At 38.4% G+C, this 72,089-nt stretch overlaps 2 protein-coding genes across 2 annotated transcripts; one reads left to right on the top strand and one right to left on the bottom strand.

Moving 5' to 3' along the window:
* Positions 1-39,436: 39,436 nt before the first annotated feature.
* Positions 39,437-45,747, top strand: LOC127087106 (kinesin-like protein KIN-5D). Its single transcript, XM_051027957.1, has 23 exons — positions 39,437-39,671; positions 39,883-40,117; positions 40,228-40,357; positions 40,656-40,811; positions 40,927-41,403; positions 41,712-41,809; positions 41,915-42,071; positions 42,161-42,230; positions 42,385-42,461; positions 42,560-42,613; positions 42,698-42,778; positions 42,871-42,982; positions 43,133-43,219; positions 43,313-43,488; positions 43,591-43,752; positions 43,832-43,939; positions 44,038-44,196; positions 44,296-44,379; positions 44,455-44,660; positions 44,744-44,845; positions 44,942-45,051; positions 45,142-45,293; positions 45,387-45,747. Exons 2-23 carry the CDS (start codon positions 39,945-39,947, stop codon positions 45,615-45,617), a joined length of 3,162 nt encoding a protein of 1,053 aa, XP_050883914.1. The 5' UTR covers positions 39,437-39,671; positions 39,883-39,944; the 3' UTR covers positions 45,618-45,747.
* A 2,015-nt stretch (positions 45,748-47,762) lies between these two features.
* On the bottom strand, positions 47,763-53,217 carry LOC127087105 (uncharacterized). The gene is made up of 3 exons (XM_051027956.1): positions 52,755-53,217; positions 48,304-52,588; positions 47,763-48,128 (listed from the first exon to the last, which is right to left on the bottom strand). Exon 2 carries the CDS (start codon positions 52,492-52,494, stop codon positions 48,316-48,318), a length of 4,179 nt encoding a protein of 1,392 aa, XP_050883913.1. The 5' UTR covers positions 52,495-52,588; positions 52,755-53,217; the 3' UTR covers positions 47,763-48,128; positions 48,304-48,315.
* Positions 53,218-72,089: the final 18,872 nt, after the last annotated feature.

Below are 72,089 nucleotides of genomic sequence, written 5' to 3'. Positions count from 1 at the left end.
CTGAAAACGTGTTTGGTATCCCCGCCTGAAAGTGCCACACAGTCCTGTGGACCCGGCCAATCAATTTCTTCCCCGGCTGAATTCCTTAGCTATTGCACCTAGCGCTTGCTTGGATATCAGAAATTCCAACTTTCCGGTACCGTGAAGTCATCACATTGCTCCAAACTTTCAAGCCCAATTATACTTGATACAACTTGCAAACCTTGCATTTGCATAATTCCCATGCAGCAGCCTGAACATGCATCATCATCTTGCATACATGACATGGCATCATAAGTGTCTTTTGAAAACTTATACTCAATTGATTCACTGAAATCCAAAATTTCCCAACCGTTGTTAGGGATTTCCCCCAATAGAGTCAACATTCGATCTCAAAATATTTCCCCAAGCAGAGTCAGGTATTTCTAGCTGTTGCTAGGAATCATCATTGAACTGTCATTGTCTCTCTCAACTGGTTTCTCCAGAAGAGTCAGGTATTCTTAGTCGTTGCTAAAAGAAGCGTCGATGTACTCCTTATATCCCTAGAGAGTCATCACCACATTCGCATTCACCCCCGCCGAGTCAGGTATTCTTAGCCATTGATAAGAATAGTCATTGAACTCTCCCTTTTTTATTAAACACGAGGTATTTTGGGCTCATTCCCCAAGCCGAGTCAGATATCATAGTCGTGGCTAGAAATCATCTTTGAATTTTCTCCCCCTAGCATGAGTCACGTATTTCAATCTTTATAAGGAATCGTCACTGATATGCTCTTTCCTCCAGCAGATGTTAGGTATTCCCTTCTGTTGCTAGGAATCATCACTGAATTTCTGTCTTTCCTCAGCAGAGTCAGGTATTCTAGTCGTTGCTAAGAATCATTACTGTACCTTTTTGAGAAGTTTATCCCCAGTCAAGTCAGGTATTTCATCCATCGCTGAGAATCATCACTGAATGACTTTTTCCCCCCACAAAGTCGGGTATTCTAGTTGTCGCTAAGAATCATCATCGTACCTTGTTTATCTCCAACTAAGTCAGGTATTTCAGTCGTTGCTAGGAATCGTCGATGAACCTAGTTGTTATCCCCCCACTGAATCAGGTATTCTAGTTGTTGCTAAGAATCATCACTGAATTCACTTGGTTGATCCCCAGTAGATGTCAGGTATTTTGGCCGTTGCTAGGAATCATCACTGAATTTGTATTTCCCCATCAGAGTTAGGTGTTCTAGTCGTTGCTAGGAATTACCTTCCTTTTCTCCCCATCAGTTGCTAGGGGCAGTTGTCCTTTCTCTTTTTCCGAGATGCTCATTCCCCGACAGAGTTTCTTACCTCCGTCTTCTTGAGATTTTCAACATCAAAGGATACTTATGTTGCATACATCACATTGCATGCATAATCATCATAACCTTGCAGAATCCCCAAAACAAATCAACTCATATCACCATTATCCCTAGCAAATTAAATTTTCGGTTACTCCTAAAAGTATTTAATCCCCTCCTACCATAAATGTATTGGAAGTCGTTGCTATCCATACCTCCATGTCCGAGAAGATTAAATAGGGGCAGTTGTCATACCCTTAAATTTGCCCTATCCGTATCATCTTCTTAAGCCCTAAACATCTTTCATACATGTCATCTCATATGCATTTGTATTTAATGATCACAAAGATCCACAAGCCCAAGGCATGAGACTCATCTGCAAAGCCCCAAGATCCTCTGGTTATGTTGAGGTGTGCCTCAGCCACACTAGCCCTAATCTCATCCTCAAGCATCCCACGAAGCTTGGAGGACCACTCAAGACATCTCACTCACTCCCCAAGTGCAATTTGGGTGGTGAGTCCCCTTTGAATAAGCTTTAAAGATTCATCTGGTCACCCAAGGACCAAGCTCTAGCTCTTGACCCTCCTTTCGCTTGCACAAGTCTTAATTCTCCATGAATCTTGACCATGCCATTGGGGATCCCTCAAGTCCAAAGTTTGTTCATGATGAAACTTGTGCCTCAAGAAACCCTAGTCTGAGGATCCCTTGATCATTGACCTTGCTCATTCTTGGCCATCCAATAACCCAAACATTCATTCAACATCATTTCATGCCCATTAAAATCAAAATCAACCATTTAACCATCCATTCAATCCATTTTACAAGTAGTTGGTTTGTACATGATTTTTCAACTTTCCATAGCTTGATCCATCCTACAATTTGACCTAAAATCATTACACAAATGTACAAACCTCATTTCCTATCATGATATGATCATATGAACACAAAACATCCATCATTGCGCCTTGGAAGTCAAGAAATCACAAAATCCCCAAATTAGGTCATGTTGGTTGGTCACATTTTGGCAAGAATGGCCTATAGGAAGTTCCAAAGACCATAACTTTCTCATTTCTAAAGCTTTTTAAACTCCATTTCGAGCCAAATGTCCTAAATAACTTTCTCTCAAACTTTTTTTCAAGGTCCAAGACCTAATTCATTGAGGAATGGGTTCAATTTTACTATTGGCCAAGCTAGTCCACCATGCCCACCATGCCCTAAAATCATGTCATGACCACTACTTTGACCCATTGCCATTTCCAAACCATAAATCCTTTTGAGATGGTTCTTTTTTCATTCAATCAAGATCATATAAAGGAATAAATGGCCCAAAATTGAGACAAAATGCACGAGCCAAATTTATTTGGCCTTGGTTCAAACACGAGTGTTCATCCCAATGTGCAAGACAGACCAAGTCAAGACAAATTTTGCAAATCAATGAACCAAGCTTCCAAATCATTCCAATCTAGTTCCTTTTAACCTCTAACACATTGCATATCATAGTGTGACATGTTTGGAAGTCAACTTGCAAGCCAAAGCCTCAAAAATGAAGGAAACTGATCCCATGTGCAAAAGTCAGCTTTTGCCCAAAATGGCAAAAAGCAAATTCTGCAGCAGACCTTGCAAATTCCCTTGGTTGTTCCAAATAAATGCAAGGGAGCGAAACCAACTTGTATCTGGTGCAAATAAACTAGGAACTCAACCTCATTTGTTCCCCATGATCCCACATTGAGCTTCTAGCCACTCCCCATTTCTGACCAAACCACTCCATTCTCCCTCCAAAACCATCCACACACCTTCCCTATAAATAGAGAAAGGTGTTTCACTTCAGAAACAATCTCTCAAGCCCCTCAAACCTCTACTTCACTTTTCACCTAGAGCTTCAAGAACAGAACATCTAATTTTGAGTTTTAGTGAGTTTCAACTCCGAACAACCACCCAGAAACCTTCACCAACCATCATTCAAGCTTTCCAAACACTTAACTCCCTTCCCCCAAGTCTCACCTGACCTGAGTTATACCATCGGAAAACTTCCCTGAGCTACTTTTGATCAGGTAGATTTCTCCACCCTCATCATCCAAACAAGTTACCATTTCCCTCGAAATGTTATTATGATAATTTCCCCTAAGGTTGCAACATTGATTACTTGATATTTAGAATTTAAATTTTGTTTTAGGTTAAGTTCATATTTCTGGATCATGAGTGTGGAGGATGATTTTTTTTGTTTATGCAATGAAGTTCCATGAAAAAATCTGGGTGATTTTGCTTATTTCCAACTTTGAATTTTCAGAAATCTCGAGGTTGAAGACGACCCCGAGTTGTTACCTCGCGCGTTTTTCAAATTCAAGCAAAAACCATGTCGCATTGTGATTGGTTGTTGAGCGCGCGAATCCTTTTTAAAATTTGTTTTATTATTTTATTACGTTGTTGCGTTTGGTTATCACAACCTGGCTTGTGGCCCAGTGGCAGTGGGGGTTGACCCCCCATGACCCCAAGGTCAGGGGTTTAACCCCCAGTGTGTCCAAATCTTCATATTCTTTACTTATGTTATTTTTTATCCATTTATTTTTTCATTTACTTTCCACTTTGATTTTATTTTTTAACCCTTTCATTTTTATTATTTTGCAAATATATTGAACATAGACTCGTGTCATTTGATTTATTTTTAGTGGACTTATAAAGTCTTAAACTCATGGACTAATGTATTCATCCATGGTACTTTGAAGCATGGATAAGTTGCCCCTACTTCCAATATCCTGGTCATTTGACTTGTGGATGAAGTCTTATTTTGTTAACTTGGATTCATCTGATACATTGTTGTTTCATTTGGTTTATACTAACCCACTAACACCTGATACTCTTTTATTTATACACTAACCCCTTACTAACTTGTTAATATTATGCTTTGTCCATATAACTTGTTAACTTAATCAATCATTAATATTTCAACTTTGGGTTGTATAGTCTTCCTTTTGTCAATCTATTGATAGATGGACTTGAGGTTGAATAACTTTCTTTGTTACAAATCTATGGTAAGTTTATCCATTGATCATATTTCATACTTTGTATCAATGATAAGTTATCCCTTGATGCGCCATATTTTGGATCTATTGACCTAAGGATAGATAATCCCCAAATGTTGGTCCATTTGTTCATAATCCCAACCTAACTTAACTTTACTAACTTTTGATTACTACTAACCTTTTGTTATTGTTATTATTACTATCCATTATTATTTACTTTTATGTCATTTACACTCAAGTATTCATCATCATTATTATCATTGTATAAACTCCATCATGCATATTTATCATATTGTCTTTACTTTATTGTTATCATACTCATAAAAACAACAAAAACATGATAAAATTATAAGACCAAAAATAATCCATGGCACTTAATCAATTTGGACTTAGAGGATCCCATTTAGGACCTTAGCTTTGAGGCTTTTCCATTATCTTTGTGATATTTTACTTTAAACTTTGGGTTTCATATGTACTTACATTCCGGTTGTAAGAATGACATAGTGGCACCACCTTAGGGGAACATGTTTGTAAGACCATTATCCTTTGTTTAACATAGGTCACCTTTGCACACACAATACTTTCTCTTGGACTACCTTACAATGAGACCCTTTATTTTCTTGTTGGTTACTTTTCATTCATGTTGCATAAGCCAAATTTTTCAATCAAATAAACAAACCCTTGATTCAACGTCAAGTGGCTTTTTCCTAATCAAACTTAAAACACTTAACAACTACGATTAGTGCCGTAGGCCACAAGTCTTAAATGGGGGAGAATGAGTGAGAATAGAGCATTCTTATCCTCACTCTAATTATTTTGGATGCAAGACACTTGGCTTATTGTTTAAAATATTCACCTCCGTTTCTAGACTTTAGTGCAATCTAATCACAAACATTCTTGTCATAAACCCTTGTTTAAGGTAAAATCAACACAACCCATCAAACCTAATTTTTATGCCTTAGGGCATCCACTCCTAAAACCCTTTTCTCAAAGGTAAAATCAACCAACACACAAACATTTTCTACTCTGAACTATGGAGCTCTGATTCCTCATCCCCGATGAGTGATACGTAGGCATAAGGGCCATAATCCTTGGCGAGCACCATAGTAAAATACCCCAAACCCCTCTCTTTCACACACATTCTTTTATAAAATAATATAATAACGAGATAAATCCTCATGTACGTAAACAACCCAAATGGTTCCCATGGAATACCATGTATGTGAGGGGTGTTAATACCTTCCCATTTCGTAACCGACTCCAAAACCCTAATCTCGGTTGTGAGACCGATTCCTTATCCTTTTCTAGCGCTTCCCATGCACTTATCTTTTTTGAGGTTTTATAGACTATTTCCCCTCGCCTCTTCGATAGAGGCACCGAAATAAAATTTGGTGGTGACTCTTCTGATTCAGTTTATTTAGTCTCGATTTTCATTATCGCGTTTAACCCTGATAGCGACAATACCTTAGTATCCTCTTTGTTGCTGCTAGGTGTGATACCTTTGGCTTCTGCTTGAATCTACTCGCCATACCTACATTGTATGCTAGATTATGCCTTGTGTGACAAAGGTATCAAAGTGATTCAATGATTCTTTTGTACTGCGTTGGATCGATATCATCTTCATATGTGTCTTTCGACAGTTGCAATCTGGGCTCAACTGGTGTCGAAGTTGGGTTGCAATCTTGCATCTCAAATCTCTTGAGTATTTCGCCCGAATATCTTCTTTGTTGCATCATTAATCCTCTACTACTCTTATAGAATTCAATATCGAGTAAGTATGAGAGATTTCCCATGTCTGTCATTTCAAACTCCTCACTTAGGTCATGTTTGATGTGTTCGATCTCCATCTTGCAACTTCTTGTTATCAACAGGTCATCGACATAGAGACATAGTATAAACAATTCACTATTGCTTCTTCTTACATATACTCCATGCTCAGTTGTGCACTTCACAATTCCATTTCTCTTAGGAAACTGTCTATCTTTTTATTCCAATCTCTTGGAGCTTACTTAAGTCCATATAGGGCTTTATGCAGCCTGTATACCTTGCTTTCTTTGCCATGTTTCACAAATCTAGCTGGTTGTGCAACATAAAATTCTTCATCTAAGGGACCATTCAGGAATGCATATTTCATATCCATCTAACACATGTGTCAGTTGTTCATGTTTTCTAGACCAACAACAAACCTGATTGTTTCGATTCTAGAAACATGTGCAAAAACTTCGTCAAAGTAGATTCCTTCTTTCTGAAGAAATCCTTTTGCCACAAGTCTTGCCTTATGTCGATTTACTTCTCCTTTGGGATTCAACTTCACCTTATATACCCATTTCACATTGATTTCCTTCTTCCCTTAAGGCAATTCGACAAATGACCAAGTGTTGTTGACTTCGATTGACTTCAATTCCTCATTCATCGCTTTCACCCACGTCGAATCCTTTAATGATTCAGTTGCATTGACTAGTTCGACATCTGCATAGAAAGTATAATGTACCAGCTCACCTTCGTCAACGACCACATCATCTGATGTAATCACACATTCTTTCAACCTTGCAGGCATGTGTCTGGTTCTTTTAGGTCTACTTGTGCTTGCTTTACCTCCGACTTCTTCTTTTCAAACTTCTCTTTGTTGGTTCTTCACATAAGATTCTTACTGAATCCTTCTTTACATTTTCATTCCAATCTCATTTATTAAGCTCATCTATGATCACTACTTGCTTGTTCATTGGGTCGAACAACTTGTAACCCACAGTCGAATGATATTCTATTAGAATCATTTGAATCGACTTGTCATCAAGTTTTCTTCTGAACTGATCTAGCATATGTTTATGTGTTATAGATCCAAATGCTTTTAGATGACTCAAGCTAGGCTTGACACCAGGCCAACATTATTCTGACGTGATTTCATCTAGCTTCTTCGTCGGACATCTGTTAAAAATATATGTTGTTGTTGACATAGCTTCTCCCTATAATTCTTTGGGTAAATGCTTACCTTTCAACATACTTCTCACCATATTCACGATGGTTCTATTCTTGCTTTATGTAGTTCCGTTATGCTGTGAAGTGTAGGGTGACACCACCTCATGCATAATCCCTTCTTTCTCACATAACATGTCGAAGTATTTCGACACATATTCTCCATCACCACCAGTCCTCAGAATCTTAAGCTTTCGACCATAGATTTAAACTTGGAAAATACCTCGATCACTTCACTTTTCTTCTTGATCAAGTAAGCCCACAGTTTTCGACTGAAATCATCTATGAATATGACAAAGTATTTGTTACCTCTAATCAAATCGACCTGCATAGAACCACATACATCAGAGTATATGATTTCAAGAATTGCCTTCAACTTGCTTCTTGCATCCTTGCTGAAGTTGTTCTTGTGCTGCTTAGTTTGCATACATACTTCACATACTTCATTTGGAATGTCGATTTCTAGTAACTCTGAAACCATATTTATTCTCTTCAAATCTCTAATGTCTTTGAAATTGAGATGGTCAAGTCTATAGTATCATATTTATTCATCCCTGCTAGCTGCAGGCACTTGTGCTCCATCACATTAAGTTTAATCTTGAAGGTTCTATTATGTGACATATGAGCCTTCAAGATTAACCTTCCAGTTGAGTTGAGAACTCTTATCATCTTGTCTTTGATCGATACTGTCATACCCCAAAATTTGCCCGTTAATATTACAAGGCATTTTTCAGGACACTCCGACTTATTCTGTAAGGCACTGACCCTAAAAGAACAGAGGCCCAACTCACGTGTGGCCCAATCCAGAAAATGGCCCAAACTGGCCTGCTCGCTAGGCGAGCAAACCCTTCGCCTAGCGAACCCCTCGTTATGACACCCTCCCCAGCGAAGCACTAGATCCAGAAAAAGCCCACACTAGCTGGCTCGCTAGGCGAGCAACTCCTTCGCCTAGCGAAGCTTGCGAACATCAGAATTTTTGGGCTTCATTCTGAGCCCATTAGGTCATAACAAGAACATTATAAATAGCTAAGCTTCAGTCACGAAAAAGGAGAACGAAAACAGACGAAGACGGACGGAAACCCTGGCACAGAAACCCTGGAGGCTACCTTAGAGAGTTCCGAGTAAAGAAACCCTGAAGGCCGCTCCTCCGCTCCTCCGCTCCGAAGCTACCGCCGCCCAACTCCATCCGATACCAAAAGTGGTCAGTCCCTTCAACATAGCAGCTTAGTTGCAAACAGGTTTGCGCTTCACTACTGTTTTATGCTTTTAATTGGTAATCTCTATATACATAAAGCATCATGATTAAATTTTCGGATATGTAATTTGATTTCATATGCGAATTTAAATATGCTTGAATATCCTGAATGTTTGTCCATGCTATTCCTGTAATTCAATGCCACAAAGTTCAGGGTTTCGGGGATCATGCTGCTATCAAATTCAAAACCAGCAGCCGCTCGCTAGCACATCGCTAAGCGAGCTCGTAGCGAGCACTCGCTAAGCTTTCGCTAAGCGAAGCAGAAGCGAACGGGACAGTGGCTGTTTTGTTTCTTTTCTGTTCTGCCTTATGTTTGTCTAATCAAGCTCCATTATAATTCTGCATTATTTGGCCTGACTTTATGACTGTTGTGTTTTGTGGTGCAATTTTCAATTGTACTTTACCTCGATGCTCTAACCCGTGTGTTGAATTGTGTAAAGGTTTACATATTCCCGAGGAAATAGCCGACTAGGTATTCCACCTTATGTGTGGGATACCCTTATGGAGATGGATTCTGAATTACTTAATTTTAACATGGAGATTCATCCTAAATTATCAAGTTGATCTTAATGTATTAATTTTAATGTGGACCTAATTACCTACTTGATTACGGCTACCTAATTGAATGTAAAACTTTGCCTTTAAATAAGTGATCTCAGACCTCTCTTTGTTACCCTAGGATATTACGGTATTACGGTCATGTCCCGCGAATGTGGGGATGCACTTAGCAAAGACCCTTCGGTTAAATCATCATAGTCCCTCGAATGTTGTCTTTGTCCCTCGATGACCCTTCGGTGTAGCCTACGGTTAAATGATGATAGTCCCTTCGAATGCTAAGGTATCCTCACAACTGTTGCCTTCGATGACCAATCGATGACCCTACGATGACCCTTTTACATCCAAAGGATAAAACTCCTTACTTCTCAATAGTAAGGACAATTTTACCCTCATAAGGATAGGAAATGCCCGTAAAGACCTGGGATAGGTATAACTCTTAATTGCTTATTCATAACTCAAAATACTTTTTCACACCTCGCACCTTTCAAAACATCTTTTAGAAAATCACCACTTGGCATACATTCGTACTAGGATCATTGCCGAGTTATATTTTTCTAAACGACTTTCAAAACTAAACGAGATAACCACTTTGTATACATTCATACGAGAATCATTACAAAGTTAAATTCTCCTTTTCAAAACATTTCCTACACATTTCTCAAACACTTCTTCAAACTAGAAAAACATAAATGGTTAAGCAATTAAGAGCCCATGGATAACCATGGATACAAAGGGTGCTAACACCTTCCCTTTGTATAATGTACCTCCCGAACCCAAAATCTAAATTAAGGTCTTTCCTGTTCTTTTCCACCTTTCCTTATTGGATAAAAGAAAAGTCGGTGGCGACTCTTGCTAACCGCGACATTGCGATTAAAAACACATAAAGTCAGTTCACCGTATGACAGAACTGGCGACTCTGCTGGGGACTACAAAGAGAGGTCACCTTAAAAAAAAATCATTTATGTTTTTAAATTGTTCCTTCTTTTAAGGGAGTTCTTGAGTGAAAGATCCTACACCCGGATCTAGTGTACCTTAGGTAAGTAGCAATAGATCATCGCGACTATCCGGCGTATACTGGAATGGTTAAAATGATGGCTACGGTTAATGTGACACTTTGGATGTCCTGATGTTCCTCATGTTCACTTGAGGAGAAATTTGGCATTCGCGTGGTGTCATCAAAGCATTAACCAAACCTTTAGAACCCTAATTGACTCATCCTAGCCATTAGAAAGTAGTGAGATAACTGGCTTCGGTTCCGACTGAGGTTGGTTGAGACTCGATACTACACTCCTTGAGATTGGACTTTAGGGAAGCTTTGGTCAACCACTTGGTGTTGCACTGAAGTGGACTTAAAGGAAGGTCAATGATTGGAGATCCTTCTAGAACCCGGTTACTATTCTAGGACAGGTTGAACCAACCAAACTTCAGTGGGGAGGGTACTTACCTATGGAACTCATGCAAGCCTTAAAACCTAGGAATGATTGTTGTGTGACTTGTTTATGCTTGTTACTCATTTAACATCATAACATCATAACATCATAACACCATGGCATCATACTAACCATTTCAAGGACTTAGGGATTTAGCTTTGCTCTGTTAAACAGGTTATGGCTTCCAGGAAGACTATCCGGATCAATCTTGTAGCAATCTCTCCTCAACTCAAGGAATTAGTGTCAGAACTTCCCGATCATGCTCAGTTCATCAAGAGACATGGTTCTCTCCTCAATTTGGTTACCGCTGGTTTCAAAGAAGATATGATGAGAGTTCTATTCCAGTTCTTCGATCCTAAACATCATTGCTTCACCTTCCCAGATTATCAGTTGGTACCCACATTAGAAGAATTCTCCAAGTTGCTTGGGATACCTATCCTTGATCAAATACCTTTCAGTGGTTTAGAAAAGATTCCGAAGTCTGAAGAAGTTGCCGCAGCTTTACACATGACAAAGTCCGACATTGAAACCAATTGGGTAACGAGGAGTGGAATGAAAGGTTTACTTGCCAAATTTCTGATAAGTAAGGCCCGAGAATTCCTAAAAGTTATGAATGTCCATGCTTTTGAAGATGTTCTAGCATTGCTAATCTATGGTTTGGTGTTATTCCCTAATCCAGACCAATTCATAGACATGAATGCTATTAAGATATTTCTCACTCATAACCCTGTGCCTACCTTGCTTGGAGACATCTTGCATTCCCTTCACGCTCGTACTATGAAAAGGCAAGGGACTCTCATGTGCTGCATACCTTTATTGTCTAGGTGGTTTATTTCGCACCTCCCTCAATCAGTCTTGAAGAATGATCAAAATCTGAAATGGTCTCAAAGGATAATGGCACTCTCCCATTCAGACATCCGTTGGTGTTCTAATCTCAGAGAAAATGTTATCCTCATCGACCGTTGCGGAGAATTCCCTAATGTACCACTCATGGGGATAAGAGGAGGCATCACTTATAATCCTGCCTTGGCCTTACGTCAGTTTGGTTGTGCTCGAAGAGATGGTCCACATGAAATGATTATTCAAGGAACAGTATTTGACTATGACAATGACTCTCAAGGTCTCCGTCAAAGGTTTGTACGAGCTTGGGGCATGGTGAAAAGAAGCACTTTAGGACAGAAAAACTCCATTCCTATGGAGCCTTATCTCAGATGGGTACGCGCAAGAGCTCGTGAGCTTGTCATGCCATATCTCGCGGTCAGGCCATTGATTGTTGAACCAGGAGTTGAAGGAGGTACTTCTCAGATCATTCCTTATCCAAATATGCCTACCGATGTTGAGGAATTGAAGAGATCCTGGACCCAGTTGAGAGAGGAAAGGGATACTTTCGAAGCTCAGTTCAATGCAGAAAAGAGGAAAGTGCTAGAACTTACCGGCCAGCTTAATGAGGAACGAAGACTCAATGCATATCTTCGCCCAAAAAGAAGCCGTCCCTGGGAGACTTGAGCTTTCATTGTATTTTTATTATTATTTTTTGTAATGAACATTGATCAAGAAATTAGTAATAAAAGTTCCTCTCTTTTTGTTAGTTTACGCAAAGTTAAATTCCAAAAGTCCTTGAAAACATTTCATACATTGCATTGCACGACATGACATTGCATAACAGGTATTCCAAAGGATCATATTCTCACGGTCTTCCTATTAAACAGAAAAATGGCTCTCGAACAAACTGTCAAAGATCTCCAGGCTCAGAATGCTCAATTCCAGGAGATGATGCTGAGCTTATCCAAGGGGCAGGAAGAACTGAAGGCTCTCTTGCTCGAGAAGAAGAAAGACCAGAAACCTGTGGGTTACATTAACCCAGGAAGAAGGCTTAAAAGACAGGCCGCGGGAATCAAGTTTGGAATTCCGAATGGTCCAGAAGAGGGGACGGATTCAGAAGATGAGAATATTGATCCTTTCAGCCAGGAGGATGACGATGAAGATTATGAAGATGAACAGTACTCTCCAAAAGGTGACAAGTACAAGTTGCTGGAAGAACGTATGCTAGCTATGGAGGGTCAGAAGGCGCCCGGTCTGGATTTCGAAAGCTTGGGACTGGTCTCTGATGTGGTCATTCCCCGCAAATTCAAGATCCCCACTTTCACTAAGTACGATGGTGCGTCCTGTCCTCAGATGCATCTGAGAGCTTATGTGAGAAAGATTCAGCCGCACACCACTGATAGGAAGCTATGGATCCACTTCTTCCAAGAGAGTCTGCCTGGCACGCAGTTGGAATGGTATTATCAGCTCGAGAGCTCTGACATCCGCACCTGGACTGATTTAGCAACAACTTTCTATAAACAGTACCAGTATAACTCTGAACTAGCACCTACTCGGCTACAGTTGCAGAATATGACTATGGGATCCAAAGAAAGCTTCAAAGAGTACGCTCAGAAATGGAGAGATTTGGCTGGCAGAGTCAAACCCCCTATGACTGACCGAGAATTAGTGGACATGTTCATGGGTACACTGACTGGCCCATTCTACAGCCATCTACTGGGAAGTTCTTCCTCGGGTTTCACCGAACTCATATTGACTGGTGAACGGGTGGAGAGCGGCATTCGAAGTGGAAAGATACAGGCGACTACCTCTGCAAGCGCCAAAAGGTCCTATCAGGGGAGGAACGAATCAAATGCTGTGTACAGTCAAAGGGGTCGTAGCAAGAAGAATCGTGACCATACCATTGGAGAAGTGACGATTGCAGCACCGCCATCTCAAAACCTCCAGCACAGACAAGACAGGCCAAGAAGGCAGTTTACCAAGATCAATATGACTTTAGCACAGGCACTGCAGGGTATTGCCCCTATTCAATCAGCTGGGAACCCGAATGGATGAGAGCAACGGCTGTCAGACTTTCAGGGTAAACAGGGATTGAATACCAAGAACCGTAGAAATTTGCACCAACTGAGATCCACCAATGGAAACGTCCACTGGGGTTTGATATTTATTACTGGGTATTTTTTGGTTTTGTTTTTAAAGGGTACGGCCACATCTAGACATCGCAACGACGATGAATGGGAACAACAATCACAACTAGATGCCAACGGACAACTAGGAAAAACTCGACGTTTACCAAGACCAACGGAGAGGTAACCAAACATTAATGAATGAATGGAAGGGATACAACCATACGTCATCGGACGAAATGGGAAAAACTCAACGCTTACCAAGAACAACGGAGAGGTAACCAAACATTAATGAATGAATGGAAGGGATACAACCATACGTCATCGGACGAAATGGGAAAAACTCAACGTTTACCAAGACCAACGGAGAGGTAAATCCACGTGGGGACAGATACAACTAGACGTCATAGGACGAATAGGAAAAACTCGACGTTTATCGACACCAACGGAGAGGAGGAAACTCTACTGGGGAGAGTGAACACAACCAAATCATCAACGGATGATCGGAAAAAACTCGACGTTTATCGACACCAACGGAGAGGAGGATACTTCACTTGGGAAGGAGGACACAACCAAATCATCAACGGATGATCGAGAAAAACTCGACGTTTATCGACACCAACGGAGAGGAGAATACTTCACTTGGGAAGGAGGACACAACCAAATCATCAACGGATGATCGGGAAAAAACTCGACGTTTATCGACACCAACGGAGAGGAGGAAACTCTACTGGGGAGAGTGAACACAACCAAATCATCAACGGATGATCGGGAAAAACTCGACGTTTATCGACACCAACAGAGAGGAGAATACTTCTTCGGTCTGAATACCGGAAAATTGGCCTTGTGCCATGAGTACATCGACCTGATCGTCGGAAACTCCTTTGGTCTGAATACCGGAAAATTGGCCTTGTGCCATGAGTACATCGACCTGATCGTCGGAAACTCCTTCGGTCTGAATACCGGAAAATTGGCCTTGTGCCATGAGTACATCGACCTGATCGTCGGAAACTCCTTCGGTCTGAATACCGGAAAATTGGCCTTGTGCCATGAGTACATCGACCTGATCGTCGGAAACTCCTTCGGTCTGAATACCGGAAAATTGGCCTTGTGCCATGAGTACATCGACCTGATCGTCGGAAACTCCTTCGGTCTGAATACCGGAAAATTGGCCTTGTGCCATGAGTACATCGACCTGATCGTCGGAAACTCCTTCGGTCTGAATACCGGAAAAACATGAGACATATTATCTAAAGCCGTCAAAACGTAGATAATACACTCGCATGGAAGATTATCCATAACCGGGTTGTGGGTTGCTAAATGAATAATCGACCGAAAAGAAAGGCATCTGGGTACCAGACTAGGTATGCAAAAGATGACCAATCAAAAGAGGATAAAGTTGCTAACTTGGAGCAAGTATCCAAAAAGAAAGTGAAGACCCAATGGGGACAATACTGTTTGATCAAAGCAAGTATCCAAAGGGGACAAGACCATTAATACCACAAAGAGGGGATTACATCTACCGGTTTGTAGGCAGAAAACCACGGAAAAGTAACCAGTCATCATCGGGACGAGCACAAAGGGTTAATTCCAACAAGGGGAGGAAAGTGGGATTTTACAACTACCAGCTAGTGGGTAGAAAACCACAAAGATAGGACTTACAGCTACCGGTTTGGTGGTAGAGGCCAATGGAAAAGTAACCAGTCATCATCGGGATGAGCACAAACGGTTAACTCCACCAATGGGATGAAAAGTGGGATTTTACAACTACCAGCTAGTGGGTAGAAAACCACAAAGATAGGACTTACAACTACCGGGTTGTAGGTAGAAGCCAAACAAATTCCGCTGAGGATAAGATGAATGAGTGTCGGTTAGTGAGCGACTATTCATTTATGCCCCAGGGAAGTACAGGAGACAGTCAACAGGAAGCCAATTTAGGATCGATCCAAAAAGGCAGACTGAAACAAGACTCATCCTAATGAGGAAAGAACTCAATAGGGAACACCCATCCCGTGTGTTGGGAGGGAACGGAAACAACCGTCATCCACGAGGATGTATCTCAGTGGGGAAATGGCAGGAAAAGATTGACACTTTCTGCTTAAGGGGTAGACTCTACATGGAGAGATCAGACACACCCATATCTGCTTAAGGAAAAAGACCCAAGCTGGCAAGACGCTAACAATTGGGGAGTAACACTGCTGGGGATACCCGCTCGACTGAGGAATCACTTGTTCGGAAAACACCAACCTCTCGACCATGCTGATGAACCCAATCCTGAAGCCGATCCAATGGCGCGATGCTAAACTCTTTCCAACAACCCAACCTCGGCTGGTCACCACGGCCTAGGGCTAATGGATATGCTTGCTATGTTGATGCATGAGTTTTTCTCGTTTTACACAATGCCCCATGATCATGGAAATGCTATGCACTAATGATGCAATATGCTATGCTTATCTAAATGCTGAATGCATAAACACACGTTTCCTTCAGAGACAACACCGGGGAACTCCAGGAACTGTGCTGGGGATCCTATAACCATGTCAACTTCCATCCTGCTGGGGAAAGACAAACTTTTGCTGAGGAAAAACCATCAACACAACCTCTGCTGGGAAGGCAGCTTCAGACTTGGAAAACAGTCACAACTCCGCTGGGGATACAGATATCAGTCTATTACAGAAACCCGTCCAATCCACTGGTAGGATGAATTCTGCTGGAGAAAGAAATGCTACTTCACTAGGGACGACCCAACCAATCCATATGTAGGAGAATCACTGCTGGAGATGTATTTCATGAGACCCGCTCCACTCGGGGAACTTGCTGAGGAAAAACCACGCCATTCTGCTGAGGAGAACAATCCTGGCGGAGAGAACAACCGTAGTGGCAAGAGTAACAACTCTGTCGAGGATGATAGCACGTCATATCATACTGGAGATGAATTCCCACAAACCTTGCTTGGGATAAGCACTCACGGCCACACTGGAGATGATAGCGTCACAAAACCAATTGTTGGGGAACACACCAACGGTCTACAGATAAACTCCACTAGGGGACTCCCGGGGAAAATAGCTGTCAGGCGCTCAGCGGGGATTCTCAACTGGGGAAATTTGCAAGCATAAGCCTGCTGGGGATAAACAATCCTCAGATCTGCTGGGGAAAGAAGGCACTGTCTACAGGCATCTCTGCAGGGGAAATAACTCTGATAGCTTCAATACTGACTTGGGCTGGGGACGTGATAACCTTCAGGCTTGCTGAGGAGACAACGATCTCGAATCTGCCAGGGAGATCACACTCTCAATCCTCTGGGGAGATACAGCTTGTTTGACAGGGATGTCGGTCGACTCGTCGAACACTAGTATCCATCATCCACCCATAGTGTTGACTTTCCACTTTTAAGAACTCCCAGACTCTTCTGGACTTTTCTGCTCCATCATCTTGTATTCCCAACTCGTTCGTACTTCACGGAGGTTGAACTCTTGGGATTTATACATACTTTCCAATCATCAGACTTTGAAGAGTCTTCTTGATTAACTTTCCAGGATCGTTGTCGTAATCCTTCACCGTCTTTTCACGGTTCATCTATCCCTTGCCCCTGGTTGGACTCTGAGGGGATCTCTTTGTCAAAAGGTTCATATTACCACTGGCAAGTGAATGAAGATATCTAACAGCCCCTGCACAAGAGATCGTCAGATAAAAACGTGCCCCAGGTATGCCCCATGATAAGGCTCAAACAGCACTCTACTGGGGATGCCCCACAATAGAGCTAATAGGGACTTGGAGGAAGAATGTTTTACTGCCGGGAGCATGAAGATAAAAACTTTCAACCAAACACTGCACTGAGCAACCTCACTGAGGAGAGACCATACGAGGTTCTGCAGGACAAAGATACAGTCATGCTCGAGATACGAACAATTGTCTTACCTGTTGGTAATCATACCACCCCCGGGAGAGCACTGTGGGTCTCCTAAGTATCCTTCCATCATTGTGAACGTTCACTTTGTTTAAGAACAATTTTTTTTGAAAAATTTATTTACTTTGAAAACAATGATACTTTATCAATTAAAAACATGCAAAACATTTGTTGAGTTGAAACAAATAAGAATGCAAATAATTGGATAAAAGCTCAAATTGATGTGATGGAATGGTAGTCTGCAAGGGCGAGACTCCATGGATCTGTACAAGTTTGAAATCGGTGATATATATTGGAGAGGGCTACATTGAACATAATGACCTTTCCTCTACCATTCTGAATTTTCGATGTATTCAGAGCTTCAGTCGACGACGAATCGAGAATTCCTGACGGATGACATATATAGAGCACAGTCTTGTCAAGGTGCAGTTACTTGCCAAATCCCTAATTTTTGCCTAGATTGCCCCAGTGTGAGGTGTTCAATCTAGCGGGATGCAAATTCCTTTTTTTTCAATGTCTCTAACTTTTGCCTGGATCGCCCTTTCGGGTTTTCAATCCACCGAGACGCTCCTTTTTGCCTAAGTCGCCCTTTGGGGTGTTCAACTTAGCGAGATGTTTGATTTTTTTCTTTTTGTTTAGGCGAAGTATTTCTTGACTGCACCAGGATTCATAGGACGAGTGAACTTCTTCATCTATTGTAGTAAGTGTCAGAACACTGCCTGAAGAGGCTCTTTTGACAACATATGGACATCCATAATTTGGGGTTCACTTGCCCCTGGAATCGGGTGTGAAAGATAAGACTTTCTTGAGCATAAGGTCCCTCGGATCACACGAGGCTTGATCTTCTTGTCGAATGTTTTCTTCACTCTCTGCTATTATAACTTGACCATGACATATGGTAGTTGATCTCTTCCTTTCGATCGAATTCAGCATCAGCCAACTTGGGGCTTTGAGGGTGCTATTTCTCCTTTGTTTTTTTTTTCTTTCTTTTTCTTTCTTTTGATTTCTTTTGAGTTTGATTGATTTCTTTTTTTGATTTTGCACCCTCCTCTTTCTCTTTTTTCTCTTTTTTTTTTATAATGCCCTAGTTGGCTGTTCTGCTGATTCTCGAGATGCAGCTGAGTGATCTTCTTCTCTTACTCAAGAAGTCGGGAAATCTCGTCAGGAATCCCTTCAACATCATCTTCGTCCGCTTCGAATACAGGGAATTCAAAATTGGGAGATGACGTCCGATCACTATGTTCAATGGGTTTGAGAAACAACCTGCATAATGATTTGATATGAAAAGCTCTTTGAAAATCAAACAAGACAATCGTTATGCAGATGAAAAGACTGCTTTTATTCCTGTTTTTAAAGGTTTTTTGTGATCACCAATTTCATGCAAAAAGCGAAAAGGGAAAACAATTGGAAAAACAAATGTTTTAACATGAATTATTTGAATGAAAATATCATTGCACAAAATGCTGCCAACAATGTCATCACTTCTCCTTTTGGCATGGGAGAAGGGTTTTTAAACAAAGTGATTGTTACTCTGACTTATGAAAAACTGTAGAAAAGCCCACAGTGACCCAATTGTGGCAGACACCTCCAGGAATGATGAAATTGTTCAAATCCCCTGCGTCCTCTTCCAAGATAGCAGCATCCTTTTCTTCAAGTTGATCGTCATGGATGAATCCTCCACCCTTGAACAGACCTTTCTCATTGCATGCCCCAGAATAGTAGCCAATGCCAGCCCGGGATCGGTTAACCAGGAATAAATCCATCAACAGTACAAAGTCTGGCAAATATCTCTCTGAGTTCACAATTCTCTTGCTCAGGATGATCCATCAATCTGGCAGAGATGGCTCTGGTATAATACCGGCAAAGTGCGTCTTCAAAATAAATGAAGATCGCAGGGTCAGACCACAGGACGGGAGACCGGAACAGAACCTGCTGATGCAAATGATGCATGAAGTGTTTATGCATATGCTTGTTTTTATTTCAAAGGAACTCGAGGGTTTTATTTGCAAACTTTGAAATATTTAGCATTTTGATCATATATGAGAATATCTCCTCAGATATATCAGGTGAAAAAAATTTCCCGGTTTTTTCATGTTTTGAAGTTTTTTGCAAATAAACTCCTTTGAGTTCCTTGAAAATTTTCTTTTTTTTTTTTTGATTTTTTCATTGCGTTTCTTTTGAAAAAATAAATATGCTATGATGCACATGATGCAGACTGGACTGGCTGGTTGTGCAAACTCTGACTAGGTCGAAGCTTCAGTCAAGATCAGAACATAAATCCAACTTATGGTCAAACTGATCACACTGTTGTCTGAACTAGAGTCACCAACAGAACCAAAGTCACCAACGGAACCGAGTCACCAACGGTACCTGTAATGAAATAACCCTTCCCCACTCACGGGTGTAGTCTAGGCCAGGGTAAAGCTGAGAGAAACGCAGCATAAATAACCTTTCGCAGAAATACTATCATATACACACCCGAAGTATGTAACGATAGTATCCCACCAGGGTCTGAACTGCTCGTGATATCAATGTTCCGCTAAGTGGCGCCATACCACCCGCTTTCCATGAATCACTCTATTCCTAATCATCCTAGATTTTCATTCATGGTCTGGGTATTGGACCTTTTACCTCAACTGACTCCCCCCCACACAGAGAAAAACAGACAGCCAGCCAGTAATGAATAATGAATATGAATGCAAACATCAATGCACACAATCAATGCAAACAATAAATGTACATATATACAATGAATGCAATAAATACAACAGCAAACAGCAACCAAAACCCTAATCCTAGAGAGCGCTAGGAGAGACTCGCTTAGGGAAGATGGACCAGCACAGGTCAACTTCTCTATTATTCCCAGCAGAGTCGCCAGCTGTCGCATCGGGCGAAAAACCGGCGGGAAAACAAGAACAACAGAGCCGCCACCGTGCGTTATTTATCCCAAAAGAGGGAAAGGAAACGCTCAGAGTAAACCTGGGAAAGAACATGGTCTCGCGACCAAAGAGAATGGGTTCGGGAGTCGGTTATGCGAAGGGAAGGTATTAGCACCCCTACGCATCCGTAGTACTCTACGGGATCCACGCACAATAGAAAGGAAAATTGGTTGCTAAACACTGCTTAAATACTCACACACACTGGCTGAAAGAGACAAAAGAAACTGACTGAAACTGACTCGGCAGGACATCATATCCTGGGCCTACTTAGTCTATCAGGCATAGACATCAGAGTCGAAGTAGTTCGGACTGGGGAAACGACACATGCTCGCTAGGATGTCGCATCCTATGCATACGTATCTTCTCGGACGAGAGAAGAATCAGAGCATTCGTAGCTCGGCTGACACGCGCACAAACAAACAGACAAAGGCAAACGTGGAGCCCGAATGCCAATCACTGGACTTACATCAGCATCCGAACCAAAACACACACAAGAAGGCAAACATGGAGCCTGAATGCCAATAGCGGGGCTTACATCAGCATCCGAACCAAACACACGCACACTGGAACCTAACCGCCACTCGATGGACTTACATCAGCTTCCAAGCACACAATAACGCAACAAGTTAATAGGGAGTCGGGGACTCGAGCCTATAACTGTCAAGCACACACACAAACAGACAGACAATAAATGCTAAGGAGTCAGGCACTCGAGCCTAGCAACTGTCAAACAACACACACAAAAAGAAAAAGGGCGCCCGGAGAGATCAGCTCAATCTCCTGCCTACATACTTCATCTGGTATGAAGATCAGGGCGATGTAGTTCCCCTACGCAGGGACAAGGGATCTAGCCTAACCAGATAACAGAGGGAGACACAACTCTAGGGAGACTACGACTCGAGCCTAGATGTTATCATGCAAATCAACCCTAAGTTATGGTTTCTAGCTAAATGGCGCAAGGGCCAACCTATCCTAAGTATGGCTCACACAGGGAGCAAGCCACACACACTTAACTTGCACGGGAAGCAAGCCAAGCAAAACCTAACTTGCACAGGAAGCAAGTCTAAACTAATCCTAACTTGCACAGGAAGCAAGTCAAACAATCCTATCTTGCACAGGAAGCAAGTCAAACAATCCTATCTTGCACAGGAAGCAAGTCAAACAATCCTACAAGCACAGATAGCACACGCTATACACAAACAAGTGGCTCAAACAAGGGTTAGGTTTTAGTCAAGGGGTCATATCAACCTCAACAAACAAACCTCTGGAATGGGGTGAATGTGCTCTTAACCTTGCCATTGAGGGGCTAAGGTGAAGCAGATGAAAGGTGAGTGAAGATAAGACTTCACAGCTCTTATCCCTGGCCTGGGAGAGCTCAAGACAAGAATGTGTGGGTTCAGAAAGTGGGAACCCTTCTACACATTTGAAACTGACTCAACTGTACAATTGTACAAGATCTTGGGTTTGTATCTGCAATGCATCAGCACAGTGGTGTGAGCAAAGCAGATGACACACTGAATAGTGGGGGATAGATTGCATATCCCTACCTTCCACCAATTGCCTCTTCACTTAGGAGGACTTTGACTCTATGCAAGGACAAAGTTAAACATCCACAAACATTGCCTCTTAAGGAGGGCTTCAGACAGTTGCCTGGCCAAGTAACAGGCCAGGTCTTCCAGACTACATGAAGACAGAGAGACATACCTCAATGCAAATTGCTTATACAAGCAAAGCAAAGCAAAAAGTTCACAAGGAACTAAGCAACTAAAGCACCTGAAACAGTCAAGCAGATGTTAGTATACAAGTCAGGATTAAATCAAAATGAAACAGACATCAACCAGTCAACACAAGCAAGTGAATGTGCAAGGCACAAAGCTTAAGGCATGTGAGCCAAGCAACCTACAAAACAAAGAGGTTAGACAATGATATTTAATCAAGCTCAGTCGAAAGAATTGGTCTCAATGGCCATTTGATGGTTAACCTGAAATCACAAACTCAAAGGTGAGTAGCAGGACCACTAGGGCAAGCCTAGGGTCAAAAGTGAATGAGAAAGTCCAAACAGCAAGGGGTAAGTATCCAAAATCATGTTCAAACAATCAGGAAACAAAACCCATTGGGTTCACATTCATATCAATCACTATCATCATTACATGAATCATTTAGGTCAAAACATGGCAAACAGAAGCTCATAGGAGTCAACAGCAAGATTTAACTCAAAAGCAATCTAAACATTTTCCAAAAATCCCCAAATAAATCATGATCAAACCTATCACATAGCATGGTAAGCATGTCAAATTTCATCCCATTTGGACAAGTGGAAGGCAGTCAATGAAAATCAGAAAGTCAAAGCAATTTTGAACATGCTCAATGAAGTCAACCAAACATGTGTCAACTTAGAAAAATCATAAGTCAAAGATGGTGTATGATAAATGAATGGGATCAAAGCCATGGCAAAGATGAGGATGTCTAGTTATCTCATGTAAAATTTCATGTCCATCTAGTAAAGTATGAGAATTTCACAAATGAAATGGGAACATGTGTCACACAAGGTCAACATATGACTAACCAGGGGAGAAAATCTCAAACAATTAGGAAATGCCACAAATAAATCCACAAAAAATCACATGTAAACTAGACATACAAGAGTAGGTTCATGCAAAAAATCAGATCAATTGGAGGTCAAGAAGCATGGTAATGAAAATCATGAAGTTGGACATCAATGGTGTGACACAAATTGTCACACCCTAGTTCAAAAAATCATAACTCACAAACCACAAATGATAAATGCACAAACTCTACACCAAAATCACCATGAGTGTGTCTATTTTAAGCACAAAAAATTTGGGAGCCATTGGATACATTCTCATCATTTCACAAATGATTTGGCAAAGTGTACAAAATTTGGTCACATGTCACAAACCCTAAGGCCATTTAAAAACCATTCATCCAAAAATTCTGGAAAAATAATGATAAAAAAGTAGAGATCATGATGAATACAACACAAAAAATCCCATTCAAATTGGATTAAAATTGAAGCATTTGTGATTTTTGTAAGATGGATGAATCAAAGTGAAATAATTTGAAAAGAAATAACTTGTTTCAATGTGTCACATGCCACGAATGGCATTTTTGTAAATAAGCCGTCCACTAATCAAAACGACCGTGTTTTGGTCCAGGAAATGAAATGAGCTGATTGGCTGTGAGGGATTTGGAATAGTAAAGCCATGCGCATGAGAGAATGAAATTCTGGGCATTGCAAATTCTAGGGTTTTACTGTAGCAAACAGCATTCCTTCATCATTTCAAAAAAACAGCAAGAGCATTTGTTAACCAAAATAGACAAACAACCTATCAACATGATCATCTCATCACATACAACAACAAACCAACAACCATTTTCATCAAATCAAATTAAACAAAAAGGCATAAGCAAAAACAAGTTTAGATGTGAAAATTCAACTCAACATAACTTGCAAAATAACAAATCATTTTCTTTGATTCAAAGTCTAAAATGCTCATGGCAAGGAGGTCTACAAGATGCATATCAGGGTTTTGGAAAAGGTTGAAGTCGAAAACTCACCTAGTTTTGAAGACAGTCGTGGTGCAGTGGTTTGTTGGTGGTAAATGCTTGTAACAGATGTCCCCAAGGTCCTCAGAAGATGAATGATGAAGAAGGTTTTGCTTGAGGTGGCTTGGTTTGGATGCTAACTACTTCTGCCATTGATGAGGTTTGTCTACAACAGTCCATGAACATGGCTCCACAGCTGCCTTTTCTTGCTTGCAATAGCCTCCATTATGGTTATGAATGATGGCACAAATATGTATGGCTCAGGTTCTTTGATGTTTCTTCAAGAAGAATGCAAAGGTGCAGAAAATGGCTTTTTGATAATATGAGTTTTTTGCTGTTTTTTCTCTTCCAAAATGGCTACTAGCAGTTTCAAAATGGTGCTTGGATGGTGAAAGAGCAATGCAAGGTTCAACCCCTTTGGAAGTTTTTGGGCTGTTGTTTGAGAAATGGCCAAAAGTGGTTTTTTAGAATGTGAATGAACAATGGTTTTTTCAGTTGGTTATGTTGGTTTGTGGTATTTCAACATGATGCTTAGATGCAGTCTTAAACAAAGCAAGGCCAAACTCCTCTTAAGTTCTTGGACAGATCTTTGTGATTTGATCAACATGCCAAGTGAGAGAGTGAGGATTTGTATGGTTAGATTCTGTATTGCAATTTCTCTTTGATGGTTGTGTTTCAAATGATGGAAAACATCATGAAAAGCCTGCTGTTGGAAGGTTGCTTGCAAGGCTTGTTTGACAGCAAATGATAAATGCCAAGCAGGCAAGGATGAGTATTGGAAAATGAGTGAAGGTGATTGTGTTATGCTGGCTGCTCTTGTCCTTGACAGAAAATGTGTTGGTTATTGTCACCAGCCAGGCCAGGTTCATAGAGAATTTTGGACTGGTTTTGGAGAAGTGCCTCAAAGAGGAAACTTGGGAGGATGTGAAGTTGGATATGTTCCTCTGTTAGGTTGGCTGCTGTTGCTGTTTTTTATGACAGGAGATGGTGTTTTATCTGCTGTTAGAAGCATGGCAAGGTTGGTCTACTGCTGTTGGATGACAGATTTTATGCCATGTTAGCAAGGTAAGGCAAGGTTGGTTCTATGACAGATTTTTTATCCTATGCTGTTGGATGCTGCAGGGTTTCAAAGGTGGTGAAATGGATTGTCAAGTGGCAATGGCCAGGTTTAGGTCTATTTGGAAGTTTGGACAGAAAAAAAAAAAGGAAAATGCAAAGCAAGGTGACTGAGGCCTTTTGTTGGTCTGCTATGTGATGTTTGATGCCATTGTGTTTTGGACAGAGAAAATCAAATGCAAATAGCAGGGTCAGTTTTTGGGAGAGTCATGTATGCAGTTTTAGAAGCTGCTGCTAATGCCATGCCAGAAAGTGAGGAAAATATGGTGTTAAGCAAAAGCCAGGTTTGGTTCCTTAGGGGTTCTTGACAGTGTGGTTTTCTGTTAGGTAGAAGTTTCATTTTGACAGCAAAATGAGAAAAAAAAGAACTGCTGTTGTGGTTTTGAGTTTTGACAGTTTTTTTTTTTGATAAATGCCAAGCAAGGTCTTTTGCATCAGTGAGGTTGGTTTGGTCTGCTGCTGTTGGTTGTCCAAGACAGAAAAGTGCAGTTTGGAAGTCTTGTTTGATGTGTTTGTGTGGGAGAGCAAGGGCCAGGCTTGGTCTTTTGTGTTTGACAGAAGGTTTTGAAATGCCAATGCAAAGTCAATGCAGTTTTTCTTCTTAGGATGAGTGAGCCATGGCTTGTGTTTTGTTGGTTAGGTTGGCCCTTAATTCCTCATGACAGGAAAATCAGGTTTAGGAATTTCTGCTGGAAGTTGCTTTTGGACAGAATTTGCAAGTGTGCCAAAGGCAAGGTGAATGAATGATTTTCTGCTGCACTCTCCTTTTTGCTTGTGGCTGCAATGAGCCTTTCTCTTGACAGAAAAATGGTGCTGTCCAAACTGCTGTTGGACAGTACAAGTTATGGCATGGAGGTATGGTTGTTCTTGACAGCTTTTTTTAGGAAATGGCCCAAGTGATCTCTAGCATGAATGAAGTTCTATTGGTTTTTTTCTGTCCAATGTGGCTTGTGTGCCTGCTATTGAATTTCCAAAATGACAGAAAATCTGCTGCATGAGGTCTGCTGTCATGGTACAAAGCAAGGTGTGGAAGTATGGGTGAAAACATGTACTTTCCTCCTCAATTCAAGCAAGCAAGCATGGCCTTTGTTTTGCTGTGTTAGGCTGCAAAATGGAGCTTCATACTGACAGAAAAATGATCAATAAAACTCTGTTTGAAGGGTACAAAGCATGGTCCATGAAATGGTGGGATAGAGTTAGTAGAAAGTTGTACTTTTGTTCCAATGTTCAAGCAAACTAGCATGGGCTCCATGTACTGCATAATTTGACTTGGCAAACATGTTTTAAATGATATTTCTGAGCTGTTCCAATTGGCCAAATGTTAGAAAAATGTTTATTTCAAAAAGTCAAACATTGGTCAAACTTGCATTTAAATGAGATAGGTCAAAAAATGCCATTTTGATTGGTGAAGTTTTGGCTCATGAAATTTATATTTTTGGAAAGAGGGGATCAAATGTGACTTGTAGGAAAAAACCCCACCAAAATTGGCCAAACGGTTTGAGAGATATGGCCCTTTGAAGTTCAAGATTTTCTGAAATCGATTCGATCATAACTTGCCAACCACACATGGGAATTGAGAGTTCTTGGACTTTTTGGAAATGGGAGAACAAGATCTTCAACTTTCATGTTGGGCAAAAATTCATTTGAAGCTTGTATCATGATGTAAGTTTGAGGATCAAGACTTTCCATTTTTGGTAAGTTTCAGTTACAGGTCCAGTTTCCATTTTTGGAAATTTCTGATCTGGCTTCAAATTCTTCCATGATGGTGTTTGACATGATATATGAGGACTATTTGGACATGAATGAGCTCTCACAAACCAATTCCAATCATCAAATCACTGATTAAATGGACAGTTGACCAACAGTTGACTTTTAGGGTTTCTGCCTGACTGAACCATGACTGATGACTTCCAAACCCTAATTCCTTGAGACCTTGACTTCAAATGATGTCCCAAGTTGTATGAACTCTTGATTATTGATCATGGTGCCCAAATCCCACAAGAATGGCCACCATCCACTGCTTTGACTGACTGTTGACTGTCTAGGGTTTTTGACTGTCTGTGTGTGAACTGATGACCTCTGAGCCTTCAACCCTTGACTTGAACACTTCAAATGGACCCCCAAGTCATGTGATCTTGTTGGACAAACCCTAGGGCCTTGGCTCCTTGAGAAATGCACTTGCTTGCTTGGTTGACTGATCTCCTGATCAGTTTGACCTAATTCCTTGATTGGCTTGCACTTGAGGCAACTGGGGATAATGCAATGCTATGCAATGGACCATGATATGCTATGACCTAATATGAGAATGTATGTACAATGATAGGTGCAAATTTGAGGTGCTACAGGTATGCTAAAAGCAAACTTGATCACCCTCAAAGATCCTCCTACGAAACCCAACACTGCTTCTTCTCGTTATAATCCCAATGCCAGGTGTGCATATCACTCCGATAGCCCCGGGCATGATACAAATGATTGCTGGTCGTTGAAGAATAAAATCCAGGATATGATCGACACTGGGGAAATTGAATTTGAGCCTCCGGAGACTCCCAATGTCATCACTGCACCTATGCCTAATCATGACAAGACTGTTAATGCTGTGGACAACAATTCTCACATTTCTAATGTAGCTAATTTAACGTCTCCTCTCCTGATCATCAAGAAGAATTTATTGCAAGCTGGTTTATTTCCAGGTTGTGCTGAAAATTGCGATCGCTGCATACTTCGACCCAATGATTGCTTGAAGTTGAGGAAGGGTATTCAACGGCTGATGGATGATCGTACAGTGCTCTTCGAAAAGATTCCCAAGGCGAAGAACCCTATTGAAGAGGTATCTGTGATTGCGAGGTCCAAAGTTCCAGTGAAGATTACCGCTCCTAGAGTACCTGTGAAGATTACTGCTGAGCCCAAGGTAGCTCCCCTAATCATTACTGCACCTGGCCCAGTACCGTATTCCTCAAGCAAAGCCATTCCGTGGAATTATGGAGGTGATGTTTACATCCATGGCGTAAAACAAGTTGGCAATTATGCTAATCCTAATGACATTGTTGGAACTAGTAAAGTTACTCGAAGCGGAAGGATCTTCTCTCTAGAGATCCCACCTACAGTTCCCGAAACTCGAGGAAAAGAACCAGTCAACCCTTCTCAGTCAGAAACACCGGTCGGAGTTACTACTGAAGATGTTGCCAAACAAGAAATGGAAGAAGTGCTGAAAATCATCCGCAAGAGTGATTTTGATGTGGTAGAATAGTTGGGGCATACCCCGTCTAAGATCTCGATGTTATCCTTGTTGTTATCTTCTGAATCTCATGCCCATGCCTTGATAAAATTCTTGAAGACTGCTCATGTACCTCAGGAGACCTTCGTCGATCAGTTCGAAAACTATGTTGCTAGCATGACTGTTGACGATGGCCTAGGTTTTTCCAACGCTGACCTGACACCAGCGGGGAAGAATCACAATAAAGCTCTGCATATCTCCATTGAGTGTAAGGGGATCACCTTGTCTCATGTGTTGATCGATAATGGCTCTTCTTTGAATGTGTTACCGAAAGCCGTGCTCGATAAACTTGACTGCAAGAGCATTGAACTGAAGCCTAGTGACATTGTGGTGCGTGCTTACGATGGTGCGAAGAGTGTTGTCCATGGTGAAGTGGTTCTCCCTATCAAGATAGGACCTCAAGTCTTCGACACTACCTTTCACGTAATGAACATTCGTCCTGCCTATTCCTGCTTGTTGGGACGCCCTTGGATCCACGGGGCAAGTGTTGTAGCTTCGTCTCTCCATCAAAAGCTGAGGTATCCAATAGAAGGCAAAATCGTCACTGTGTGTGGGGAAGAAGAGTATATTGGCAGTAGTGTGCATACCTTCAGATACGTTGAGATGGATGGTGAATTCTTCGAGACTCCATCTCAGTCATTTGAAGTGGTTCCTCCGCCCAGCCCTGTCCGTAAGCCAACTCCCCTTGTGCCCGAGGTTATTCGAGCTCCTCCTGCCATGATTTCTCTGAAAGACGTTCAAGCTATGGTCAAAAATGGTGGTCGTACTGGTTGGGGTCAACTGATCAACATACCCTACAAGTCTGATAAATCTGGTCTGGGATTTAACTCTGAAAAGAGGGTCAAAGATCAAATCAATGCTGTAGAAGATGCTGATAGCGATTGCGACCTGGATAGCTGGATTTTCCCAACAATTGGTGACGGACTTAATAATTGGAAGGCTGAAGACACTATCCCGATTTCCTTTAGTCAGGAGTAATTGTTATTGTCTATTTTAGTGTTGCAATTTTTAATTTTTACAATTGAACTTCTTAAAGCATTGTGTCTATGCCCGGGGCACAATAGCTAATTTGTTAAGGGTTTTGTCATTTCATAAGCATATTCATATTCAATAAATCAATGGAATTTTTGCATTCAAATATTGCGCTCTTTATCTTTCCTGTCGTCTTTCAAACAAGCTATGCTTTCTTACACACACTCACGTAACAAATTGCAGATCCGTATCCACTCTGGATCCTATTGATAATAATTCCGCTACTGTTCATTATGACTTTGAAAATCCGATCTACCAAGCCGAAGATGGAAGTGAGGAAGATTGTGAAGTACCTGGAGAGCTTGCCAGACTATTACTGCAAGAAGAAAGGACTACACAGCCGCATGAAGAGTCAATCGAAATTGTAAATCTGGGTACTGAAGTAGACAAGAAAGAAGTCAAAATAGGAGCAGGCTTGGAAAACAGTGTCAAAGAAAGATTGATTCAGATGTTACATGACTATGTAGAGATTTTCGCTTGGTCTTATGAAGACATGCCCGGATTGGATACTGATATAGTGGTGCATCGGCTGCCGATGAAGGAAGATTGTCGTCCTGTTAAGCAGAAGGCTCGTCGCATGCATCCTGAAATGTCTGAGAAAATCAAAGTCGAGGTTATGAAACAATTCAATGCCGGTTTTCTAGCCGTTACTTCTTATCCTCAATGGGTTGCTAATGTGGTACCAGTGCCGAAGAAGGATGGTAAGGTGCGAATGTGCGTAGATTACAGAGATTTGAATAAAGCGAGTCCCAAAGGTGACTTTCCACTCCCGCACATCGATGTTCTGGTAGATAACACCGCTCAACACAAAGTATTCTCCTTCATGGATGGATTCTCGGGTTATAACCAGATTAAAATGGCACCTGAGGACATTTAGAAAACTACGTTTGTGACGCAATGGGGCACTTTCTGTTATAAAGTAATGCCATTCGGTTTGAAGAATGCAGGAGCAACATACCAGCGTGCTATGGTAGTTTTGTTCCATGATATGATCCATCATGAGATAGAAGTATATGTGGATGACATGATAGCCAGATCTCATACTGAAGAAGAACATCTCGATCATTTATACAAACTGTTCGAGAGGTTGAAGAAATACAAGTTGAGATTGAACCCGAACAAATGCACCTTTGGAGTAAGATCCGGTAAACTCTTGGGTTTTATTGTCAGTGGTAGAGGAATTGAGGTCGACCCGGCTAAGGTGAGAGCTATTCAAGAAATGCCAGTTCCCCGTACAGATAAAGAAGTCAGAGGTTTCTTGGGACGGTTGAATTACATTGCCCGATTTATCTCCCATTTGACCGCAACCTGCAAACCCATCTTCAAATTACTGAGGAAAAATCAAGAGATGATATGGAATGATGAATGCCAAGAAGCTTTTGACAAAATCAAGAAATATCTCCAGGAACCTCCAATTCTGATACCACCAGTTGAAGGAAGACCTCTAATCATGTATTTGACCGTGTTAGAAAATTCAATGGGGTGTGTATTGGGGCAACATGACGAGTCTGGTCGAAAAGAGCATGCCATATACTACCTGAGCAAAAAGTTTACCGACTGTGAAACAAGATACTCACTGCTCGAGAGAACTTGCTGTGCTTTGGCCTGGGCTGCTCGCCGACTAAGACAGTATATGTTGAATCATACCACTTTGTTGATTTCTAAGATGGATCCCATCAAATACATATTCGAGAAACCTGCCCTCTCCGGAAGAGTAGCGAGATGGCAGATGATCTTAACAGAGTACGATATCCAGTATACTACCCAGAAAGCAATCAAAGGAAGCGTGCTAGCTGATCATTTGGCTCATCAAGCGGTGGACGATTACCAATCTATGAATTTTGAGTTTCCAGATGAGGATGTCATGCTTGTTACTGATTATGAAAAACCTAGACCGGATGAAGGACCCGAACTGGGATCCCGATGGACTATGGTTTTTGATGGATCTTCTAATGCATTGGGCCATGGTGTTGGGGTTGTAATTATTTCTCCCGGGGGTTACCATACACCTTTCACTGCTAGACTATGCTTTCATTGTACCAATAATATGGCTGAGTATGAAGCATGTATTTTGGGACTCAAGGCTGCTATAGACCGGCGAATCAAGTTTTTGAGTGTGTACGGAGATTCAGCCTTGGTAATCAGTCAGATCAAAGGAGAATGGGATACTAAACATCCAAATCTCATCCCTTATCGAGAGCGGGTGATGACATTAATCCCACACTTTGAAGAGATTACATTCGAACATATCCCACGAGAAGAGAATCAGTTGGCAGATGCATTAGCTACCATGTCATCTATGTTCAGAGTCAGATGGGACAGTGAAGCTCCCAGGATCACTATTGAACGATTAGATGAACCAGCATATTGTTATGAACTTAACACTGAGGGAGTAGAGGAGAAACCTTGGTTCCACGAAGTAAAAAGATATTTAGAAGCTCAGGAATACCCTGAAGGGGCATCCATCAATGACAGAAAATTCCTGAGGAAGTTCTCCGCTAAATTCTTTCTGAGTAATGGAGTGTTATACAAACGTAATCATGATTCGACTTTGCTTCGCTGTGTGGATAGAAAGGAAGCAGAAAGGATTATGGAAGACATGCATGACGGTATTTTTGGGACTCATTCTAGTGGACATACAATGGCCAAGAAGATTCTGAGATCAGGGTATTATTGGTCTACCATGGAAGCTGATTGCCACCATCACTCCAGAACTTGTCACAAGTGTCAGATCTATGCGGACAAAGTACATGTGCTTCCTGCTCCATTGAACGTGTTGACAGCACCTTGGCCCTTTGCGATGTGGGGCATCGATATGATTGGAGAGATTAAACCTACTGCTTCTAACGGACATCGTTTCATCCTTGTTGCTATTGATTACTTTACAAAGTGGGTAGAGGCGGCCTCATTTGCTTCTGTCACCAAGAACGTGGTGGCACGGTTCATCAAGAATAGTCTTATTTGTCGATATGGCATCCCTGAAAGAATTATCACTGACAATGGTACTAATTTGAACAACAAGATAATCACCGAACTCTGCACGCAGTTCAGAATAAAACACCATAACTCCTCTCCGTACCGGCCAAAAATGAATGGCGCCGTGGAGGCTGCTAATAAGAATATCAAGAAGATCATACAAAAGATGACAATAACGTACAAAGACTGGCGTGAGATGTTACCGTTTGCTCTCCATGGTTATCGCACTTCAGTGCGCACTTCGACAAGGGCAACTCCTTTCTCCTTAGTCTACGGAATGGAAGCCGTCTTACCAGTGGAAGTTCAGATTCCCTCTCTAAGGATCATGAAAGAGGCGGGTTTAGACGAGGATGAATGGATTCAAACTCGACTCGATCAGATAAATTTGATTGATGAGAAGAGACTTGCGGCTGTTTGTCACGGGCAGATATATCAGAAGCGCATGACCCAGGCATTTAACAAAAGAGTCAAGAGACAGGTGTATCAAATTGGCGACTTGGTGATCAAGCGTATCATCCTACCACAAGGTGACCCCAGAGGCAAGTGGACTCCCACATACGAATGGCCATTTGTGGTTAAGAAAGTATTCTCTGGTGGAGCCATGATACTTGCTACAATGGATGGCGAAGACTTCCCGCATCCTGTGAACGCGGACATAGTTAAAAAATACTACGCGTAAAAGAGACCCGCTAGGTCGACGTACCTAGGCAAAAGTAAGGGCATCCCGGCGAACCAAAAGGGTTCGGGCAAAAATTAGGGATAAAAATCTAAAGACGTACACCCGGCAAGTCGAAAACCTAAAAAGGCGGCTTGGGCAAAAAAGGGCATCCTGGTGGACTGAAAACCTGAAAAGGCGGTCCAGGCAAAAATTAGGGATTAAAGCGTATGACTAGGTCCCGTTCTCTGTCAGCTTCAACCAGGTCAAAGGGACTGAACAAGCCAATCACTTCTATCCGACAGCAGGAGATGAGAGGCTTGAAGACATAATGACAGTAGTGGAATTAGAATCGATAGGACTTTTTCTGCATAGCTTTCTCTCTGTTTTTCCTGACAATTTCCTCTTACTAGGATTTCTGTCTCCTTGTACTCAAATCGCCTATTCATAGGCCCTCTTTCAAAATCAATACAATTTTATTTCGAAAAAATGATGTTGTCTTACTTCCTCTGCTTTGCTTGCATAAACGTCCATTGATTTAATTTGAATTGATTTATGCATTTGAATATGATCAATGTTTACAAAAATGCATGCCTAAAATAGAAATAGCGATTACTACAAGACTTCAGGATCAAGGAGAAGGTCTAACCATGCTTTCCAATGAATCCGTCGCTAATTCTATTCCCCAACAAGAATCAGCTATTTCCCAGAAGAGGTTGGCATCGCCAGACAGACTGGTCATCTCTTCCATCCCCAGCCGGGGTCTGTTGAGTATTTTCCGCCATCAGACAGAAATCAAGTATCCTCAGCTAAGAAAGGGTCATCAATACAAATACCGCCGACCAGAAGACTGAGATTTATTTCCCCAGTAGAGCCCCCTGGAAGAACGTTTCAGACACATAGTGCATTCATTACATCATTCCATATCATATACATGCGTACAATGTTCGCATTTATTTCAGACGCATAATTCATTCATTACGTCACTGCGCAGCACACGCATGCATACAACATTTGCATCTCATGCATCATGACATTGCATGAAACTAACTTGATTTTTCAGGTTAAACATCCTCCTGATACGGTCAAATAAAGATCCACTCAGGCAGGCATCTTTATTGATTACAGATATATCTTTCAGATGTACTCCATGTCAACATTCATCCTGACATTCTCCTAATGACGGCATCTCTAAGCCCATCCCAGACATTTATTGCGGATATAACATATACAAATATCATCGGATATAGCCTAACGTACGGTTCATTCTGATTCAGCCCGACATATGATTCCTTCAATTATTTCAAGACGGTCTAGCGTACGACCCATTCGGATGTTCATCTCCTCAGATGCTACCTAGCGTACGGTACATTCTGACATGGTCTAGCATACGACTACCCTTTCATCCTCAGACGCGGCCTGACAGACGACTCATTCCGCAACTCCAATGCGGCCTAACATACGACCCCTTTGGATCTTCAACTCAGATACGATCTAGCGTACGATCTATTCTAATTCCACCTTCCTCAGATACAGCCTAATGGATGGCCCATTCTGCAACTCAGATACGATCTGGCGTACGATCCATTCTGATCTTTCATTCCCAGTGAAGTCACCCGCCTAATGGACGACTCAGTCCGCTATTCAGATACGATCTAGCGTACAATCCATTCTGATCCCCTATCCCCCAGCAGCGTATAACACACTCTGACTCCCCAGCGAAGTCGACAGCATAATGGATGACTCACTATACGGTCTAGCGTATGGCCCGGTATGACACCCATGTCTCCAGATGTCGTCTAACGTACGACACAATCTGAAGCTCTCATCATCAAACTTCCTGTATGGCATCTTTAAGCCCATCTCCATCAAGACTAATTGACAAGCGCAAATTTTTGGGGCATTCTAGTGTTCAATAATCTTCCACCTCCAGACCACGAATGACGTACATACCATTCTAACTCTCTCGGTTCAAGAATATTGAACAGGGGCAGCTGTCATACCCCAAAATTTTCCCGTTAATATTACAAGGCATTTTTCAGGACACTCCGACTTATTCTGTAAGGCACTGACCCTAAAAGAACAGAGGCCCAGCTTACGAGTGGCCCAATCCAGAAAATGGCCCAAACTGGCCTGCTCGCTAGGCGAGCAAACCCTTCGCCTAGCGAACCCCTCGTTATGACACCCGCCCCAGCGAAGCACTAGATCCAGAAAAAGCCCACACTAGCTGGCTCGCTAGGCGAGCAACTCCTTCGCCTAGCGAAGCTTGCGAACATCAGAATTTTTGGGCTTCATTCTGAGCCCATTAGGTCATAATAAGAACACTATAAATAGCTAAGCTTCAGTCACGAAAAAGGAGAACGAAAACAGACGAAGACGGACGGAAACCCTGGCACAGAAACCCTGGAGGCTACCTTAGAGAGTTCCGAGTAAAGAAACCCTGAAGGCCGCTCCTCCGCTCCTCCGCTCCGAAGCTACCGCCGCCCAACTCCATCCGATACCAAAAGTGGTCAGTCCCTTCAACATAGCAGCTTAGTTGCAAACAGGTTTGTGCTTCACTACTGTTTTATGCTTTTAATTGGTAATCTCTATATACATAAAGCATCATGATTAAATTTTCGGATATGTAATTTGATTTCATATGCGAATTTAAATATGCTTGAATATCCTGAATGTTTGTCCATGCTATTCCTGTAATTCAATGCCACAAAGTTCAGGGTTCCGGGGATCATGCTGCTATCAAATTCAAAACCAGCAGCCGCTCGCTAGCACATCGCTAAGCGAGCTCGTAGCGAGCACTCGCTAAGCTTTCGCTAAGCGAAGCAGAAGCGAACGGGACAGTGGCTGTTTTGTTTCTTTTCTGTTCTGCCTTATGTTTGTCTAATCAAGCTCCATTATAATTCTGCATTATTTGGCCTGACTTTATGACTGTTGTGTTTTGTGGTGCAATTTTCAATTGTACTTTACCTCGATGCTCTAACCCGTGTGTTGAATTGTGTAAAGGTTTACATATTCCCGAGGAAATAGCCGGCTAGGTATTCCACCTTATGTGTGGGATACCCTTATGGAGATGGATTCTGAATTACTTAATTTTAACATGGAGATTCATCCTAAATTATCAAGTTGATCTTAATGTATTAATTTTAATGTGGACCTAATTACCTACTTGATTACGGCTACCTAATTGAATGTAAAACTTTGCCTTTAAATAAGTGATCTCAGACCTCTCTTTGTTACCCTAGGATATTACGGTATTACGGTCATGTCCCGCGAATGTGGGGATGCACTTAGCAAAGACCCTTCGGTTAAATCATCATAGTCCCTCGAATGTTGTCTTTGTCCCTCGATGACCCTTCGGTGTAGCCTACGGTTAAATGATGATAGTCCCTTCGAATGCTAAGGTATCCTCACAACTGTTGCCTTCGATGACCAATCGATGACCCTACGATGACCCTTTTACATCCAAAGGATAAAACTCCTTACTTCTCAATAGTAAGGACAATTTTACCCTCATAAGGATAGGAAATGCCCGTAAAGACCTGGGATAGGTATAACTCTTAATTGCTTATTCATAACTCAAAATACTTTTTCACACCTCGCACCTTTCAAAACATCTTTTAGAAAATCACCACTTGGCATACATTCGTACTAGGATCATTGCCGAGTTATATTTTTCTAAACGACTTTCAAAACTAAACGAGATAACCACTTTGTATACATTCATACGAGAATCATTACAAAGTTAAATTCTCCTTTTCAAAACATTTCCTACACATTTCTCAAACACTTCTTCAAACTAGAAAAACATAAATGGTTAAGCAATTAAGAGCCCATGGATAACCATGGATACAAAGGGTGCTAACACCTTCCCTTTGTATAATGTACCTCCCGAACCCAAAATCTAAATTAAGGTCTTTCCTGTTCTTTTCCACCTTTCCTTATTGGATAAAAGAAAAGTCGGTGGCGACTCTTGCTAACCGCGACATTGCGATTAAAAACACATAAAGTCAGTTCACCGTATGACAGATACTTTGTAGTTCTTTTCGACCAACTACCCCATGCTGAGCAAATTTCTTTTCATGCTTGATATGTACAATACATTGGAAATTACCGACCTTTTGTCACCTTTCCTCATAATCAAAACATCACCAATACCTTCAACTTCTAGAGTATTGTCATTTGCGAATTTTACCATGTTCTTCATTTTATCTTGACAAACCAATCTTTTAGACCAGTCATATTTGATGAGCATTCTGAGTCCAAGTACCATCGGTCCTAGAATCTTTCTTCATCTCTTGTTGTGACCATCAATAACATATCTTCTTCTTCATGCTTTATAAACTTTGCATAATTTTCTTGGTTCTTTTGTCTTTCAGGATAATCACTAGAGTATTGATCATACTTATGACAATTGAAACACTGAATGTGATTTTTGTCAGGTTTTCGACCACCACCCCATCCTCTACCTGCAACACCACCTCTTTGGTTGCTTTGGTATGAGGACTTTCTCTGATTCGAACAACCTTCTTCTTGTTGATTTAGACCAGTCAAATTGTTGTAGCCTCTTAAACCTTTATTGTCAAACCACTTCCTGTTACCTTTCTTTTCTCCTGTTTATTATTCCTGCAAAGCCACACCACTCTTCGACTTTCCTGCAACTCTTTCAGCCATTCTTTATTCATGAGATTCAAGTGTCCATTGAAGCTCTTCCTTTGTCAATGTTGATAAATATTTCGACTCTTCTATGGCTACTACCACGTGATCGGACTTTGGAGCCAATGACCTCAAGATCTTTGCAACAACTGATATTGATGTCAACACTTCTCCATATACCTTGATTTGACTCACCAGTTTTGTAACTCTAATGAAAAAATCAGTTATGCTTTCATTGTCTTCCATCTGAAGCAATTCATATGTTCTATTGTGAGTTTATAACCTCACATCTTTCACCTTTTATGCGCCTCCAAATGATTTCTCAAGAATTTGCCATGCTTCTTTCGCTAAATCAACATCACTCAACTTTTAAAATTATCGGAATCAACACATTGGTGAATTATAAAGAGAGCTTTATAATCTTTCTTCTTCAATTCTTTGTGTGTAGCGTTTTCTTCTTCCGTTGCATTTTCTACGAGCGACGTCACTCCCTCCTTCACAAGATCCCAAAGATTTTGACAACAAGAAACAACATTTATCTGTTTACACAAATTCTCATAATTCTGATTCTTAAGAATTGTGAGACTCGCCGAAAAATATCCATTCGGATGATTCAACGCCATTGTATTTTTCTTCCCGTAAATCGCTCAGTCAGTGCTCTAGATATCAGATGTTAGAAATTCACCAAAACTTATGAAGAACTTCACTGCACAATCGATATTTGAAAGAAGAATAGAAAAGATGAAAAATTGGGGAAGAAAAGAAATTAAGATTTTAATGAGAGAAAGAGGAAGAAGAAATTGTTTCTAGTGAGTTTCTCTCCACTCTCAAACAAAATTTATTCAATTGTGCAATTGCACTTCTTCAATGTATTACAATCAATAATATGGATTACTCCATATTTATAAGTTGAGTTTGCTTGCTCCCTAAGCAAAACTCCAACTAACGTTATTCAACTTAAAATTACAAAATAAGTCTAAGTCAAAAATCTTTCTCGAACAACATGCGTCGATATTTCGACATAAACGTACCGACACAAAAAATTATCATTCAACAAATTAAAGATATTCTTCTGATAATAAAATATAAAATTCAAAATTATTTATTTAAATAGATTGAAGATGATGTTAGAGTTGAAAATAATTTTCTTGAATTTTGTACATTAAAATATTGTTGACCTCTCCACAAATATTCATTATTTATAAATGTTTCAGCCTTACCTTTTGTTTGAGTGAATTTAATTTAGTGTTTGAATATGAAATTCACCGAAAAATTAAAACATCACCGATTTAATTAAAAAAATTAAAATTTTAACATATGTCGCCCATATAATTCTGTTTCATGAAACAAACTTTGCGGTGGGACCTTCAACGTGATACTGAAGGCCAGCTTTCCTAATCATGACATAAAACCTCACCTTGAGATTTTGTTTTTATATATAAAATAAAATCAAAATAATCATTCTCTTTCTTCTAATCTTCATTATTCCTTTTCTTATTATAAATAAATAAATCAAAAAATTCTCTTTACCCAATGCAACAACAGTTTGAAATTATTGGAGTTGAAGCAAGAGAAAGCCAGAGTACAGTACTGAATCTTTTGTTTTTAATTTCAAAAAAAAAAATCGTAAAAAAATAGGTTTAATTTCATACTGACGCACCTTGTCCTCTTTATAACGGTCGGATGATCCGAAAAACGGCCTATATTCACGCCGTTAACCTCCCAATCACAGTCAATTACCGTCACTTTATTTTTCAAACGTCCCGTAACGGACTTTAAATTCAATTTTTAACCTTTTTTAAAATCATTTCCATATAGACACATCATTTTTTTTCTTTCTTTTTTCAGCTCCTAATAGAGACGCTCTTTCTTCACCACACACAATCTTTCTTTATAGTAACAATTTAAAAAACTTAACAAATTAAAAAAAAAAGTGCTTCTCTAGTGCTTTTGCAGTGAAGTGCAATTTATAGTGTTTTTAAGTCTTTGACTTGAAGTTTTGTTTTTCACGTGAAATTCTGTTTTGAATAGAACACTCTAGAATCTCTTTAATTGAAAAGCCGGCACTATCACTGTAAGTTCCGATTTCGATTTTCGATTTTCAGTTTTCAATTCCACATTGTTCTCTGTAACCGTTTCTTCTTCCTTTTTCGATCCGCGAATTTTTTCAATCTTCGCATTCACTCTTCTGTTGTGGATCGTACACCGAAATCGTTATCGTTATTGTTATTGTTTTGATCATCGTTATCGGGAGAATTTTATTGAGATTAGTTTAATTTGTTTAGGTTTCGTTTTCGTTTTCACCGATTGGGATTTGATTTGGTTGAGATTGGAACTTGGAAGTGTAATGGAGGTTCAACAGAAAAGAGGTGGTGGATTGGTGCCGCTATCGCCGTCGCAGACGCCGCGTTCAACTGATAAGCCGGTGCGAGATCTGCGATCTGCTGAGTCGAATTCGAGTAGTTATAGTAAGTATGATAAAGAGAAAGGAGTCAATGTTCAGGTTCTGGTTCGGTGCAGGTGAGTTTGACTCGTTTTGACTCGGTACTGAGTTGATGATTGAGTTTGTTTTTGTTTGCTTGTTTGTTTGTTGCTGGTTTTGAGCTGTGGTGATCGGTTTTGTTTTGTAGGCCGTTGAATGAAGATGAAATTCGGCTTCATACTCCTGTTGTGATTTCGTGTAATGAGGGGAGAAGAGAAGTTGCGGCTGTACAGAGTATAGCTAATAAGCAGATCGATAGAACCTTCGTATTTGACAAGGTTTATATAAGTTTTTACTACATGAGTTGAATTGCAAATTTAAAATGATAGATAGTTTATTTGATGCTGTTTTCATATTGCTATCTGCATTCTGCAAAAGGAAAAATATGTTTCCAAATTGAGCCATTTTTTAGCTCGTGAAAAAGATACTTAGGCAAGAGAATTTTACTAATTCTGCATTCAGATTTCCAGATAAGAAAGTGGCATTCAACATTGAATTTTGAGTATGAAGTTCATTAATTATTATGGCATATATTTTGTAGCAACTCTCTTATGTATTTGGTTTTTATTGGTCTAGGTGTTTGGCCCTACCTCTCAACAGAAAGAACTGTATGATCAGGCAGTGTCTCCTATTGTGTATGAAGTGCTTGAAGGCTATAACTGTACAATTTTTGCATATGGACAGACAGGAACAGGGAAGACGTACACAATGGAAGGAGGTGCAATAAAGAAGGTAATTCATGCAACGCCTGCTTTTCTCTCTGTGATTATAATTTAAAATCTGTTATTTTCTCATGGCTCTCTGTTAAAAAGTTAAAATGCATTTGCGTATGTACTTGATTTCATAGAATGGTGAATTTCCAAGTGATGCTGGTGTCATCCCAAGAGCTGTGAAGCAGATTTTTGATATATTAGAAGCTCAGAGTGCTGAATACAGCATGAAAGTAACATTTTTGGAGCTTTACAATGAGGAAATAAGTGATCTTTTGGCCCCTGAGGAAACTACAAAATTTGTAGATGAGAAGTCTAAGAAACCCATTGCTTTAATGGAAGATGGGAAAGGGGGTGTTCTCGTCAGAGGATTAGAAGAAGAGATCGTTTGCACTGCAAATGAAATTTACAAGATATTGGAAAAAGGTTCTGCGAAAAGGCGTACTGCCGAGACTCTTCTGAACAAGCAAAGTAGCCGTTCTCACTCCATATTTTCTATTACAATTCATATTAAGGAATGTACTCCGGAAGGTGAAGAAATGATTAAATGTGGGAAGTTAAATCTTGTGGACCTCGCAGGCTCTGAGAACATTTCACGTTCTGGTGCAAGAGAGGTACAGATGTTCGCTAAATTTGAATTAGCACATGCTTATAAAAGATATTATTTGGAATAATATAAAAACCCGATTGTTATACGCGTATGTTATGGCAGATTACTTATTTAGCGTATGTTATGGCAGATTACTTATTTAGTGTGTAAGAATATTGTTATCGATGGACTATTTTCTAAGTATGCATCAAAAATTGAATTACCCCTTGAGCTGTCCATTAATTTCTTATTTCGGATAGCATTATCTGAATATCAGTCTTAAAAGAGAATATCTCCTTACCTTTAGAGTTTCACTAAAAAAAATACTTGCAGGGTCGAGCAAGAGAGGCTGGGGAGATAAATAAAAGCTTGCTTACACTTGGTCGAGTGATCAATGCGCTGGTTGAGCACTCAGGTCATGTTCCATATAGGTATAAGCTGTTGCAACTTATCTAGTTAATTCTCATTGACATTTTTCCGTTGTTTTTAAATTTGGAGAATGATTTTTATATTAAAGATATGTCTTATTCTACCAGAGATAGCAAGTTAACCAGGCTGTTGAGGGATTCTTTGGGTGGTAAGACCAAGACATGCATTATTGCCACAGTATCACCTTCCATTCACTGTCTTGAAGAAACACTCAGTACCTTGGATTATGCACACCGGGCCAAAAATATCAAGAACAAACCCGAGGTCACTTTCAAGTTTGCTCCCCTTTGGTCAATCTTTCACTCTTTTTACCAATCAGCGAAGCATGTCTAATATCAAGCTTAATTTTTCAGGTTAATCAGAAAATGATGAAATCTGCAATGATTAAAGATTTGTATTCTGAAATTGACAGACTAAAGCAAGGTTGGTTGCTAACTGTTCCCTTATTAATTAAGTTCTGCAACTCACTATGTTTTTTTCTCTCTAAATATAAAAAAAAAACGTATGTTGGTTAACTTGCTTCCGCTTCCCTCCTTTTACCATTCAGTGCTAAAATCTGTTATTTTCATTTATGCAGAGGTGTATGCTGCAAGAGAGAAAAATGGAATCTATATTCCGCGCGATCGTTACCTTCACGAAGAAGCTGAGAAGAAGGTTTCCTTCAAAGCGGTTTAACTGTTTTATATGAATTATAAAATACTGTTATGATTTTGAAATCATTGCTAATCCTAAATTTTAAAATGTTAATCTAGGCCATGACTGAAAAGATAGAACGAATGGAACTAGATGCAGACTCAAAGGATAAGGTATGTTCTGTTCTTAATTATTCTGGGTATCGATTTATGATTGTTTAGCTATTGAAACAAGAATATGCCATGATATGTGTGCAGAACCTGGTGGAACTTCAAGAACTCTACAATTCTCAGCAACTTTTGACTGCTGAATTAAGCGGGAAACTTGAAAAAACTGAGGTAAGAATTGTCGTGTGAAGTCACTCATTCTTTTGTCTGGACTTCTGATCTGGTCAAGAATAAGACTTAAATTCTTGTATCTGTATTCTCAGAGAAGTCTAGAAGAAACTGAACAGACATTATTTGATCTTGAGGAAAGGCACAAACAAGCAAATGCAACAATTAAGGAAAAAGAATTCTTGATATCAAATCTCCTAAAATCTGGTTAGTCATTTGTTTATTCCCTTTCTCCGGATTGGTTGAATTCCATTTGTCTCATGTCATAATAGTTATACTTCAGCTTTAGGTTTCTGCACAGGCAATACCTTATACTTCATTTTATTTACAACTTACCATTTGCCATGCCTTGTCTAGAGAAAGAACTGGTAGAACGTGCAATTGAACTACGAGCAGAGCTCGAGAATGCTGCATCGGATGTGTCGAACCTGTTTTCCAAAATTGGTTAGTATAACTATAGTGATTTGTTTATGAGGTCCCCAATTGGAAAATTTCCTTCCTATTACATCAGTCATAAATTGCCTTTGTCAACCTTAGAGCGGAAGGATAAAATTGAAGAAGGAAACAGGGTGCTTATCCAAAAATTCCAGTCCCAGTTAGCTCAGCAGCTTGAAGCTTTGCATAAGACAGTTTCAGCATCTGTAATGCATCAAGAGCAGCAACTGAAGGGTATGGAAGAAGATATGCAGTCTTTTGTATCAACAAAATCAGAGGTGGCTATTCTGAATGACACAGTTACGATTGCTATTTAAACTTCAATTTTCAGATTTACTGACTTCGATTTACTGACTTCGATTTGATTTATGCTTCTGAAGGCTACTGAAGATCTTAGAATAAGGGTGGGAGAGTTGAAAAACATGTATGGTTCTGGAATTAAAGCTTTGGATAATCTAGCAGAGGAGCTTAAAGGAAATAACCAATTAACTTATGAAGACTTGAAATCTGAAGTAGCTAAGCATTCATCTGCCTTAGAGGATGTAAGTGTGGTCTGTAATCCTTAAAAGTCGATTTTACTTGAACTTTTTTGTCATGTTTAACTTAAATTATGTGCTTCAGCTTTTTAAAGGAATCGCCTTAGAAGCTGATTCGTTACTGAATGATCTTCAAAATAGTCTCCACAAGCAAGAGGCCAATTTAACTGCTTATGCTCATCAACAGCGAGAGGTCTGTATTTTTTGTTGGTTGACAGAACAGCTGTGATATTTTTTTGGCTGATTGAACTTATGAGATAGAATTTCTGAATTCTTTGCTATTGCATGCAGGCACATGCCAGAGCAGTCGAGACTACACGTGCAGTATCTAAAATAACGATGAACTTTTTTGAGACAATAGACAGGCATGCATCAAGTTTGACCCAAATTGTGGAAGAAACACAATTTGTTAATGATCAGAAATTGAGCGAGCTTGAAAAGAAGTTTGAGGTGACGCCAATGTCTTTTCTGATAGACAAATCATATTTAAAAATGTTTTTACTTGTTTTCTTCTTCTAACTTTAATGTCTCATTCTTTACTCGGTGTAGGAGTGCACTGCTTTCGAAGAAAAGCAACTGCTGGAGAAAGTGGCAGAAATGCTAGCAAGTTCAAATGCTAGAAAGAAAAAACTGGTAAGTTCTGTCTAAAACATGACAATTTTAGCCTACTGCATTCAAATAAAATTAATGTGTTTTCATACTTGTTAGGTTCAAATGGCCGTTAATGATCTTCGAGAAAGTGCAAACTGTAGAACCAGTAAATTGCAGCAAGAAGCATTAACCATGCAGGATTCCACTTCTTCTGTCAAGGCAGAATGGATGATTCACATGGAAAAAACAGAATCCAACTATCATGAGGATACTTCCGCTGTGGAATCTGGAAAGCAAGACCTTGCAGAGGTTCTTCAAATCTGGTATGTATATTCTAGGACATTGTATTTTGTCTCCAGTAAATGTCTCTTATGTTTACTGAATCCTGCTGAACAAACAACCACAGCCTCAACAAGGCAGAAGTAGGTTCACAACAATGGAGAAATGCTCAAGAGTCATTGCTAAGTTTAGAGAAGAGAAATGCTGCGTCTGTGGATACTATTGTTCAGTAAGTTTCGTAATGCCTATCATGCCTATTACGTAAGAAAAAATCAAAATACAATTCATTTTTTGTTAACCCTTTTCCCTATTGCTTTATGTGTAGGGGAGGAATGGAAGCTAATCAAGCTCTACGGGCCCGATTCTCAAGCGCTGTGGCAACTACAGTTGAAGATGCAGGAATAGCCAACAATGATATTAACTCATCTATTGATCGTCAGTATCTGGAGTTATATATATGCATGATTATTGCATAAGCAGTTTTAACCATAAATTTCAACTTACAAAAGTTAAAAATACTTGCAGATTCATTGCAACTTGATCATGAAGCTTGTGGGAATTTAAATTCCATGATTACCCCATGCTGTGGTGACTTGAGAGAATTGAAGGGTGGTCATTACCACAGAATTGTGGAGATAACTGAGAATGCGGGGAAATGTCTTCTCAATGAATACATGGTAAGAGACTCCAAGCGCAGTCCTCACCTGTTCAGCCATTACAATATTTGTTGCTTAGTAGATTCTAATTTCGAATGTTGTTTGAATGCTTAGGTTGACGAACCATCTTGTTCAACACCAGCAAGAAGACTCTTCAATTTACCAAGTGTTTCATCTATAGAAGAGCTAAGAACACCATCTTTTGAGGAACTTTTGAAAGCATTCTGGGATGCAAAATCTCAGAAACAAGCAAATGGAGATGTTAAACATATTGGTTCATATGAAGCCACTACTCCTACTCAATCAGTAAGAGATTCCAGAGTTCCTCTTACTGCTATTAATTAAGACACTATTAATTAAGACCTCGATATTCTGTAAATAGCATATTTGTTCAGATGTAATTCCATAAAATTATATATTTATTTTTTTACAGTATTATTTTTGGGAAATAGAGGAAAAATGTTACCTTTTTATAGTTTAGTTTCGCTTCTGCAATTGGTCAGTACAAATTGTGAAGCAGTATGATTTTGGCGAGTTTGCATTATAGTTTTTTTATAAGCAAGATTCTGTTATAATTAATCATTCCTATCCTATAACACATATATTACTGACATTGAAGTCTGAAAGTAATTTAAAATTAAATTGTAGAGTGTTTTTTTTTTAAAAGCAAATTGTAAGAATTTTACAATGTACTAATGAGATATGTTTTGGCACATGGACAAGCACACCAGGGAAACAGATAAGGAACTAACTGAAAAAAGAAAAATGTGCATCAGTCGACATATGGAACCATGTTCTCCTCATGCTTGATCAAATAAAGTATTTTGCTCTGTTATCCTCCTAAATACGGGTGCTGGTGATGGGTGTGATACTTTACCATAAGTAAGAGACAGAGGGAGAATCCCAAACATGGCAAAAACTGTTGGTACAACAGCCTGGTCACATGTGAAGGGATACTTCTCTTAGGTGTAGGGCAAAGGGACAAGTTTTGGAAGTGGACGGGGACAGATTAATGGGTCCCAGGTCAAGGCTGTCTGTGATAAAAAGCTGCAGCTTGGAATTGGAAGTACTTGTTACATTCAGAAATTTATTTTTCTCAGTTTTAGTAATTGCTTTTAACATTACCATTGAATCATGTGGAAAACAAATGGAATCTATCATCTGATAAGGATTGGTGATATGTGATGATATAGCATCAGTACCATATCGAATTGGACATGACCAGGACCACAAACTTGTAGACTTGCTGGCTTCTGTCATGGTCTGAATTACTTTAGACAAACTTAATATTGACAACCACTTGGGAAAAATACTTAAAGATACTGCAACTAAAGCTTAAAGAGCTTAATACTACTAACCAAGGACTTGAATAAAATTAAGAGTGAATCATTAAATTAGTATTCTAAATTGTGAGTGTAGATCAAAATAATCTATGAATTTTATAAATTCATAAACTGTAAATACGTTCTTAAATTGTAATTTCAATGAATTTTTACTGTTAGAGGTTATGGTGTAAGTGTTTAACATGCTAATGATATGTGGTCTTCCTATTGAATTTCAAGTTAATGACACATCACCAGAAATTTGTGATAGTTAAATATATATGCTATAGATTAAAATAATGATTTCAAGAAAAACAAAAACAGTTTTATGTTTGTGTCAAAATGATTATTATTGTCGCATGCAAAAAATTATGTACGAAAAAGTTTTCAAATAATTGAATTTCTCTCTAATATTAAAAAAAATTCCAATTAATCTTTTATATATAAAAATAATTGTTATTTTAATAATTATATTGTTATTTAATTATTACTCTTTGTGTTTCATAAAAAATGACATATTTGAACTGTAGAAATGTTCAGAAAATTATTAAATATATTAATTTTAATGATATAATTAATTTTATTTATTAGATACTCTTATTAATTATAATTAATAGAATAACTGAATAAAATAAAAATTAATAAATAAAAATATAGTAATTAAAAAATGATATGGCAGTGCATAAGAAAAAAAACTCATTTTTCTTATTATAAATTATAAACACAAAAAAATCAAATTTATCTCATATAATTATTTTACTCCAAAAATGTATCTTTTCTAAAATAAATTATAAAATATTTTAAATTTATTTTCTCATTTTTTTTATAACCAACAGCCCATTAAAATTATTTTCAAATATTAACTTATTCCAAAAAAAAATACAAAAATCATGACTCCAAATAATCACGTTTGAGATTTCTTAAGTGTGAATTTTATTTTGCTTATCCAAATAATTTAAATAATTAAATTTCGTTTGTGATTTCTTTAATAGGCGTGAATTTTTTTAGCTTATATACCGTTACTTGTTACAATTTTAAAATTCAAAGATTTGGGATAGATGTTGACAATGTTGAAAATTAATTTTCCCATTCACTTGATAAAATGAAGTTAATTACTGCTACAATCATGTAAAGAGCATAAAATGCCATCTCTTTCATATCTGAGTCCTAATAAAATATTTTGTCCTGTTCATTGGATGAACTACTGACATAATGTCTTAATGGAACCGTATATATACACAATAATGCGATGCAATACAATGGCAACAATTGAGCTTCTTGATCCCTCACACAAGAAGCAAAATAAGATCATTTTATATCAAGACCTAAAAGGTATTATTATTTATGATTTATGAAAAGTAAAACCACAAAAACATTCAGCTAACCTAACCAGCTTTCCATGATCTTCAACAAGATCACAAATTCTATCCTATTCTTTCCGACCAAATCAATATACAAAGATACTGCGCCCACAATATATACAACCACAGCTATAACCACTGTGATTGAATTCTTGAATGCAGATGAACTGATCCTGCAGTAACATGTAGGATTTTGTGTAAGGACACTTGCATCATAAGCATTAACAGATACTCCAATTTTAATAAAAGATAGCATGAGAATCAAATGCCGGAGTTAAAGCTTATAGTACATAGATATATCACACAATCAAACAACAAAGAGCAATCAGAATAATAATGCTACAATACCTGCAGTGTTCTTCACAATAAGCTTGCACTTAGTAGTCCAACAGGTCTTTCTCTCCCAAAGGATTCTTCGCCAAAATCTTCATTTGTTGAATTTTCTTGGCATAACTCTCGAGTAGGGTTCAAGTCAAGAGTCTCCCAAGCCATTGAATTGTCCTCACAAACATTGCCTTCTACAGAAGCAGGATTGACGTCAACATGAGCCTCTGCATTCAGCCTTGTATCGTTAGACATAAGTTGGACTGCTCCCTTATCATCTTCAATGCATGGTGGATCCACATTGAGATCAGAGCACAAATCATATCCACTCTGCTCTTCAGTCCCATTACAAGCAACAGTTACTGGTGCCTGATCAGATTGATCAGTGGCATCTTTTTTCTGCCTCTTCCATTTCTTTGTGGACGACGTGCCATCATCCTCGAAATCTTCTTCTTCTCTTTCTCTATGTAAATAAACCCATAGTTTCCTCTCGCCATCAAATTGCACACAAGGATCACGTTCATAATGCAATCTATCCAAGGCTCCACTAACTACTTGGTTAATTTGTGAATCAGATACATCTTCAACAATGTATTGAGAATCTCGAATTAATGTACAAACATCTGCTCTAGTACCAATACTTCCAGGCAACCTAGCAGCTGCATCTCGCACAAGACAGAGAATTGTAACATGTGGTGGGCGATCACGTTTCAACATAAAATGGTCTCTGGCTTTTGATGTTGGCTTCCCACCACATCTTCTCAAAGGAGCTACAATAGACTTTTTACCATCAGCTGCAGTATATGAGAAAGCTCTGTCGGGAATTGAGTACCTGAGAAGTTCCTCCTTGCGAAAATAAGCCCTCACTTCCTCTGAACTTGGCTTTATGGTGTGGAGACTCTTTTGGGCCCTCAGGTCTCTAAACCTTTCCTTCTCATCAAGGTTGACTTGCATCAATTCCAAGGGTGGTGCAGGGAGACTTCCTATTTGTTGAAGAGTATCCTGACCACATTTCAACCAATTGGCAAAGGAATCGACCAACTTAACGAGCATCTTATGAGGAAGGCCCCAAGCTTCAGGAGATGCCACCTCCTCAATGGTACCACGGTCCGATGAATTTTGCAAAACTGGGCCAGTCCATGACCAACTTCTGGTAGATTTTTCATAAGTTGCTAGTACCTTCCAACCCTTTGCTCCTAAAGGTGCCGTTTTGGAAGAAAATATCTTTAGAACGCCTCTGACCAAATCCTGCAATGGCTCTTGTGTCTCAAGAATACAGGGATCGCCAGGGTTTGATCTCACACGATTGACAATCACCTGAACAGTAAGAGATGGCATATTTAGTTGGTCAGAAGCTTCACCATTGGCAGCCACCTTATCGCTAGAAATAACACCATTAAGACTGTCTTCCTGCGTTTTATTCTGTTGTTCTATAGGTTTCCCCGCCTCCAAACTTTCTTCTGCAGGTGGACTAAGCATTGCCATGCGGACTGCAGAGAGAAGATGCATTATAGAAAATGAAAATCCAGTATGGACAGTAGGTGTGATCAAAATAAATGGCTTTTTCTGTGGCTTGATTTCCAGTTCCATGTCTGCTGCCACTGTATCAGTAGCAAGCAGTTCAGAATTTTCCATTTCAGAAATAACCATATCAGCCCCTGTTTTTTTCTTTGACTTTTTTTTCATAGAAAAAGAAGGCAAGTCATCTGTTTTGGGAGGATTGGTTGACAGAAGATTGGCATCTTCATCTCTTCCAACAGAATCTGCTGCACCATGCTTCATTTTTCGCTTCTTCATTGTTGAGTTACAACCAAGTAATGGTGCGTCAGATCTTTCATTATGCTCATCCTTATATGCAACATTTTTCTGCCCTTTTCTCCAAAACCTGCCATGTCCAACTCCATTTTCATCCCCCCCTAGCAACCGATTTTCCAGTGATTCTTCCTCATCATTGCCATAATCATGTAAATATTTTGACCTCAAAATAGAATGATCAAGGCCAGCTCTCCCTTTCATCTTATGCTCAGCAGCATATGCAATTGATGATGGCACGTCAAACCTTTCAACAGGTTCCCCTCGCATTCGTTCATTCTTGCTTTTATACAATTGTCTCCAGTCATCATGACCACCAATTAGCATATCTGATCCTGAGGGATAGTTCTCTTCAATGAATTTACCAGCAGGGTTACGCAAAGGACCACCATTGAGTATTTTACTCTTCTGCTTTGCATTTTTTGAAAGGTAATTTTCTGCTCCACGCATGTTCCCCTGCTCTGCAAAGCTGCCTTTCTTTTTCGATTGTGTTATAACATGTGCCTTCATATCTGTCTTACCAAATTTGGCCTTCTTAGGATCTAGATGAGACTTCAATGATTTCGTCAGAGAACCAGCAACTGTACCAACTGGGTAAGTAAATTTTCTCTGCAATAAAGGATTATCATCCTCATCATCATCCAACTGTTCTGATGAATCTGATTCAGTTTCTTCACTTCTTGGGAGAATATGGCTAGCCCTCAAAGACTTCATATCTTTTACTCCATTCTGTACAAAATTCCCTCTAATCTTCTCTTGCGATGATTTTGTTCTAAAGTCTGAGGATAGAAGTCTATCACTGACCTGTGGTGAGGAAGACCTATAAGCTGTATAACTGAGATCAGGAGACTCTCTGTCTGCTTTCCGTTTATTGCTTTTTGGATTCCAATCATCATATTTAAGTACTGAATCCGTACCAAATTCCTGTGCTGGTGTTTTGTTGCAGAAAAGATCATCATGGTATGGTGAGTCAATCATATCAACTTTATGTGATGTCTTTGAACCCCTTGATCTTGACTTCGCCTGAACACTGCCTACAAATTGTTGAACATTTTCAGCATACTTTCCCTTTCTAGGAAAATCATGTGAACCTCTCTTAGAAGGGGGGTTTGCCGTGGACAGCTGCATATCAGAGAATTGGGTTGGATTTCTTGTGTATCCATGCAGATCAGTCTTTGAAGACATAGACAGACCCATCAAATTGCCACCCTCTATCTCATCACCTCTCAGAAAGTCGTGCCTCTTTCCCACTCTCAGGGCACTAGACTTGTCCATCAGGCTGCCTCGGAATGCATTGCGATCTCGATGGACATCTAGTCCAAATGACATATTCTCATCGTCTTCATTCCACAATGGATCCCTCATTCTGTGGATTGACCCCGCATCATATCCAGTTGACTTAATATGTTGAGAACGAGCAAAAGCTGAACCATTAGGCCTGGGGTTCATATCCAAACCATGGTAGACAGAAGACGAGTGACCTGTTGGGTTTGCTGAATGAGTCTTTGAACCAGCCAGCTTGAGTATACCTCTAGGGTTTTGCTTGCTAGACTTCTCCTGTTCCATAACCACTGATTGCTCTCGTGGATGGAATTCTAAACCTGAACCCACACCATGGAAAGGAAATTGACCTAATTTCTGGGCATTTTTCTTTTCCTTGTTCTTCCTACTCCACATGCCTTCACCAGATTGTTCATCTGAAGAATCAGCCTCCAAATCTTCCATCTTCTCACACATCAAACTCTTTTGACTGGTCATAATATTCAGGACACGGAGCCTTTCTTCAATACTGTATCCTCTGCAGTTAAGCCAAGCATCCCTTATCTGACAAAGATTGCTAATCATGCTGTTATGATGCTTCCTCAACAAATGATAATGTCGCCGCTTCTGAACAAAATTCAAGCCCTCCCTGTAAAGAGCAACTCTCGGCTCACACAGACCACCTTTCAGCATATCAAATAACTTCTTAACTGGACTCCCAAATTGAAAGTTACAACCAGTAAAAAGCTCTTTCAAAGTCTGAACAAAATTCTCTTGGTCCATGTCAGGAAGATACTTAGCAAGTTCAAACCTCTCCTCTTCACTCAAACAATCATTCCACACATCCACAGAAAGTATATCTTCAAGCCCCGAAAGATCGTAAAGTTCTATCGGAATGCTGCATGTCTGATTCCCAATCTGACAAAACTCACCCCCAGTCTCCCCCAATTCAAGCAAATCAAAATCATCAGACCCCGCCCCAGAATCAGCATCATCAAACTCATCATCATCTTCATCAGATTCATTAGCCGAGTTCCGCCGCTGAACATCATCTTCATCACCACTAGACATAGTTTCTTTACTCAAAGGCGAATACTCAGAATCAAGCCTAGACACCTTAAAGCTGTTCTTCTCAATTGCCATCAAACATAACAACACCAAACTGCCGCCAAAAAGCGCGTTTGGAAACCGAATTCAAAAAATTCAAACCCCAATCAAACAGATCTCAATCCAAACCCTAACAAAAACAATACCACAAATCAAAAAACAATTAAAAAAAACCTAACAAATCTAATCATATCCAAAACAACAATAATAGTAACAATTAAACACACATCAAAACCCGAATTTAAAAAAAATATATAAAAAAAACACGAAAAGGAATCAATTCGAATGAAAAATACCTCAATCGAGAGAGAGAGGAAGTAACGTTGATGAAATCGGAGGAGAAATCAGGAAGTAGCGAGAACCATGAAACGATGCGTAAGGTGGCGGAGAGCGATGAAGAATGAAGAATGAAGAATGAAAACCCTAAAAGGGTGAAAATTGGTTATATAGTGAAAGAGAAAAGAAAGGGGGTGCGACAGAAAAAGAAGGTGGGGAGGGTATGAAGAAGACGAAGGTGACGTGGGAAGAGATGGACCGTGTGATTGGATTTGAGAAAGGGAGAGAGTGAAAAGACTAAAAAGGCCACCGCAAATAACAGGGATGAACGCAATGTTATGTTGTTGTTCAGAGAGAGAGAGGTAACAAAAAAGTGAGAAAAAAAGGGTTTTTTGTTTTGTTTTAGAGAGAGAATGAAAGGGAAGACGAGAGATAGAAGGTGAGTGAGTATATTACTGAGTCATGAAAGCGAGTGACCCAAGTTATTAGTGAGGCCGTTGTGACTCGGATATACTGATTTTTTATTTTTGTTTAGAGAACCAACTTCTAACCTTAATTTATAATTTAGTTAATAAATTTTAAAATTTTAAAAATAATAAATACTAAATAAATAAAGAGATTAAAGATACTGCACTAGTGTAAATTTCTTTTACACCATCATCCAATAGAATTATAACGATTTATTATATCAGATCAGTATTTTAAAATTAAATATGTGATATGGCGGGATGCATGTCTCTGATTGGTTAAAAGTGTAAAAATATTTTACACGGTCAGTGTATAGTCTTTTTTCTCATAAATAAAAGTGGTTAATATTATGTAAATAATAATTTATAAAATTGTTTAATGTTAACTAATTTTATTTTATATTTATTGTATTTTAATTTTTAAAATTTATTAATCAAATTAAAAAATAATAGTGGAGATTAATTACTATGCTCTGACAGTGTAAAAAGTTTTACACAATCGATTCATCACCATCACCCGTTTGTATTATTTTATAGATTTTTAAAATAAAAGTCAAATTTGTTTCAATATCCAACGGTTATGATTAACTGACGGTGTAAAATCCTTTTACACTGTCAGTGTATTTCAATTAATCTCAAATTAATATGAGATTAATTGAAATACATTGTCAGTGTAAAAGAGTTTTACACCATCACTTAATTATAGACGTTGGATATTAAAAGAAGTTTGACTTTTATTTTAAAAATCTATAAAGTAATACATACGAGTGATGGTGATGAATCGACAATGTAAAACTTTTTACGCTGACAGTGTATAGTAATTAATCTCAATTAATATTAGAATTTGGTTAATATTAAATATTTTCTTGACTAATAAAATAGTGAAGTTGATTAAGAAATTAATAGAAAAATACGTGATTAATAATATATATTTTTAATATCGTTTTATTTTAAAAATATTATTTATAAGGTAAAGTATTTGATATAAGTATTAGTGTATGAAATAGATGTAGGAATATCATTACTCTTTGGTTTATCATTTAAATTAATCATTTATACTATAATTAAATTATGGTGAGTGGATATGGGATTCCGCTTAACAAACGATTTGGTTTTAATTGTTTTGTTTTTTTAAAAAATTTTTTTTTTTTTTGTATTTTTTCTTACAAATAGGTGAAACCAAATGAGAAAATTGTTGCATAATGTTGTTGTACGAGTTAGTGATACGGTCGGTGACAACAAGTAAAGCATCATTGTTTATGCTTAACTCGTTAAGATTTTTCTTCACCTTCGACTCAAGTACATATAACTATTATATCATAAAAAATAAAAATTATATTTTTTACTAGGATTTCTCTCTAACTAGAGGTTCCATTTTTTCTATTGTCCTCCTAATTTCAATTGTTCAATTCATTAACCACTTTGTTGATTTTCATTTTCTTTGTTATAAGATCCCATTACCTATACTCTCTCTTCTTTTTTTTCTTTTTCTAAATTTTGATATTCGACTTTGCGATCAACTAATTCAAAAGGACCAATCTCACATATAAAATCCAACAACATATAATCTCATGTTACTTAATATCCTACTAGCACCAGTTATTCGTCCATGTCATCACGTTTTTTCTAAGTCGGTCAAGAACATGTTTATAGAAAATATAATCAAATACTTTTTAGATGATTTACATTCAATTTAGTTTCCAATAATGTTTCCTTAGGTGTCCCGCCCTTCAATCTCTTTTTAGGATACATATCAAGTAGATAGACTAAAAATTGATACAACTTCAATCCATATGTATTTTTTTTCTTCAACATGTTTTTCACCATATTCATGATACTTATATTGTAGTAGAACTAGAGTTGATTGATAAACGAAAAAGTAGAGTTTGGATGAAATTCTTCAAACCCACTATCTTGTTGACTAGAATTTTAACTGCGAAAACTGACTTTGGGTTTGTAGCATACCAACAAAAAATTTTAGCTAGACAATTTGGCTTCAGCCATTTCCTGCCAAAATCCATTTTCACCAAAGATGACGAAATGTGTCTGACTATTGATACGCCAATTGAGGCATATTATAAGGAGTGTTTACACTTTAACACTAAAAAATTCATTAATTTGAAACATACAACAAGGCATTTGAAGATTGATGATATGCCTACTACAAACATGTTGTTGTAGACACTTCGACTCTACTTCAACATCTAACATGGTGTCTGCAAAATTAAAAGAAGAAAAATTGAGGTATGCACATCAAGGAGATTCGAGTTTTTCAACGTTACTTCGAAATTATGTATAATCCATGTCAACTTAGTCAAACTATTTATGATGCAACTTCTACTTTAAAACATAAATTCATTGAAAAAAATCCTAAACTTCATTTTCCTCCTTATGTAAATGACAAATATGATTTTGCTTTAGAATTTCACCTTCCCAAATTCCCACCATTACTAACTTGTGAATTTGCCTTAGCTTTTTACCTGTCACTTCTAGACTAGTGTTTTTGTGGGTCTTTGTTAGCCCTAGAAAATGATTTTAAAAAACCTGCCCAAAGAGTAGTTTCGACTAAGTGCAGTATACATAATTTCCCACATCCTTTAAGATTTGGTCTTGAACATGTCCAAATTATATCCACCATCTAAGAAAGTGAGATAAAAGTACTAACTTCATTTTACATTTTCCTTTATTTACTTGTGTCGAAATCTTGTCGCTCTACCTGTGCTTCCAGAGTCTGTTGACTCTCTTTGAAATTACAGACAACTTATCATCATATTCTGAGTCTTCATCAGATCCTTATGATTCTTCCTTAGCTTGATAAGATTTTGTCTTCTCAAGCTTAGACTTTACGACAACAGATTTACCTCACTTCTCATGGCTTCTTCCTTAGCTCAATCTCATGGCTTCTTAAGGAACTAACAAGTTCGTCAAGACTGATACTGTTGAGATCATTTGTCAGCTTCAAAGCAGTTACCATAGGTCTTCATTTTTTAGGAAGACTTCTGATAATCTTCTTGACGTGGTCAGTCGTAGAGTATCCTTTGTCCAGGACTTTCAGTCCTACAACAAGTATCTAAAACCTTGAGAACATAGTCTCAACCGTTTCATCATCTTCCATTTTGAACGCCTCGTACTTCTGGATTAAGGCCAGGGCATTTGTCTCCTTTACTTGAGCATTCCCTCATGAGTCATCCTCAAAGAGTCAAATATGGATTTGACATAATCTTTGTTTGTTATCTTCTCATACTCAGTATAAGAGATAACATTTAGCAATATAGTTCTAGCCTTATGATGATTTTTGAAATCTTTTTTCTGTTGATCAGTCATAACACTTCTTACTATATTATTTTCTTCGGTATTGACTAGGTGAATGTAGTCATCGACTACAAGATCCCAGAGATCAACATCGTAACCAAGAAAGAAGCTTTATATTCTATCTTTCCAATAATAAAGTTTATCACCATCAAAGATTTATGGTTTTGCACTGTTGTGATCTCTTTCATTATTATTAACAACGTTAGCAGCGACCATTATTTCTCACACCAGCTGGATTGGTACTGAACACGATGAAGTGTTGATAAAACTTTTATCACAATCAAAATTGGAGCTCTAATGTCAATTGAAGGTGTTAAAAACACAAGAAATGGGGGTTTGAATTGGGTTTTACAAAACAAAAGTTTTTTACCAACTCAAGAACACCACTTAAAAGTTAATAACAAAGATATAAAAATACAAGTATTTTTATCCTGGTTTGCTTGAAACTTAAAGCTACTATAGTCCACCCGCCAATGTGATTTTTCCTTATACACAAGGACTTAATCCACTATAATCAACAGATTACAATAATCATAAAGAATAACCTTCTTGGTCTTCTCAAGGATTCGACTATATCCTAGTCTCCTTAAGGACTCATAAAGAATAACCTTCTTTGTCTTCTCAAGGATCCGACTATACCCTAGTTTCCTTAAGGAATCAAACAAACAGTTTGAATAATATTTTGTATGTTACAAGTTGCTTATACACAAGCAGATTTTACACAAATGAATTACAAATACTTAAAGAAAAATTATGTACAAAATTGATAGCTTTTCACAAAGAAATAAACTTGTCAAATTGTTGTAGCGCTTCATCATTTTCTTAAAGTCTCCAATTCTTACTTATATAGTATAAGAAGAAGATCGTTAGAGGGCAAAATGAGAAAAGCTCATAAAGCGGTTGTCTGCTATTGGATGGTGAAAGGAGCGATACTGCGTACTGTCCTTTGCCCATAAAATTAGTGATAAGTGTGATGTATAGTACTATCCTTGCCCATGAAATTAGATAGTGGAAAGGATATTTGATTTGTACTATGTACTATTTGATCACGTACCCATTTGATCTTATCTTCAAGTTCATTGGCTTCTGGTGAAAGTTGATGAAGCATGAAATGAAGAAATAGAGAGTTGGATTCAGAAACTTCAGAATCTTTGGTCAGAACCTTGACAACTTCAGTAGTATGGCTTGAGATCTTCAGTATCTTCAGAATCTTCAGAATCTACAGTCATACCCTTGATAACCTCAATTGTCTGGCTTGAGATCTTCAGTATCTTCAACTACGTAACACAACTTTAGAAGATTTCCATTCTTCAGAAGCTTGGTGATCAGAGTCACATCCAGAAGCACGAACTGAGAGAATGTTGCAGCAGGAACATGGTGTCTCCTTAGAAGATTCTCAGGAGTGCATCAGAACTTTCAAGAAGGTACTTATTGATTCAGGAGCTAGTGTGAGTCTGATGTCATTGTCAATTTATCAAAGGATTGGTATTGGAAAACTCAGCGATACAGGGACAAATCTGAAATTTGCAGATCACTCCATAATGAATGCATATGGGATAACGGAAAATGTATTGATGAAAATATAGGAATTTAGATTTCCTATTGATTTTGTGATCATGGACATACCTGAAGATGAAGAGACACCTATCATTCTGGGTCGACCATTTATGCATACAAGTCGATGTAATTTCGACATAGAACATGGTACATTGACTTTAAAAGTTTATGATAATGAAATAACCTTGAATGTGCTTGAAAATAGGAAGCTAGAGGTAGAAAACAAAAATCACTATCAAGTAGACATGATCAAGACTAATGTGAAAGGCCATAGTAACATGTCAACATCATAAAAACTCTCAAGAAGACCATCTCAACTAATATCACCTCCATTAGCAACCCTGAGCGAAAAAAACTCTTATTTCCATTCCAAAAGCCATGAGAAAGAAGAGAAAGCAATATCGAGGTAAGGATATGGGAGTTGGAAGTGACTTGTGGCACAAAGTAGCCCATATCTTTGAAAAAGACGGATTCTTGGTTTTGGAAAAGACAAGCAACAAGGTGTGGAAGCTGAAGTACCCCCCATAACAGTGGGAAGGAGGCGTCAAGCTAATGACGATAAACGAGCGTTGCTTGGGAGACAACCCAAGGAAATTATTCATAATTTTTATAATTTCAATTTTATATTAATTTCTGAGTCTTTTTGGCTTTAAGTTGGTTTGTTTTCTGACGTTTACTTTCATCTAGTAATGTGATAATTATAGCTTTAATGGTTGTGCGGAAAGTACCCAAACTGAAGGCATATGTGTCCTCTAAGCATGTTAACTCGCCAAAATATTTTTATATACCTCTAGATGATTTGATTGGTTTAATTGAATTGGACTGAAAGTTGAGCAGGTTATCCACAACTGATTGAGAAGCCACATCGAGTAAGAGGTATTATGGAGGTTGTCAGCTCTACCCAACATGGTGAGAGCAGAAATAGCCAAACACAATATACATCATAAAAGAGCATTCAGGTATGTCTTTATCATTTAGAACTTGTGTACGTGCTTTTCTGATTTCGGTTGCATGATTACACACGTTGAGGCACGCTTTTTTTCTACCCCTGAGCCTTTCTAGCCATCCTTTTCATTATTATCCATTATTAACCCCATTTGAACCTTTAACCATTTGTTTGTGTTAAAAAAACACATAATAATAACCCATGGCCTAAACACTTTCCGCCATGTTTAGAGTATTTTTGTGAGTTATCAGATCCATGTTCATTCTAAATTTGGGGTTGTTGTTGGGATAACAACCTTTAAGTTTGGGGAAGTTGTGCTTAGTACAAATAAGGGCACCTGATGATTGAGAAAAAAGAAGATGAAAATTTGAAAAATAAAATTTAAATGAATAATAGAAAAATAATCATCAGGGCACTTGAAAGAAGGAGAAGTAAGCGGATATTGAAAATAAAGACAAATCCAAAAGTTGAATCCTTGATAACAGTTAATCCATCAGAATGAGCATAATGAAGATAACGATCATATTGACTCTGAACTTTGGCCTACTTTTCCAAAATTATCCTACCTTAACCTTAGCCACGTTACAACCATAAAGACCTCAAAGAGTGTGTGTGTCGTGCACCTTGACATCAAAAGAGAATTTATTCGAGCATATGGTATGGTATTGGGTACTATGAATTGTGAGTGTAAAATTCATTAACATCCGAGAGATTTGGTGAAAGTGTGAATTGAGCTGACAGGTGAAGCAATACTTTCAAGTGAAGGTGTGGTCAATCAATCGACCTCGATTATCCAGCAAAAACCAAAGGTATCAACAAATGAGGGTCATAGAAGATCTTAGAGGTATGATGGTACGTGAAAACTTTTTATTTCATTTGAGAGTGACATGAGTCTTTGTACTAAAATTTGCTTGAGGACAAGAAACAAGCTAAGTTTGGGGTTGTGATCAGTCACCATTTGTTCTATAGTTATTATCATTTTAACAAGTGAAAGTAGGCGAGTTATTTGCATTTTTCATATAGTTTAAGTGGTTTTTACACCTTCTTTTACCGTTAATGTCATTTAATCGTTTCACCGTTTTTCATCAATTTTTTTCCATTTTCCACATTGTATGCTTGGGTTGTATGTTTTTACTATTTTCAGATTCAAACAGATCTTCAAGTACGACCAGATGCAGAAACCAAGGAGAATCGCAAAAAACCAGAGAAGTTTTCCCACGCTCTAGTAGGCTTGCTACGACCACCTGTAACACCTCAAAATTTGCCCTCCTCTCTTGGGACTAGCTTAGCATATTGCATTTCATTTTGTAGGACATTAGTCATTGCATATTGCATATCATGTGGAAACATTGAGCAAGTCATCCTCCTAGGTCTTTCTCAGAAGATGGAGAGGTTAAAAGATTCAAGCCTGAGGGTCTCATGAATTGATCACTAATCATCTGAGGGTTTGTGCTTCAATTAGGGTTTCTTGGTTCCTCAAGGAGGTTGATCTTTATCTTGGTTGAAATGGTACATCACCATCATCATGGTCTTATCATCACCAAGAGGTTCATTGTGCCTGATCAGTTCCTTGGGATTAGGGTTTTGACCTCTGGTCAACCCTAATCAATTGCATTATGCCAGTCAGGGTTTTTCAAGGAGAAAAGGTTTTCATTGAGATGGGGATCATCACATGGTTTTATTGAGCTTGTGAAGGCTAGGGTTTCATTTTGGAGCCATTTCATCAGGAGATTGAGGCTCAAATTCATCTGTGCATGACCAAGTCATCTATCAACTGAAAAAGTCAACCAAAAGTCAACTGTTGGATTTGGAGGTGGGATATGGTTAGAAATACTTCATTCATGTTCAAACAAGTCTCATTTGACATTTCAAACCTCAACATTGAAGAAAATAAAGTCAGGACAAAACTTTCCAAAAATAGAAAGTGACTTGTAATTTGAAATTGCCAAAAATGGAAAGGTTTTCTCCTCAAAATTACATCATCAAAAATGCTTCAAATGAAATTTTGCTGAACATGGAAGTTGTATATCTTGTTCTCCCATTTCCAAAAAGTCCAAGATCATGAATTTCTCATGTGTGGTTGAAGAGATATGGATCAATCTTGGTCAAATGAACATGGAACTTCAAAGGAGCATAACTTTCAAACCATAAGTCCAAATGAGATGGTTCTTTTTGCAACATTCTCCTTTTAACTTCTAGTTTCCAAAATTGGCATTACATGGCATGCATTCCATTCACATAAAAATTTGGAAATTCAATTCATTTTGGAGGGAAAAAATCAAGTTCAAAAATAATGCATTGTTTTCACATTTTAACATTTCCATTGGTCTTAAAATAATATTTTGAGAGAAAATGAATGCAAAAACGTGCACTATTCACATGCCATGCCATGCATAAGGTGAAAAAATAATTTTTGCAAAACACCTCCAAATTAACCATTTTTCATTAGCATTTGATTAGAGGTTAATTAATCATGATTAGGAGCTCATATATAACACAAATCATAACAGAATTTTCACATTTTCCAATTCTAGATCTAGAAATTTCCAAAGTCTCTCAAAATTCTCTCTCACTTTTTTCTCAAAATTTCTTCAAACACTTTGCATTTTTCTTGGTTGATTCATCATCTAGCATCATTGTGGAGCAAGATCGAAGCTAGAATCACAGCAATTCGTGTAGTTTGAAGCATGTCCATAGCTTGAGGTCATCAACGGTGGAATCAAAATTTTGTTGAATCAAGTGCAATCAAGCATCAAGACTTCATCCATACACTTATACAAGCTTGCTAGAACACATTGGAAGCATTGTAAGGCGCTGAAACACGTGGATTCGAAAGTTGCACTTCAAGAGGTCATTTTTTCGATCTCTTTAATTCATGAAATTGTTGATATGTTCTTGTAGATCTTTTAATGGTGAGAATTCTGCAATTTGAATCGAGTGATTTGGTGAAATATTCATGAAGTTACATGCGTTTAAAGTTTTGATGATGAAACTTAAATCCTTCGATTCTTGCATGTTGTGTTGTTTCGTGTTAAATTAATGGTTGATTATTGATGTACTATTAGAGATCTAGGCATTAGCATGTTTAATTGCAAGAAATAAGAAAAATGTTCTTGAGTGATGTTGCTGTTCACTGTTCATGGCCGTGAGAAATACGTGAGGAAGATGAACAAGTCTAAGGCAACGGTTTTCTTTCAATTCCAAGTGTGGCCTTAGAATGAGCGCAGGACTTTAGGCCACGCTTCAAAACCGTTGCCATAGGCTTATTTAGCGCTTGCTTCCTATTGGCTGCATGAAAAGCCATGCAGCGCGCGCCTTGTGTGTTTAAAAATGGACCGAGTTCGAGTCCAGCCTTTGACAAATTTCCAAAGTTCATTTTCATTTTCTCCATGTATGCATGTACATTGCTCTTCATGTTTTTTTAATTTTTCTTTAACTTTCAAAAATCACAACAAATAGAAAATCGATCCAAAAAATATGTGGTTTTTTTTGTTATGTCACATTTTGTGTCTAGAATTTTATGGATATTATTTTGTAAATTGTTCCTGGCTGGATTTAATTTTGCCCTAGGGTTTGTGTATACATGTCATATCTTGACCTTGCCTTGGTTCTTCATTTGTGAAATGCTCAATTTTTATCCAATGCTCATGAAATTTGACATGCTTAAACTAGACATTTTTCTGGACATTTTGGTGTTGAGTTTGCATTTTTATCAATTGCCATTGCTGAGTTATGATTTTTCTAAGTTAGGTGTGACAATTTGTGTCACACCTTGTGATGTTCATCTTGTGCTATGTGTTTACCCTATCAAATGAATTCCAATTGCCATGATTTTTTGTATGGTGCTTGATATGCATGTTGTTAATTATCATGATTTTGTGTGGAATTGTTGGAATCATTTCTGATTTGATTGAGAGTTTTCATTCTGGACTACCATTGGTGAGCTTTTGAAGTGTCTTGAACTTCAATGATTTGTGAAATGCTGGTTGTTTATCATATGGATGTGAAATTTTGCACATTGTTTCTAGACATGTTTATGGTTGTTTTGGCTTTGGTTTGAAGTTTTTATCATTTGTCAATTCTGTTTTAGGCTTGTGCTAAGTTGATGTAGCATTTGGTGCCTCATTTGAGCTTGTTTTGATTACCTTGACTTGATGAATTTGATTACCATGCTTAATCATGTCCAATTGCCCTAATTTTTTGTGTGATGATCATGTTGTGTGTTCTATTTACCCATGATTTTTGCCAAAATTAATTGAAGCATTTTTGAATTAATGTGCATTTGTTCATTATGTTGTCACAATGTGCCTCTAACTTGCATACCTTGCCATATTTTGTTCATGAAATGAAATTGGTAATTGATATTGATGTGGGACTTTTTGGATGTTGTTCTTGATAGATTGAAGTTGATTCATGTCAATTTTCATGTTCTGCTTTGAATTTTTTTCTCCCTCTTTGACCCTAGGCCTTGTCCTAGTGGTTTGTCTCATCTTTGAGCTTTGATTTCAGGTTGAACATCCAGGTTATGTGGTTCATGATGCAACCTCACTTGAGCATTTGATGCTTGCTTTTGACTACTAACTTTGTGTGTTTTGTAGGATTTCTAACTCATTTGAGTTTGAGTTGTGGCTTATGCCTTTGCTTATTGGGTTTGACTGTTGATATTGATGTTGTCTGTTTGTCTGTACAGTTTAACTGACTTGTGTGATGTTTCAACAGGTACATTAGTTGCTTAAGTTCATTTTGAACTTGCTTTTGTTGTTGCTTGGTTGCTTAACCATTTGAGGTATAACTCACTGACTTCATGTAGTCTGGAAGACCTGTCCTGTTACTTGGGCAGGCACCTGTCTGAAGCCCTCCTTAAGAGGCAATGCTTGTGTATGTTTATCTTTGTGCCAAGCAGGGAAAGTCCTTTGATAAGGCAATTGGCAGATAAAAGAGATGTGCAATCCATCTCCTGCTATTCTGTGTGTCATCCACTTTGCTCACACACCTTGTGTTGATGCATTGTGGATATTAACCCAAGATCTTTGTTGAGTCAGTCATATGTGGAGAAGAGTTCCAACTTTCTGAACTCCCACTTTCTATTGTCTAAAAGCTCTCCCAGGCCAGGGATAAGAGCTGTGAAGTCTTATCTTCACTTCCCATTTCATCTGCTTCACCCTAACTCTCAATGTTAGGGTTAAGAGCTAACATCACCCGATTCCAGTTGGCTTGTGTTTCACAGCCTAACCTTGTGTGAGCCCACTTTGTTTGTATATAGTGTGTGCTAATTGTGTGTATGTTTGCTTTGCTTTGCCTGTTTAGGATAGCTTGCTGCCTGTGCAAGTTAGATAGAAACCTCAACCTAGGACCATGATGGATTACATGATAACTATTAGGCTCGAGTCAGTCTCCCTTCTAGTTTGTCATTTCCCAGTCTCTGGTTAGGAGAAAGTTTCTCCCCTGTTAAGGGGAACTACGTTGCCCTGATCCTCATACCAGATGAGGTACGTAGGCAGGAGGTCGTACGAGATCTCTCCGGGCACCCTTTTTCTTTTTTGTGCGTGTTTGCTTGACAGTTATTAGGCTCGAGTTCCAGACTCCCTATTAACTTGTTTGGTTGTTATCCTTCTTGTGTGTGTAGGAGATGGATGTAAGCCCAGTGATTGGCATTTTGTATCATGTTGTTGTGTGCTTGGAGTCCGATATAAGTCCAGCAATTGGCATTTGGTTTCCAGTGTGGGTTTGTTTGGTTCGGAGTCTGATGTAAGTCCAGCAATTGGCATTCGGTTTCCATGTTTGCCGTTTTGTGTGGAGTCTGACATAAGTCCAGCGATTGGCAGTCGGTTTCCTGGGTGTGTTTTGTTTGGCGTGCGTGAGCCGAACTACGGTAGCTCTGATTCTCATTCCAGATGAGATACGTAGGCATAGGATACGATATCCTAGCGAGCCCTTTCCCCTCTTATCCCACCTGTTTTCTTTCTAGTGTGTGTGTGCATTCTTTGAGCAGTTTTTTTTAGCAACCTTTCTTCTATTCTTTTGAGCGTGGATCCCGTCGAGTACGACGGATGCGTAGGGGTGCTAATACCTTCCCTTCACATAACCGACTCCCGATCCCATCTCTCTTTGGTCGCGAGACCATGTCTTTTCCAGGTTTACTTCGAGCGTTTCCTTTCCCTCTTTTGGGATAAATAACGCACGGTGACGACTCTGTTTGTTTTGTTTTTTCCCGCCGGTTGTTTTTCGCGGATGCGACACCATCCATAGCACTTTCTAAAATCACCCTTAGCACTTGCTACGACCATCCATAGCACCTGTTATGGGCCGTAGCAGAGAGGTCTGGAATAAAAACCAAAATCCACAAGAAATAATGGTCTGCTACGGACACCCGTAGCACCTGCTACTGGCCGTAGCAAACATAACCCCCCGAACCAATGGCCTGCTATGGCCACCCGTAACACCTGCTACTGGCCGTAGTAGACAAAATCCTCCAGCTTCAGTTGACAAGCCAGGTCCAGTGGCCTGATACAGCCACCCGTAGCACCTGCTACGACTGTAGCAGGCAGACGTGTGATTTTCGGAAACTTTCCTTTTTATACCAAATTTGGAAATTATTGTGGATTAGGCTATTTTCAGACCTGATCTTATTGTCCAAAAACATTTGATTGACTAGGAGAATCTAAAAAGGGATATTTCTCTATTTAAAAGAGATTATTATCACATTTGAAGGGACTTTTTTTTTAACAGAAAAATAATAGAGAAATATTGAAGAACACGGAAGCTTTGGTGGAATGCGGATTTTCATGAACGGAAGCGATTGAAGATTCAATTTCATCTTAGTATCTGCAATGTCTAAATTTTGTATTTTGTTTTCATTGAATATTATGAGTAGTTAAACCCCTCAATGCTAGGGGGTGTCCCTGATTTGAATCTGGAATAACTATGATTTTATATTTGCAATAACAATGTTGTTTTCCATAATTAATTTATTTTCTTGTTGTTCTTAATGCTTGCTTTGTCGGACAAATGGGTTTGACTTACGGTTAACGATTAGGATAGACCACCATTGTTAATGCCTTGCTTGAGATTATTCCATAGTAGATATTACCTAGGACTAGGGATACTCTATAGAAACCAGAATATTCTTGATAATTGAATGCTTAATTTCATATGTAATTCTCTATGGACATAGGCATTAGGATGAATGATTAAAGGTTTTCTCTCTAAGGACTTAAGAATAAACACCCTAAAGAACCGGTAATTAATTAATTGATATTTGTTGTTATAATATTGATTCAGAGTTGTTAAATGAATAAATCACACACCTTCCATAGCATACTACTCATATATGTTTTAACCGTTCGCGCACTTTATTAATTTTATTTGCAATTGCTTTCATACTTTCACCAAACTATCCCAAAACCCCCAAGTTTTTGTATAGTTGAAATTAATCTCGATTCTGTATCGTCAAACAGTCTTTGAGATCGATACTGGGGATTTACCCTTTTTATTACTACATTGGCATATTAGTACACTTGCTAATTTACCGATCAACAATGTGATAAAGTAGTGGTCTTGGTCATGTTTTAGGGCATGGTAGGCATGTTGGACCAGCTTGGCCAATGCAAAAGTTGAGGTCCTTTATCAATGAATTAGGTCTTGGACCTTGAAACAAGTTGGAGAGGGACTCAATTATGACTTTTTGATCGAAGTGGTACTTAAAAATCTTGTGAAATGAGAAAGTTATGGTCTTTAGAACTTGCCATAAGCCATTCTTGCCAAAATGTGACCAACCAACATGACCTAAAAATGTGATTTTGTGATTTCTTGATTTTCAAGGCACAATGGTGGATGTTTTAAGTTCACATGATCATATCATGATGGGAAATGAGACTTAGAGCTTTGTGGGATGATTTTAGGTCAAGTTAAAGGGGTGAATCAAATGCCTTGAAGTTCACAAACCATGATCAAACCAAGTACCTGTAACATGAATTGGATAAGTGTTTGAATGGTGAATTGTGGTTGCAATTGTCACGAATTGATGTTGAATGGGTGGTGGGGTGATTGGATGGTCAAATAGGGCCAAGCAAAGATTTAAGAGACTGCACAAACTATGGTTTCTCGAACCACAAGTTTCATCAAGAACCAAGATCAGAGAAATTAGGGTTTGGTGATGCAAGGGTCATATTGAGATGTTTCAAAGGTTTTGGGCATGAATAAACTTTGGATTTTAGGGGTCATCAATAACATGGTTAAGATCCATGGTGAACCATGACTTGTACAAGCCAAAGGATGGTCAAGAGCTAGGGTTATAGTCCTTGGGTGATGATTCGCTGTCGCACACGGGTCAAAAACGAGTAATTAAGAACAGTAGTCTAGGGAAGCGACAACTCGAGTATCATATCGCAAGGACTCTTGATAAATTAACCAAATAAGAAAACGAAATAGGGGGTTTTGGTTCGATTAAGAATAAGTGATTATAAAATGTGATTATAAAAAGTGATTATGAAAAAAGCTTATCTACTGGTTTGGTTTCCTAACTTATCATTGGTTAATATAATTTTCATGCCCTAAGTGGATTCTAACCCCTTTTCGATTACAAAAACAATAATAAGCGCATTGATACTAATATATGATATGTGTTACTAATTTCTGAATTAAGCAAACAGATTCTGAATTAAGTAAACGGGTTAAGCACACACGAATTAAGCAAACACGATTATGAAATATATATCAATCGAAATTAATCAACACATATTCTATAGAACTTGAATAAACCATACAAGACATAAAACAAAATATTGAAATGGAAAAGACATTTGATTAAAAATTAGGAAACCCCAAAGTATCGGCGGAAACCGATTACAGCAGATCAACCTTGTGAACTTTTGTTCTCCATGAAATCTTCTAAGTAATATTGTATCATCAAAATTCAGAATATGACTCCTGTAGCAGTGAAATACCTAATATAATAAAAGGGAAATTCGGGCCCTAATGGGATCCGACCAGAAAATTACAAAAACCAGCTCAAACTAACTATTTTAATTAAGGCTAAAACTTCAACGAATTATTCGACCATTCTTCATTCCGGATTTGCTTTTGACTTCAACATTAAAGTCGTAGTTATTTCTCTTAAATTTCCAACGCATATTAGAACGCGTCAATCTGACTCCTATAGCTCAAGTTATGATCTGCATAGTGATAAGATATCAAATAACTGTTTATGCTGAAAATAAAGTATGAAAATAAAATAAAGCCAAAAAATAAACTTAAATATAAAAACACACTAAAATAGTAAAAATAATAGAATAAATTCTAGAGTTGCCTAAGTAGAACAGTAGAAGAATGTGCATCAAAAATCACTAATCAAATTCCCCCACACTTGAACTTTTGCACTTCGAGCAAAATTATAAATTCAAAACTCAAAACAGAAAAAACAAGAACAAACAAAACATGCAATTACAAAGGTTATCAAGATACAACAAGCAGAATTATAAGTCTAAGCTTCAAGAATATGATGTTAGTGAGCAACTTCTTGTGACATTCAAAGAAGATAGGAAAACAGATTACCAAAGAGTACATCAAAAAGCAGTAAGATTCTCACAGGATAAATTTCACTTAACTCTCAAGTGTTTAGGTTAACTGTTTACACTCAAAGCACAACATGAAAGTTAATACTGCCATAAGCTTGAAAAGACTCTAACATCCATAATTGAAATACACACACACAACGATCAAAAGAACTTTTATTTGGTTGTAATGTGGCCAAGGTAAGGGTGAGATAAATCCTAAGGGGGTACTAGGCTAAAATTCAAAGAGACAAAAAAGACTTGAAAGAAACTGCGGGAGTTGAATTTACAAAAGATTTTATTCACTTCAACAACTCTATAGAAACTGTTTTCTCTTCTCCTTTCTCTTTTTATTCATTTTTTTCTTTTTCAGAAGGAGTATGTATTGACATCCTTCTATTTTTTCATTCATTTTTTTCTTTTTCTATTTTCTATTTTCTATTTTTATTTTCTTTTTCTGTCAACTTCTAAAATATTACAAACATAATTATTCAACCCCACACAACTCCAAATAAGACTCTTCCAACCCTTTGAATAAGGTGATAACATTGTTTTTCACTTCTCTGTTTGTAATGGGTTTTAAACAAAATAGGGATAATAGGCTCAATGGGGTTTCGAACAAGGGATGATATTATTTAGGGTTAACTTTTTGGCTAATGGCTAAAAAAAAACTAAAAAAAAACAAGTTGCATTTATTATATCAATATGTATAAGTAAACAAAAAGTTTCAACAAAAGTCAATTCAAGTTCTAGAGACTAACGGACATGAGTGAAATCACACAAGAAAAAAAGAGATGGATTTTTTAATGTTATCCATTAAAAGGCTCAAAATCTCACAAGGTTAATTGATCTACCACAAATGATGTACAATTTGGAGTTTAGTCATACCTATCATACTAAAAATGCACAACAAATTTTTCAAATCACACCACAAGACTTTAGTAAAGAGAACTAAGAAAAATACTCATAATTGTAACTCAAAAACCAAAGAAAAAAGCATGCAATTTTTTTATTTAAGAAAGCAAACAAAAACCAAAACAGAGAAAAACTGAAAACAAAATAAAGAAAACAAAACAAATAAATGGTTCCCTCCCCTCAATGAAAGAGCATAAATATAAAATAAGAGTGAGAGAAAGGAAAGAACACACCCGAGGAGTCAAGGTGGATAAATGATTTCATAAGCAGTCTTTCTTAAAGAGAGCTCTTCTACAGTCTCTTCTTCCAAAGTTGGGTTCTCATAGAGTAGCTTTGGTTAGTGTCCATTGACCTTAAAATTTTGATTAGCGCATTTGTCTTGTATTCCAGGATCAAAGAAGAATTTTCGATAAGTAAAAGTGTTGAATGGGCACGTGAAAGTGATCTTCTTTTTTTACAACATCAAGAATCAAAGGATTATGGGGCTGTCTCACTACTTTTGTTTCATCTTTAAGTGAGATCATATGCATATATATGGATGGGCTAATATCACGAGTGTCAGTCAAGGTTCATCCAATTCCCTTTTTATGTTTCTGCTTAAGTTGAAGCTTTGATGAATAATATGAATCATCGGGAAATGGTTTAGGCTCTAAAGAAGGTGGTTATTCAATGGATGGTATTTTTGGGCCAGCCGGGATGTCAAGAGCTTCAGCTACATAAACAACTTCATTTACACTGTCACCCCGCAAGGCAGCATTAATCTCAGCACAGACAACATAAAGGTTAGTGTTAGTACAATCATCACATGAGTAAATATTATCAAAACTAGAAAAGGTTAGAAAATCAGCTGGAAAAAAATCAGAATAAGCTTCATCTACAACTTTAGAAAGCAACTCTATTTGAAAAACAGAATGCTCTTCCTCGTCAATCTTCTTATTTTTCAGTACTCTTTGTGGGAAAGGGATTGGTGATACATACTTTTTCAGCCTCAACATCAATAGAAGGTTCAAGTTTATTTTCAGGTGTTACACTAACAATTTTTTTTTATTTTTTCTGGGGTTGGTTCTGTAACTTTTTCAGATCTCAAGGAAATTTCACTCACATTAGGGCCTTTTGGATTAACTATTGTTTGGGGAGGTATTTGGTTTGATCCTTGAGCTTGTTGCATGACATTCATTGAAGTGACAAGTTATCAAATTTGTGTTTGCAAAGTCTGAATACTATAATTTGTTCGCTGCTGAAATTGGAAACTATTTACAACCATTTGCTTGACAAGTTCCTCTAGTGAAGGTTCAGAAAGTGAAGAGGTGGTTACTTGTGAAGGGTTATATGGTGGTGGTGGTGGAAGGGGTAGCATAAATTGTTTCACTAAAGAGGTAAGTTTATCAATTCTGGTTTCTAGAGCTTTGTTGGAAGAAGAAACCTGAATCTCATTCACACTTTTTGCTTGGACCACAAAATTATCCCTTGTTGTGAACTGTTGGGAGTTAAGTGATATGTTCTCAATCAAGGATTTGGCAGCAATTGGAGTCTTATCAACAAGTTCTCCATCACTAGCAGCATTTAAAATGTTTCTTTCTATTGATATCAATCCCTCATAAAAGCATTGTATTAGCAATTATTCAGAAATCTGGTGGTGAGGACAACTCGACACTAGCTACTTGAATCTCTCCCAGTATTCAGCCAATGATTCCATGTCAACCTGACTAATACCACATATTTCTTTTCTGATTGAAGAAGCTCTTGAAGCATGGAAAAATCTTTCTAAGAAGATTTTCTTCATATTATTCCAATTTGTAATAGAATTTGGCTCAAGATAATATAATCTATCTTTTGCGACACCTTGTAGTGAGAATGAAAATGCTCTAAGTTTGACATGATCTTCAGTAATTCCTTGAGGCCTCAATGGTGTAGAACACACAACTTGAAATTTTTTAGATGCCTATGCAGATTGTATCCTGCAAGACCATTAAACCTTGACAACAAGTGTATTAAACCAAATTTCAATTCGAAAGGTACAACATCAACAGGATATTCAATACACAAAGCATTATAATCAACATGAGGGGCAACAAGTTCTCTCAGAGTTCTTTGGCCAACCATGTTAAACTCAATAGAAAAGAAAAGAAAATCAACAAGCAATGAGAAAACACATAACTAATTCAGCAATGCATCAACAAATAGGAAAATACCGACAATGTCCCTATTAAGCAAAAACAATTGAAATACGGAAAGAACGATTAAAACAGAAGAAAAAAATACAAAAATTAATCTATAAAGTCAATTAAGAATTTTGAGATTTTTCTCGGAATTTTCTGAAACTACCAAAACAGAAAAAAAATTCATAAAAAATAGAAAAAATAAAAAAATAGAAAAACGATTCTTGATTTTTTTCTAATGAATCGACAAAGAATCAGAATAATGAGACAATTTTCTTAAAAACATTTTTTTATGCTAAAACGTGAAAATGCCAGAATGCCAGAACGTCGGAGCAAGAACGTTGAAACATAACACCTATGACTATAATAATTGTTAAAATCTACAAGAGTCTCCGACAATGACACCAATTTGATCCGTTGTTGCACACGGGTCAAAAATGAGTAATTA

Source organism: Lathyrus oleraceus, chromosome 5, assembly GCF_024323335.1.
Source record: "Lathyrus oleraceus cultivar Zhongwan6 chromosome 5, CAAS_Psat_ZW6_1.0, whole genome shotgun sequence".
NCBI lineage: Eukaryota > Viridiplantae > Streptophyta > Magnoliopsida > Fabales > Fabaceae > Lathyrus > Lathyrus oleraceus.
The sequence above is the reverse complement of the archived record's forward strand: the minus strand, read 5'-3'. Positions and strand labels throughout refer to the sequence as shown.

Excerpts from the sequence above, each read along its gene's own strand:
- LOC127087105 (XM_051027956.1), bottom strand. The coding sequence starts at position 52,494 with ATGGCAATTGAGAAGAACAGCTTTAAGGTGTCTAGGCTTGATTCTGAG.
- LOC127087106 (XM_051027957.1), top strand. The coding sequence starts at position 39,945 with ATGGAGGTTCAACAGAAAAGAGGTGGTGGATTGGTGCCGCTATCGCCG. Across the intron at positions 42,779-42,870 it reads GGAAACTTGAAAAAACTGAG|AGAAGTCTAGAAGAAACTGA; the intron begins GTAAGAATTGTC and ends CTGTATTCTCAG. Across the intron at positions 42,983-43,132 it reads ATCAAATCTCCTAAAATCTG|AGAAAGAACTGGTAGAACGT; the intron begins GTTAGTCATTTG and ends TGCCTTGTCTAG.